General features: G+C 28.1%; 3 protein-coding genes across 4 annotated transcripts in view; 2 read left to right on the top strand and 1 right to left on the bottom strand.

Annotated features, from left to right (window-relative positions):
• The window catches only part of LOC100200150 (chromatin assembly factor 1 subunit B), a 38520-nt gene extending 35253 nt beyond the window's left edge, over positions 1-3267 (top strand). For both annotated transcript variants that reach the window (XM_065793615.1, XM_065793616.1), the window contains exons 12-16: positions 708-833; positions 1434-1645; positions 1813-2001; positions 2082-2621; positions 3074-3267. In XM_065793615.1, the coding sequence (XP_065649687.1) occupies positions 708-833; positions 1434-1645; positions 1813-2001; positions 2082-2621; positions 3074-3240 (1234 nt within the window). In that variant the 3' untranslated portion in view covers positions 3241-3267. The remainder of the gene's footprint in view (positions 1-707; positions 834-1433; positions 1646-1812; positions 2002-2081; positions 2622-3073) is intronic.
• A 6291-nt stretch (positions 3268-9558) lies between these two features.
• LOC136078762 (uncharacterized) lies at positions 9559-10008 on the bottom strand. The gene has a single exon (XM_065794562.1). The coding sequence runs from the start codon at positions 10006-10008 to the stop codon at positions 9559-9561; it is 450 nt and encodes a 149-aa protein (XP_065650634.1).
• Positions 10009-30849: 20841 nt separating this feature from the next.
• On the top strand, positions 30850-54220 carry LOC105846546 (galactose-3-O-sulfotransferase 4). The gene is made up of 4 exons (XM_065793617.1): positions 30850-30954; positions 31053-31135; positions 44615-44753; positions 52727-54220. The coding sequence occupies exons 2-4, from the start codon at positions 31102-31104 to the stop codon at positions 53973-53975; spliced, it is 1422 nt and encodes a 473-aa protein (XP_065649689.1). The 5' UTR covers positions 30850-30954; positions 31053-31101; the 3' UTR covers positions 53976-54220.
• The last annotated feature ends 17869 nt before the right edge of the window (positions 54221-72089 follow it).

The following is a 72089-nucleotide window of genomic DNA, read 5'->3' on the forward strand; positions in this document are numbered from 1 at the left end:
CTTAAAACTATTACCCATTTTATGAACTATTTTTTGAGATTTCTAACAGATTTTAAAATTAAATCATAATTATGTTCTGAATAAAAGGTTTTTTTTAAAGAAATGAAGAAATAAAAAAATAAAGTTGTTTTGAGCCATTCTAAATGTTTTTCATATTTAGATTATATTAGCCCAAGCCCTCAGACCCAGTCGCTCAGATGATGTATGCTATTTTTACTATATATTTTTATTATAAAGGAATGTAAATGTTATAATTTTATCTCTTTTGTTCAATCTGTTTTATTGTGCTAGATTGCATAGACCAGAATCTTGTTTGAATGTTAAAATTATTAAAATTTAACATAATGTTATTTCTAGTGCCCCAAATGAGTTGAATCATCTGCAAAATAATTAAGTTACCTCCTTTGTAATTTTTTGAAAGAATTTCTTTTTGTTAAACTTCGTTTTTTGGTTCTAATAATTCAATGCATGTAATAAGAGAAGAGATCATTAATGATAAATTTCCACATCAAACGTGTAATGCTCTTAGATAATGTTTTTTTTGCCTGGCTAGAATTTTCCTGGCTTTTTTTGACTAATTTTTTTCTTGAAAGAAATCCTTATTGAAGTCAATATCTTGTTAAAAGGGGTACCCTGCTACCAGTGGGTTATCTCAATAATAACAAAAAAAAATAAACATGATAATAAAAATTTTTGGTTTATTTTAGTCTACCTTATCGCATGGTTTTTGCAGTTGCAAGTTTAGATTCTGTTACATTCTATGACACTCAGCATCAATATCCTATTGGTTTTTGTGCTAACATGCATTATGCTTCTCTTACAGATCTTGCTTGGTATGCATTTTGCTTCTATAATTTTTGAAAATTTATTATTATTATTTTTGTTTATTATTTTTTATTATTTGTTAATTTTTTTTTTTTTATTATTTGTTAATAATGTTGTTACTAAAATATTTAACAATCAATCGGATATCTATTTGCATAACTCTTGATTTATGGAAGTTATACCAAATTTATCTCTCTTGAAAAATATCAAAATAATGAGTCAATAATGTCACTTTTTACTCTGTTGAGAGAAAATAAATTATTAATACATAAACATTTTGTTAAACCTTAATTATTGAGACACTAAAAAAGCATTTATTTATTTATAAATATTGCAACAGGGTACAACTTTAGTTAAATTTACAATGGCGACTAACAATAGGATTTCTGAAATAATTAAACTGCTTTAATATAAATAAATTTTTTGATAAAAGGTAGTAAAAGGTTATTTTTAAGCGAATTTATACAGATAACTAAGATAACTAAGATGCCTCTCAAAGAACACTAACTTTGCTGTAAACATTTATTAGAATTGAACATTCGCAAAGCTTGTAAATCACTGGCTAAAGGTACTCTAAGAAAAATATGTATGTGAGTTATTTGTTGTAGGTCTTCTGATGGCAAATTATTGGTAGTGTCTTCTACAGATGGTTATTGTTCTTTTATAAAATTTAATGAAGGAGAACTCGGAATACCTATTAAATACAATCCTATTGAGTATCAAATTAATAAAGCAGAAATAAAAAACTCAGCTAAAAAGAAAAAAGAAAAACAAGCTGATGGAATAAAACCTGAAAAGAAAAATCCGGAATTAACAGAAAGTAAGATTTGTAATAATATTTAATTTAAAAGTAACTTCAATTTAAACCAATATTTTAATAATGATGGTTTGACGGATATTAATTATATCACTTTTAGTGTGTTAAACTGATTCTTACTGCAGCTACAACATGAAATTTGTTAAATTTGTTACATTTATTTTTGTTAGAAAAAGATTTAAAAGAAAAAGTAAAAATTGACCGTAACCAAACAACAATTGACAAGCTGTTCGTTACTCCTATCAAAAAGCGCAAACGATTAAGCAATTCTGAAGAGAAATCCAAAATGAATTCTGCAACTGTAATTGGGCAAAGCCCAATTTCGGTGGACATCTCATCAACTGCGGTTTTTGAAAAATGTACACGTTTTTCTAATTAATTGCAATGTATTAATTCATTTCTCACGTATTTTGAAATAGAAGTTTTTTGATTATAATAGGTTTGTCTGAAAGTAATCATTTTGGGAGTGCACAATTTGAAACTTCTCTGCTAGTTAATAAAATAGCGAACTCAGAAGTCTCAAGTCCGTCAAGAACTTCAAAATTACCAGTGACGTTAAATCTTCCTTGTTGCGAAAAAATCTCTGGCGACTTAATAAAAAAAACAGTTAATTCCAATGAGTTAAATCAAAACGAGTCTAATTGTACTAAAATAATATCACTTCCCGCAAATCAAAATACAAATAAACCTCCTAAACGAGTAAATGTAACCACATTGCAAACCTTTACATCAACGGAATTACCAGAACCAGAGCAGTCCCCTAAACAAAGACAATCAAATTTGCCTATATCAAATGCTTTTTCACCAAAACACCCAAAACGTGTTAAAGTTACAACGATTTGCACATATAACGTACCAGAACATATTGCTGATAGTACTGTCAAAAATGATAAATCAGAGAGTTTAAAAATAAATGGGTGTTATCCAACTACTGGACCATCCGAACATTCAGTTTCTCGTAAATCTAGCAACGATATTGGTAAGTTATAAAAAAAGTCTATTTAAATTTCCTTTTTACTTGTTGAACCATACTCCCTAAATTATATTCAAATATTCAAAATTAACAATATAGCAATCGTTAACTAAGTGAACCATACCTTAGAGATATTTTCTTTAGCAAAGGATTAAATTTCCCAATATAATAAAGAATAGCTTTTTATTTTTGGGCACCCCAGTACCAGGAAGTAAGGTACAACATCATTATCGTTTTCCGGATATATCCGGAATTCCAGATATTTCTCTAAACTTTTACTTGTTTCAGATATTGTAAAAGTTTTCCGTAAATACAAATTTAAATATGTATATTTGCTATATATATGTTTTTGAACTTTTTCATTGATTACCCATAGAAAAAAGAAAAGTTTCAAAATAATTATCATTAGTTTAGAATTAGACAAATATGATAAAAATAAATTCGAATTTATTTTACAGACTTGAAAGTTGCTTCTGGATTAGTTACAGACTTGAATGTTAAACAAAGTTCGAACATTAAATCAAACAGTGCCTCCAATGAACTTGCAGAAAAACAAAACTTTGAAAAAACACTAGCAAATGATACCACAGCACTAAAAGAGAATAGTGTTATTGTATTAGATTAGATAAGGTGCTTTATAAACTTTTTTTAATTATTTTTTTTTGTGCCCGCGCATAATTGATACGGTTAGATTTTATAAATGTGATGTGTCTAAGTTGTATCTGATTAGGTATCTATTTTAAAATGCCGGTTATGTTTTTATTGTATCGATCGTTCAATCTATTTTTTGATTAAAAAATGAAGTACTTGTTTATAATATTAAATCAAGCTAAATAAAGCCAAATGTTGCGTTTATGTACTGGTTGTTATAAACAACATGCCTAATTAATTACCAATAATAAACCCATTAGTTGTAGAAACAAAAAGAAAACGCCATAATAGAATCTTTTTAGAAATCAAGGAAGTAAGTTGAAAGGGTGTGCAATGAAGTGTTTTAATTTTGTTTCAATAAGTTATTATAAACCTTAGTTTTAATATTTGGTTTAATTTTTTTTTGTTTTTTTTGTTTTATTATTAAACTCTGATTTATAAAAAAAAAATTCTGAAAAAAGTTAGATGCTGTCTCGTCTATTTTATATTAAAAAAATAATATCGAAAAAGTATAAATAAATATTGGCAATATAATAGCAATTGAAATATTAAGTGAGAAAAATGATTGATTTTGATATAAACCAAATCAATACAAAAAATAAGTTTTTTTTAATAATTTTTAATTTATAATTTTTACTGTTTGTTTCGTCTACGACAATTGTTTTTCTTTAAAGAGATTTAATTATATCAAATTCCTCAGGAACATGTTTTCAGTATTCCAGCTAGTTCTTTGGCAAGTGCTTTTAAAATTATTTTGAAATTTGTTAATAAGATTTGAATTATATATCTTTTTCAAATTATTACAAATCTTTTCAGATAAATTTTTTAAATATATTTTTTTCAATAAAGAAGATATGTGTTTTAGTAATTACGCGATTTCTGTTTTATTATAAAAGATTGCTTAAATCCTTTAGTAATCCATGGAACTGATAGTTCTATTTGTATTTGGTTCAAGGGAAAAATCCAACGAACGAAATAAAGCAAAAAATGTTTTTAATCTTCGCAACCGGTCTCGAAAACCTTATTATATAACCTTACTTTTTTGGAACACATGCAGCCGTGAAGGCCGTAAAAAACAAATTCATCAACCAAGGGATATAAATTTAGATATAAAAATTTTTAACATCAAAATAATCTTTATAAGAAATAGCAATTTATAAACATAAATTATAAAAATAAATATAAAAAAAATTAAACATAGCATAATAAAAGTTAAACATAACAAAATATTTTTATAAAAATAACAAATTATAAACAAAATTAGACTACAAATCAAACTAAACGTAACATAATTTGGTCTTGCAATATGGTCTTGTCGTCGAGTACCACTAAGAAATAATCTTGTTAATATTTACTAGTTAAAAAATAAGTTAACGAAGTAAGAAACTTAAATTATTCCGTTACAAATACAAGATACATTATTACATATTACTGTTGTTAATGATACATGTATAGTTTTTATAAATTAATGGTTAAATAGAGGGTAAAAAGAAAGATCACTCAAAAAAATATCAAAAGTATATTGTTACATCTTCGATTGTAAAAATGAGTTCTTTAAGCTTTTGTTTAAAAGAAAAGTAGTTACTTTGATGAATAAAATCCTTAGTAAAATTTTTTTTAACTATTCTATTTCATAAGAATGGTTCGCAAAAATTAATACAAAATTTAAAAAGATTTGTTTGAAAAATGGGCTGTTTAATAAAATTATCATCAAAATGTATTTATTATTATCTTTCGATGAATACAAATTATGGAAAGAAATAGGGGATGAATTGGTTTAACATTTAAACATAAAACAAAGAATATTAAAAATGTTAAGCTCATATATTAAAATTTCAAATAATAAAGGCTTGAGTATAACGGTCTATAAAGTATATGAGACGTGCTACATGATTCTGCTGACAATAAAGAGGTTTAAGTTGATTTTTCTTTGTACTACTCCAAGCAATGTTTACATAGTTTATGAGACAATGAATGATCGAGTGATATAATTCTACTAAAGTATGTTTATTCAAAACATTTGCTGCTTTGTACAATATTCCTATATTTTTTGAAATTTTACTTGATAAGTTTTTAATGTGACTTTTCCATGTAAGATTTTCATCTATACAAACACCTAGAAAGTTGGTTGCTGTTACTTGTTTAATTTGTATATTGTCAATAACAAGATGAGGCATGTTAATTAGCAGTTTATGTTTTTTGATAAGAGGATGGAAAAGAATCCATTTAGTTTTATCAATGTTAAGAGATAATTTGTTAGTCTTAAACCAGTCAGATATCAGATTAACTCTATGTTCACGTAATGAAATAGAGTAGGAGTGCTTTTGTGTGACATAAATGAGTGTCATCAGCAAACATAATTGTAATTAAATCCGAGGCTTTGTTTAGATCATTAATATAAATAAGGAAAAGAAGAGGTCCTAATATGGATCCTTGACGAACTCCATATATTATTATTATTTTTTTCTTTTTTTCTTTTCTTTAATATTTTGCCGTTTAAAAATATTACAATAACCAATTATATTTTACAATTTTTACATTAGTAACGACAGGACTTCTAGAAGATCATGTGGATCTTGTCATGAAGCCCTTTACAATATATGGTTAATTTTTGATCAAAATACTGTCTTAAGTGAAATAATAATAATAATACAACTTTATGCAAAAACATGTAAAAACCAAGATAAAATTTTAAAAAGCCAAGATTAAAAAATAAATAAAATATACAAAATAGAACAACAACGAACAAACAAACAAACAAAACAAAAAAAACAATTAAAAATAAATCAAAATATTTTCAATTAAAAATATAATTCTTTTAAGTTTTTGTTTGAATGAAGCAAAAGTCAGTTGGGTAGAAAAATCAAAATTTGGTAAGACTATTTTGTTCCAGAGATAAGGACCTCGATAAGAAACAAAAAACTGGTCTTTGCTTTTATGGCAAAAAGGGGCAGTAAGAGTGTTATTAATTCGAAGATTATATTTGTTTTTAGGTTTCATACAATAAAGATTTTGTAATACGTTTGGCAACAAATTTTCTCTACATTTAAACATGAAACATAAAATGTTAAAGACATTTTTTTGATATACATTTAAAATATTCATTTCTTTAAAAAGTTGTATATATACATATAATATTTAACAATAATATATCAGTTGTTATAATATTTATTTAGAAGGATCTTTTATAATAATACCATCAGCTAAGTTTTGTGCTACCCAAGTTTAATAGTTTATTAACAGATTTGCCCCGGTCATCACAAATTTTCTATAAAAAAAAAAAAAATGATATTCTCATAATTTTTTTAAATATAAAAATTAAATAAGTTTGTGCTTGAGTTTTTTCATAGTAAACCAATTGTGACTGGAACTTTTACAACTTTTTTCTTTGTAAAGTAAAAAGGAAGCGATGTTCTAAAAGTTACGTTTTTGTCCAAAAAACGCATAAATCTCAATATCTACCAAGCGCATGCGCGAATTTTGACAATACTACACTGAATAATGAAATGGTCAATAAGGAAGTGTCTGTGTAATTTTTGTCACTTTCTGATGAAAGGCTCTAAAGATAAACGCAGTTCGTCAACTTACCCCTGCGGCCAACTAGCCCCGGCCTCCCCTACTAATTCATTTGGAGGTAGCAACCCTAGCTGTACTGTACAAATTTGATTAAAAAACTATAATGAAAAAGTTTTAGTATTCAAAAAATATTGTTTTAAAACATCAAGCTACAAAAATTAAAGCTAATAAAAGTTATTCACACTCCTTGCATGCGAATTCAATTGTTTCGTGATAATTGATTATACATGGAATACACGACCAGTTAGAACACTTTTTACATGCAACCCATTTGCTGCTTGTAGCTTCGTTCCAAAGGTTTCTGCAGGAAATACAAAGACAATTGATATGGTAGGTATTACAGCTGGCGGCAGGACGACACTTAATATTTTGACTAGTAGACATCTTTGTTGTTTCGTTATGTTTCTAAGATCATTTTGGGGTTTCTTAAGTTTTAAAAGCTTTTTTCTTCTTCTTTTTAAAACTTTTGTTTGAGAATTGCTTAGTATAATTTTTTTATTTTCTTTTATAACTTTTCTGGCTTCTTTTATCTAGTTTTCTTTTTTTAGCAGCTTGTGTAGCTTCGTCCTAAGTCATTGTAGATAGTTCAGTCATATAGCTTGTTGTTCTTTTAATATTGTTCCCTTTTCTTTACTACCGGAAAGAGGCTTAAGTCTATCTCTAATCACACTGAGCACTGATTTGATAATATCAAAAGATACTTGTTTAACGGCATTTTTGATGCTATCTAGTTCTTTGAGCATTACTTCTTTTTTTGAAAGTCTATTCATAGAGTTTTTTGAATTTATTCTACTAGTTTTTAAATTAAGGATTTAAAATAGAATTTTAAATCATTGCAGTTTGTTTGCATCAACTAAAAAATTTGAATGAAAACATTCTATGAAATTTCGGTTTCCATCTAACCTGATTTGCTGGTAGAATAATAAATATCAGAAGCACTATCTTGATCCCAAGATGGTGCTTCTGATGTTTTCAACTTTCATAATTTTTCAACTTTTGTTAATGATTTCATGAGGCAAGATATTTCCAAAAGCATCGCAACAAGTTAAAATTGTAGTCATTTGTTTTTCATTTGGAGCAAGTTGTTTTTAATTTTTTATTCTTTTTCGACAAACGATGTTAACTTTAACTTGATCAAATTTTAATCCACTTTCATCACAGTTAAACACATGAAACAGCTTTTCATTTAAAATATGCTCTCGAACATAACGGTTAGTGAAAAATTTAGCGTTATGTTCACCGTTATGTTAGTAAAAAAAATTGTCTTAAGCGTTATGTTCCCAAAGTTATTTATTTTTTCTTTTGTCTAAGAAAAGCGTTATGTTTTACCGTTAAGGTTGGTTTTCAATTATCTAAATTGGTCGTGCGACTGTCGCACGATCATATGGAAACATAAGTCGCGCGACAAGTTATTTCTTGCAAGACTGTTTTATGGTCGCTAAGTGTCGCTGAAAAAACAGTTTACGACAATTATCGCGCGACCCTAAAACATGATTAGTTGACTTATTTCGAAAACGGAATATTAAAAAAAAAAAAAAATAGATTTTCACATATCAACATAAAATGAAACAAGAAAGATTTATCATAGAATTTAGTAAAGATTTAGCAGGAAGTGCAAAAGTATTCTGTGCTATACGACAAATTCGATACTGAATTTAAGAACAATATTATTTAAAAAAAATGCTTGAACAGCCATGGTGTTTTGTTTGGTTTAACTGACCAGGAATGCAAATCGAAGTACAACAATATAAGATCAGGTTATGGACGCTTTTAAAGGAGAAAAATAAGTACACCTTCTGGCTTAGGGTGAATCGTTATCAGTAAAGAGTACAATTTTTTGCAGTAATTAAATGTTTACATTGACCATAGAGATACCACAACTAATGTTGGAGATGAAGCAACAACAACAGAATCAACAACAGAATCACCTATGTCTTGTATAAGTTATGGTACTATGAACTATGAAAAAGAAGTTAGTAATCAGGTAGAAGTAGAAAATGAAAATTTAAGAGAAAATACAACATCTGTTGTGTACATCTGTTGTAAAACATTTCCTTCAAGTGTTATTTTTCTCCAGTTTTCAGGAATAAGTTCATCAGAATTTATTTTTAAATTGACAAATTCAGATGGTACACAGTTAATGCCGTCATTGATCCTTAAATAATTATGTGAACAAATTGCAGATTTTATAATGTTTTCAATATTTTATGGGATTGCTTTTATTGGTTGTCATTTAGCTACCATAATTCCAAATGTGTTTTCAATTGTTTCTCTAATCCTAGATAATCGATAGTTAAAAATACATTGGTTGATTGTAAAATTTTTTTACCAGAAAATGGCTTCATTAGCCATGATTTCAATGCAAAATATCATCTAAACTAGTACTGGTGGTGCTTGTGTGTCATTTGATACGATCGGTTTTTAGAAAGTTTGAATAAGTTGTTTTTAAAAGCTCTACCCATTTTACTTTCATTGAATATAGAAGCACCGTTATCTTTGCTGTAGCTACCTATATCTACCAAAGTAAAGCAATATTTTGCATCACATATGGCTACCAAAACCATACTGTGATAGTATGGTTTTGGTAGCCATATGTGATGTACTCATTTGATGTACTTAGTGCCTTTACTATGATAGTATGGTCATACTGTGATAGTATGGTTAACTATGATAGTATGGTCATGCTGTGATATTATGGTTTACTATGATGGTATGGTCATACTGTGATTGTATGGTTTACTATGATAGTATGGTCATACTGTGATAGTATGGTTTTGGTAGCCATATTATTGTAGTTTGTATATTTATTGTAGCTGTAATATGCTGATCCACTCAAACTAGGAGCTTCTATACATACATGTTTACCATCTATGGCTCCAATACAATTAGGAAAGTTCCATTCATTTTCAAATTCATTTGCCAATTCTTCCCACTCATATGATGTACTTAGTGCTTTTAGATAACATGGTTGTAACACATCCCAAATGACCTTTGTTGGTTCATTTATAATGTTGCATACTGTTGTTCTTCCCAGTCTTAAGTAAAAAGCTTGTATTTGTTGTGAATTTCTAGTAGCCAGGTATCTCAGTGTCACAGTCAATTGTTTTGAGGGTGATATAGTTTGACGGCTTCGACATGACTTTTTTATCATGCTAGGTGCAATCATTTACAGCAAGTGTTCATACCTTTCAAGCGACACTCTGTAGAAACGATGAAAAAATTCTCTGTTATGAAGTTGTAGCTCAGGAATAAGTGTGTTAAATGCTCCTTTTTCACAACGGTTTTTAAGCAATGAGCGAATTTAAAATTTGTGCTTTCTTTTTTTTTTTTTACTCTGCAATGTTCTGAGTGCTAGTAATGTATTGCAAAGTGGCAGTTTAAGAGATAATATTTTTTATTATTTGCCATTGTTCTAAAAATCAATTGGTTCATATTATTAATTTTTTTTTATATTACTTTATTTATTACTAGAATTAATTATTAGAAACTTATTATTATAGAAAAAAGTAAGAGAAAAATTCTCCAATAATATTAAAGCTGATGATCAAAATCTATTATCTTTTTGGCCAGAAATAAGTGTTGTTGGGAATCTGGATAACTATTTCCTAACAAAATCAGTTGAACTAAAGTTTTATGTAGATATTTTTAATGTGGTGTTTTGAAATAAATTTTTGTAAATGCTAAAATTCTTCGCAAAAATTATTTAATTTTTTTAAATTTGATTCTTGAGCGTTTAATTTTTTTTTTTAACTATGTTATATTCCCAGTATACTTGTCATACTTATCATATATTTTTAAAACATCTTTTTTCACAACATATGTAGTGAAGATAATTATAAAAATCTTCAGCTAAAACAATATATTTCGTAAATTCAGCAACAGGTTCATAATATTAAAAAATATTTGATATTGGTGAAATCATATCTTGTATGTAAAAGTTAAATAGAAGTGGTGACAAAATACTACCTTGACGAACCCCATTCCCAATCCCAAAACTGTTTGATTTTGTTTTCTGCCATCGAACAGACATTTGTTGATTACTATACCAAAATGCAAGCAAACAAACAAGTTTTTTGGGCAGACCAGTATCTAATAATTTTTTAAACAACAGCCGGTAATTGACACTGTCAAATGCATTATTAAAGTCTATGAAGCAAGCAAATACATGACTTCCTCTAGATGTGTAGTACTGCACAGTCTTTTTAAAATAGTTTGAGCATAACGTTGTTGAGTGATTTTGTTTAAAGCCAAATTGGTAATCGTCATATTTATTAATGTTGTACAAATTGATTTTCTGCAATAAAAGACTCTCAAAAATTTTTGGCATAGCAGAGGACACAACTATGGCTCTATAGTTGTTCACATCTGTTAAATCAGTTATTTTAGATTTTACTAGTGGAATAATCGTGACCTCACAAAACGTGGATGGTAAATAACCAAATTTAATGCATAAATTAAAAAAAAGTACTAATAAAAAACTGCAATATACTTCCACTATACATAAAAGATTCCATACAAAGGTTATCAGGTCCAGCTGCTTTTCCTAGTTTCTGAGTTTTTACTGCAGTGGATATGTCAACGCAACTCACAATAATATCAGAGTTTTCTGTGGAAAATTTCGTTTCCTTTATAAAACTGAGGTAATATTTTTCATTGTTAGTTGAATTATACAAATTTTGAAAGTGCTCTTTCCACATATTAGCAATATGACCATCACCTGTGGCACCTCCAACACTAACAACAAAGTTCGCTGGATTACTTTTACTGATCTTTCGCACATTATTCCAGAACTTTCTCGAGTCTGTGTTGTTCATATTATTTGCACATAAATTGGCTTGAATTTGTTCATTATGATGTCTACAATATCTAAGAGCTAATTTAAAACTAGCACGAGAGCGATTTATGTTTTCAAAAATGTCACCCTGTTTCTTCTTTCTTTGAAAAATCCATTGCTTGAAGGCATCTCTTGCAATGTCGTGTTTATCTTTAACATAGCCATTCCAACCTGGAGCAATATATTCATGGTTTTTATGTTTAAAATAACAATGAGGTATGGTATCAGATACAGAAGATTGCATAGTATTTATGATGTTTTTATAGAATAAATCAATATCGTGAGTTGTATCGTAGCCATTTGGAATATTTTCAGTAAGTAGATAGAGGGGTACATGTACGGATTTTAATAAAAAATCTACTTTTTCTGCATAACATGTTAAGGTAGCTTTGTCACAAATTTGCCAGTTAGGAGATCTAATTGTCATAATAAAATAATGCTTGTTATTATATATTTTGGATGAGTTTGCTAATGAGCAAGAGATCAAAAACACTTATGGTTTATGGTCTGATGCAATAACATTGTTTAAAACCGAAATAGATGTATTTAGATTATCAATAATTGGGCTGCATAGAATGTGGTCCAACCACGAAAAAATATTACCATTGTCACTGACATATGTACAGATATTGTCAAGGCGATTTATATCAGATTTAATCAGTTTATTTTCTAAAGCAAGATTAGAAAATTATTCATAGAATCTTGACCCATTATAACAATTAAAGTCGCCAGTTATAACTATGTTCACAGCATCAGTTTCCATTATAAGTGATTTTATTTTTGAGCATATATCCATATAATTATGAAGACAATGTTCGTCATTATAATTCATTGGCATGTACACACTTATTAGCAAAATTGGCCCTATATTGGCAAATACTTTTAAACAAGTGATTCTGGATTCTAATGATTTAATGATTGTAATATTATTTGCCAAAGTTTTTCGATAAAGGGTAGCAGTCCCTCCAAAGGGTCTACAAATTAATATATCATATGATATGTTTACTGCTGATATACCAGTACCATAAAAGTCAGGATGTACATTGTTTATTAATTCAAGCTCATTAGGTAACAAACAATGCTCTTGTAATAAAACAAAATCGTATGTAAGACACAATTCTTTAATTGCAAAAATACTGTTTTTAAAAGAACAACAGTTGAATGTACAAAAAGATATACTGTTGCTATTCGCCATTTTTAGGTGTAAAATATCTTCGTAACAGTAGACCCTTAGGCCAAGCTTCAGTAGACATTAAACAAACAACTTTATTTTTTAACTGGGAGGAATCTACAGATACAGATATATAATACGAGGAATAACCACTAAATTTGGATTTTAATTTTTTACACTTTACAGAGTCATCATTATCAATTTTTAAAATATCATAAGTACAATCGATTACCTCATTTTCTGTTGTAGAAGGATCTAAGTTGTTGCGCGACAGTTGTCGCACGACTGTCGTGTGACTATATGGAAACCAACCTTTATGTTACCCGTTATGTTAGTTTAAAATTTAAACTAGCATAACGGGTAACACAAAGGGTACAAAAGTTACTTGAGCGCTCTTATTGCTTATAAAAAAGGATCTTTTACAATTTGCAAAAAATCCCGCATTTTTAAAAATATTTCTATGATATCATATTAAACGTATTTAAAATTTAAATACGTTTAATATGATTAAATAATGTTGTCATATCGTTATTCATCTTTATTAATATTATGCTATACACATATAAAATTAATAAAGATAAGTAAAATGACAACACTTTGTTTTAATGTTTAAAAACTTTTTTTTTTTAGTTTGTTGTACTAAGTCTCTGCCTTGAATTTGTTTTTTACTATTTGCATTGTTTCTTCACAAAAATAGTGTTAAAAGAATTTTTTTAACTATATTGTAAACAGTACTTTTTTTGTGTGAAATATATTGATTGATTGAGTTTTCATTCCATTGATAAAAGTTCTAACAACACATGTGTTCTAAAAGTTTATATTTATAATATGATATTAAAAATATTAGATTATAATATGATATTATAGCTTAAACTAAACTTTAATACATATTTTATAGTAATATAATGCTATTGTTTTTAGGTTTTATTTAGTTATTTTAATATTCCTTGTTTGTTTGTTTTATGTTTAAAAGGACAGTTTTAGCATTTTGTTCAAAGCAATTTTAACATGTTGTATATATATATATATATATATATATATATATATATATATATATATATATATATATATATATATATATATATATATATATATATATATATATATATACAATATATATACAATATATATACATATAAAAACACTATTGATAGTTTCACCTATCAGTACCCAAAAAATAACTTTTTCTTTTAAAACATAAAATTAACGTTAGCAATTTTCACTCATTAAATACAACCCAAAAAATAAATCAAAAATAAGCTCAAAATTTTAAAAAGTGTATAAACAAACCAAATTGAATTTAAGCGTTTTTCTAAAGTAACATTTCTATTTGGAATACTATTTCTTGAAAAGTATATTATTTTTTTTAGCTAATGTTTGTATATATATATATATATATATATATATATATATATATATATATATATATATATATATATATATATATTATTATATATATATTATTATATATATATATATATATTTATATATATATATATACATATATATATATATATATAAATATATATATATGTATATATATATATATATATATATATATGTATATATACATATGTATATATAATATACATGAAAAAAAAAGGGCCTCAATTGCAAAGAAAGGATTAGTTTAAATCAGAGTTTTAAGCCATAAAAGTTTCAATTGTTACCTTAAATAAGGATATTGGAAAGTGAGAACGTAATGTTATTGTCTTTCAAATGTCCCAAAGAGAATGGAGATTGATACTAAAATCCATAAAGAGCTTGACTCCAAATTGGTTAATGATCTATTTAGAGAAATAATCACAAATAAAAATATAATCAAAAGAGTTTATCATTTGAAACCCAGCAGAAATGCACTAAGCAGCCCTGTTTTAGTATAATTAACCAACCATGCAAATGAAGTAGAAATTTTTAAAGCTGCTAAAAAGCTGGAAAAATAATTTTCAAAAAATTTCATTGTTCTGGATCAAACTGATGTTGAAAAGAAACAAAAGAAAAAACTAATTGACAAAAACAAATGCAACAGAAAGCTTGCTATAAAAGGAACTATCAGCAAGCCTTTTTGATATGATGTTTGAGGAATTAGAGTCTGCAAAATCTGCATCAAGTAAATTGACAAGAAAATACAAACAACAAGTTTGATGAATTATTAATTGGTACTGAAGTTTAGCAACCACATATGTAATGATATGTGAAACTTAGCGGAGTGAATCATCAACAACAAATATTCTGAGTTATTCCGTTTCCAGACAAAACAGACTGATTAATACTGAACATAGAGTATGCAATTATAGTAATGAAAGCATCAATTCTTTTAATTTCACTAATAGTTATTTACTTAATGACAATATTGAGTAAATATGGTGCTCGGTTTGTTCAGTTTCAGAAATGATTTTTCGTGGGTGTATCTATAGTTAGAAGGTTGTAGTGAGGGAAATAACAAGCAAGTTGTAGATTCACTCAATAACTCCTATAAATTTAACAAAAAATCAATATTCAGGTTTACATATGTGGTGACTATGAATCAACCAACATTTCAAATAAATAACAAGGAAACAACAAACGTATTAGACTTAGTGATATCAGGTTCTTTGGCTTAGTGATATCAGGTTCTTTTGGTTTTTCAAATAGAACGCATATTAACTTTTTTTGAACATTTCTTGAAAATTTTAATATTCCCTTTTTGTTTGTTTTGTCTTTTAAGGAATAGAATTTTAAATTTAATAAATATATCTATATATATATATAAAATAATTTTTTTATAACTTTAAAAGTTATTAAAGTTAGTAAACATAACGGGTAATTACCCGTTATATCAGGTTTCCAAACATAACTTTTACATAACGCAACATAACGCCAGATTTCGTGTTTTATAACGGGTATTTACCGTTATGCTCAATGTATGAAAAAAACATAACGGTATTTGCCGTTATGTTTTTTTATACGAATAAAACAAATACGAATATAACGGTAATTACCTGTTATAAAACACGAAATCGAACATTATGTTTTTTAAAAATATAACCGGTATTTTTTTTACTGTGTTAGAAAGGAGGTGTTTACTTCTTAGTTAAACGCTGTTCCGCGGTGCTTTGTGATAAGATCGTTAAGACTTCTTGGAGCACCTAAATAACTAATAAAAAATCAACATTGCGTTCATTTATAAAACTGTTTTTTTTTTGAGTTTGTTATTTAGGTGCCCCAAGAAATGCATTTAACCGCAGAAGTGCATTTAACCAGGAAGTTTACGCCTCCTTCCTTACCGTGACGCGAATACATATCTAAGGCTCGTTTCGAACCTCGATCTTTTGTTTATAAAGCAAGCGCTCTAACCACTGCGCTACGGCCGCAAATTGTTCACACCGCCAAAGCAAGATCTTTTATATGGACAATTGGGTTCCCATTAGGTGGGCAAAAAAATACTTCACATAAATACAAGATGAAAATGAGGTTGGTTAGGCAGTTTCAGGAAGTTTTGTTACTAAGTTTTATAGTTACAAAGATTAAATTAATATAGAGTAACAAATAACAAGTTTTCTGCAAAACCGCAAATATAAACGTACGGCATATACTTGTGAATTAAAAGAAAACAGGAATCTAGTTAAAAATATATGGAATAGTTGTTGTAAATAGGGAGTTATTGACAATACACCTAGAGCAGTAAAAATAAATTTTTTCAGCAAAATAAATTTTGTGCACAAAATGAGTGTAGAAATTTACCTCAAATTTATTATGTAAAACAAAGCGCCACTACTGTAATAGTAAGTCTCTAGTCTTTTTGCAATTTAGATGAGGAGGATACCAAAAGTTCTAGTAAAATAAAAGTGAAACTCACAGAAAACTAAGCGTATTTAAGTTGGTTCCTATATATTATAACAATATTGGGCTTATTTTACATTCAACCTCATTTGCTAATTTAAATTTTATATTATATTCATGTTAAATTTTGCACAGCGAATTAAATATTTTTCAAATACATATATAATGTAACTAAGCAATAAAAGAACTATAATTTTGAATAGAAATATTTTAATTTTTTATTGAGTCAAACTACAAAAAGGCAAGTTCATAAAAATTTGATTACACAGTCTACACACTTGCATCCAATACTTCTTAGCAGGAGTGCAGTTGTATTAATTTTATTTCAATTGTAGAGATTGCGTGTACATATTTTAATCAAGGAAACTTCATGGAGTCTTGTATTTGTGACAATTTACTTTGGCTGAAATGTGAATCCGGATTTGCTGATCCATGATTGCTGATAATAATTATTTGGATATTCAAAGCAAATCAACCATTACTGTAAAATCACTTCACCAACATCAAATGTGAAAAGTAATATGATAAGTGAGGATAGATTACGAAGAAGAAGAAAAAAAGTTGCGCAAACAAAAAAAGCTTCTTCTAACAATCACAATTTCTCAAAATTATATTTTCTAGTTATTTAACTTCAAAGTAATTAAATCAATATAATTCATAATCAAAATTATTTTTTAATCAAAATTATTTTTTAATCAAAATTATTTTTAATCTGTCGGTACCAGACTCCTAATAAAGAAAAGTAAAAAAAATACTTTTTAGTACAAAACAGAACTGATTGAAAAAAATAAGTGAAAAGTGTTCCTTGAAATAACAAAATTTTTTTCTATTTAAAATGGCCAAAAGTGACAAAAGGTCAAACTTTAAAAAAAAATGTGAAAGTGAATTATCATAACAGCCTTGTTTCAGAGATGAATGGGAAGAACAATTCTTGTTTATACAAACATCGTCATTAAACCCGATATTTTTGTTTGAGAAAATTTCAACGTTAAAAAAGTACAAATTGCACAGACATTTCACTAAAATGCACTCTGAGTTCAACATAAAGTGCCAAAATCAAATCAACAAAAATTGTTTATTGAGAAAAGTGATGAAATGATAAAAGCGTCTTTTCAAACTTCATTTCTCCTTGCAAAAAAGAGAAAGTGCTATTCTGATGGTGAAATCATAAAAAATCCCTCAAATGTAGAGGGGGATCCACAAATATATAATAGATCCTTCAAATATATTCTATATATTTGCTGAAAAAATGTTATATAGAAAATTCAAAAACCAGCACACACAATCTGAATTGGAATAAACTTTACAGTATTCGCACTGATGGGCAATAGCTGAAAAGATTAATGGTTGCGTTTCTCTCATAGAGAAATATTTAATAAAAAAACTTTCTCAATATCATTATATCATTCATCAGGAAGTTCTCTGTTCTAAAAACATAAAGTTTAGTCATGCAATTGACACTGTTGTACGGTGCATTAATATAATTTGAGCAAGAGCACATCATAGACGAGGGTTTCGTTCGATTTTTGAAAACGAAAATAATGAATATGGAGAACTTTTGCTGCATTGCTTAGTTTGTTGGTGATCAAAGGGCATAATGTTGTCTTGATTTTTTTTCTAAAAACCCTTCAGTTTTTGGAGGAAAAGGATCAGTTATCATCAAAGTGCGAACTGCTGAAAAGTTCATCTTACTTAAGTGATTTTGCTTTTTTAGTTGACATAACAAAGCTTGTCTTTAAAATTGAACACAGTTCTAAAAGGTGAAAATAGCCTATTACCAACACGTTTCAATCATAGAAATGCTTTTAAGTACAAATTAAAGCTGTTTTCCAACTGCCTAACTCAGAAAATCTTGGTTTTTTCCCAACCCTTCAAATATTTTAACTTGAAAACTCTTCAGAAGCAATGGCTTATTTTTTTAAAACTATATCAATATGATTTTTAGCTCTGACATCGGTGCTACAGTTCTCTGCAATCCTCAATTCTATCATTAGAACGCATTTGATTTTAGAAAAAGTAATAATGATTTTTCATATGGATACATTTAACGCATGCGTTTTTACAAAAAGAATCATTTCATTCAATGAAACATTTGTGTCTCTTGATTCTTTTACCAGGAAAAGTCAACCATTTGCTGTTGAATGACACAAATGAATATCAGGAAGAAAGTTCGAAGTTATATTTAATTGTTTTCATGCGTGTTTAAAAAACTACAGGATACTAAAAATATAGTGATATGTTTAGGTAGTTGTACTTCCCCAATATAAGAACTGTGAACTATTTTTTTTTAAGTATATTTTACAAATTTACTAAAAAAGAAATAGTCAAATAGTTGCTAGTTTCGAAAATAATTTGACTAGTGTACATATAGTTATATCTTTTAAACAATGAACTTACTTTCACGGTTTAAAAAATATAATGTTAAGTACACTAGTCAAATGTGGTATGAATAGGTTGAAAGTTTGATTACTTCAAAAAATTTCATTACATGTTGTTATGGACTAATAAATAAATTGATCAATGCAGAGAACGAATCGTTTGGTATACATCCTGACGAGAAAATTAACATTTATGGAATTGAGGCAAATTTGTCCCCCTCCCCTAAATTTTTTTTGTTTTCCTTTAATATTTTAGGGGAATATTGTAGTATTATAATACTTTTTCAAAAAATATTTTGGTATTTACATAATAACATAAAGCCCACAAAGTGCTTTACATATGAACATTCATAATTTATGAATAGATTTATTGAGCATTAAAATAAAAAATATGTATAATATAATACACAACACATAATATACATGACATAATGTAATATGACAAGAAATATGACAATATGATACGAATATTTTACAATAAAAGTTCATATAAACTTAAGGATCAAACTTTCACAAATTTTCAGATTTTTGTATTATTGATTTATATGACTGTCATTTAAATTCAACCCCTAAGTATTCTAACACCGCTCTTTTCAGTACCTCTTTATGATTCAATTTAGATTCAGAAGTTGAGAATCTGCTCATAGTTTTAAATATGTTGTGATGAACAGTTTCGGAACATTGATCTTCAAATGCTCCTAATGGCATCATAGTTTTGTATAAGAAAACAACGAGGTGATGTTTAATAATAATCCTTCCCATCGAAAGATTTTGGTTGAAATTAATCTTTATATAAATTTCAGTTTCATAAATCAAAATAAAAACTAAAAACTAAATTTAAAAAAAATCTATGTCTATTACATACGTCAAAAAAATAAATAAAACTAAATTAAATACTAACGTTTGCCTATTACCTAAAATAAAACTAAATTAAATACTAACGTTTGCCTATTACCTAAAATAAAACTAAACTAAATACTAACGTTTGCCTATTACCTAAAATAAAACTAAATTAAGTACTAACGTTTTCCTATTACCTAAAATAAAACTAAATTAAATACTAACGTTTGCCTATTACCTAAAATAAAACTAAATTAATTACTAACGTTTGATTATTACCTAAAATAAAACTAAATTAAATACTAACGTTTGATTATTACCTAAAATAAAACTAAATTAAATACTAACGTTTGATTATTACCTAAAATAAAACTAAATTAAATACTAACGTTTGATTATTACCTAAAATGTTATATAAACTTCATACTCAATAACTCTTTTCCTAAAATTCTTCTTATTGAAAATTACCCTCAATTTTCTAACAACGATCAGGGACACCCAGAGGTGAGGGAGGCATGTACAGGGTACATTTTACCTAGGCACTCGGGCAAAAGGGCCCGAGTGCCTAGGTAAAATTTTTCATAATCATAAAGAGCACTACTCCTTGGAGAAATTTTAAACAGAATCTAAATAACTCTTATTACAATTACAATTTCTTACAACAGACTTCAAATATTATTCTAAATTTAAACATTAATATAGAAAATGTGTATGCATTAATACATATATATATATATATATATATATATATATATATATATATATATATATATATATATATATATATATATATATATATATATATATATATATATGCATGTTTATATTACTTTTATTTTAAATCAGTAGAAATATTATAAGCTTCACGTTCTTTTAAAGACATTTTTAGCATTTTGCAAAATTTTTGTGTATTTTAAAACGGATTATGTATATATTTGCTTTTATATAAATACAATATGAAAACGGGGCTCGGTGATAAGACAATGTATGTCTTCTTCTTACTCCGGCCTAAATTTATATATGTAGTATATACTTATATTGTAAATTTATTAAACGGCAAACTTTCAAACAGGCAAATTACCAAACCGCAAAAAAAAATAAAAAAATAAATTTGGAAGATTATTCATAAGCATAATTTGAAGCAAACATTTAAGACAGAATGGAAGATTTTTTTTTTTCTGTCAGATATTTTGTAAGATTTATTTTAAGATTTTTAGAATTTTATAACATGAATTGAAATTGAAATTTAGATTAAGTTAAATGGCAATATCACAACTTCTATTTTTCTGCGTGGAAGAATTGCAATGACTCTAATTTAAATGTAGTTAAAATTCGAATTATATAACACTTGTCCGAACAAAAGGCTTATTTTAAAACATTATCAATGTTATGTTACATAAATCAGTTAAGTTTCTCTCAATCCAACACTTTTCAAATATTCTTTCTCAATACATTCATTTCAATTAATTTGATATGTATTATATATCGAAATATTTTATTTAAAAATAAGTAACACACATCTTAGAGTAAAAAACTTTATGTCCAGTTTTCGAAAGCATGATTCAGGGTCGCAAGGAAGGAAAAAAGGTGTAGAAAAAGTTGTAAAAAAAAAAGAACAAACGTACACTGGAAGAGTGTGGCTTCAATAAAGTTCAAAAAAAAAAGGCCTTTAATAATTCTACATCCAACCAAGTAGTGAACAGTTTTATTTTTTTTATTCATAATCTTATATTCATAATTTCATTCCAAAACTGTAAAAACAATTCTTTTTTTGACGGACCATGCCACTAACAACGTTGATGAACCCTTGAGTCCAATAAAGCCATCTCACCTTTCAAATTTTTCAATGGTCTCTGAAGAAGAAGAAGACATAATATATGTTTTTAATATGCAGATATTAAAAACATATCATTTAATATCTTCAGATTCTAAAAACATATCATTTAATATCTGTAGATTATAAAAACATATCATTTAATATCTGCAGATTCTAAAAACATACCACAATTCTCAAATGCTCTTTTCAATTTAAGATCAAGAGACAATTCAATTGGGTGATCAAGCAGTTAGAAACGACACCGCTTTGGGGAAGAGGGTTTTATCCAAAGTCAAACGCATTCTAGTCATACTAAATGGACCACCTCAAAATCCGGCACTTTTTCCTAGAATACAAACAAAAAAGTACCTGCCTTCGTTTTTTACAAAACTTTTCTCAACGGAGAGAAGAAAATCAGAGACTGGCTAATCTAAAGTGGAACTGCAAAAGCTTTCGCTTATTTTCCCGCTATATTTTTGGACAAAAGCATAATTTTGGCCCTGGATAAAAAAATAATTTAGTCTTTCCTCTTGATGTGGAATGGTGGAATAAAAGATAATTGGCGAACGCTAGGAAAAAAGATTAAAAGCCACCAGAGTAATCTTCAACACAGAAATGACTACATCGTTTGGAAATCAACCTTTGAAGCTTCGAAAATCATACCGGGATTGATTTAAAACTTGAAAAGCCTATAAGAAATGAGGCATCTAAGTGGTATGAAATTTTACGCTGCGTCATAGACGTCACTCTCCATTTAGCTTCACGAAATCTAAGTCTTCGAGGTGTGTTAGCAGTTTATGTTCAAAAAATAATTTTAATATTGCTTGGAATATTAATCTAGATGTAATCTTTATTTCAATATTATGTTTATAATTGTGTAGGTTCATCAAACATGCTAGACGAGTATGATAGTGGTAAATCTTTAACCACCCTTGAGCTGTTGGAGAAACACAATAAGACACTTCAGGTCCATCTAGAAGAAATTTCTTGACAAAAAAACAAGGAACAAGAATGCAAGCGCACTATATGAGCTGGAGAACTCAAAATGAGTTCATTATGGCATGTGGTGAAACTGTTTTTGCTACTATTATCAAAGAGGTCCACACAGCCATTTATTTTTCCATTATTGTTGATGAAACTCCGGACGTGTCTCATACTGAACAAATTACTTTTGTTCTTCGATTTGTCTGCCAAGGATCTGACAACCAATGGATAGTAAAAGAGCGTTTTCTGAAAGTAGAAAATCTTGAGAAAAAAAAGGGTTCTGACATTGCGAAGCTGATTATAGACGTTTTGGATCAAAGCCGAATTGATTTAAAAAACTGTAGGGGCCAGGGTTATAAAAACAGAGCTAATATGTCCTGTATATACAAAGAAGTGCAGGAGTCTAAATCCTCAAGCTTGGTTCATGCCTTGCAGTGCGCATAATCTCAATCTAGCTGGTGTTCATTCTGCAGAAGCCTCTACTGTAGTCAAGAACTATTTTGGCAACATCTATTCGTTGTATAACCTTTTTAGTAGCAGCTCTATGCGCTGGAAAATTTACACTGAGGCAACTGGGCAGTTTCTTCACCAAACGTCTCAAGCACATAGTACAAGGAGTACGCACATAGACGCTGTCCGACCATTGTCGAAACGACCAAAAGAAGTACTGAAGTCTTTGAAACTTATTGAATTACTCGATTTAGAAGATCATTAAGTGACTTTTATTTTAGTTAAGGCACTCAAAAAGTGGATTCAATTATTTGAATTCATTGTCTTGACTTCTTTCTGGTTAAAGGCTCTCCTATGTGTCAACGATGTCTGCCTCCTTCTTTAATCAGAAAGCATTGCTTTGGATGACGAGACAAAGCTTTTAAAGACTCTAATCGATAATTTTGACTGACTAAGTTCTTCTTGGTCCCAAATCCTCCAAGAAGCAAAACTAGTTGCATCTGGGTTAGCTTCGTTTGGGTTTTAAAATAATTTTGTTAAAAAGAGGGCAAGGAAAAAGAAAACACGGCGAGTCGATGAACACAACCCACTTCCATGAAGACAAATCAAAGGGTTTTGAAGTAAACTGCTGCAGTAGATAAGATACAGAATGGATACAGCTAATAAGAAAACGAATATATTTTCGTTCATATAGTGTTTTCCATCTCCTTCTAGTAATGAAGTAAAACTTAGTCCGAAGGAAAAATACAATTTCCTGGCAAATCTCTTGTAAATAAATTAAAAGAAAAGGAATTGATTTAGGAACTCCATCATCTAAATGCTCTGAAGCAATCAAATACTTTTAGCTTTTGGACAAATAGAATCTCTGTCTTCTATCAAGTTGCTTAACAGTATCTACTAGAAAGGTTTTCAGTAAATATTTTTTTCGATTTGCATTTTGCTTCGCATTTTAAATACAACCCCGGTTTCAGTGGCTGAAGGCCACTGAAACCAGGAAGCAAGCTTACTGAAAGCGCTCTTGCAGTAAGCTTGCTCTCATCAAACCAAATTGTGATCAACAATGACTGAAGAACGCCTTACTAATCTTATGGTGATTTCAATTGAAAACAATCTTGACAAGACTTTATCGTACGAAAATCTCTAGTTTTACAAAGCTCGCAAAAAAATAATTAGTGTGATCTGGTCTTCATAATTAATATTTTGTTGATGAAATATATAATTCCATTTATTTTAAACTGTATTAGTATTTTCATTTTAACATATATATCCAAGTTCAAATATAAATGTTTATGTGCGATGATAGTTGATCCAAAAATAATTATCGTTTTCATTAAATTGTAATGTGATAGTAGACATACGGACAATAAGCAGTAAAATTATGTTTAGTTCAATATACCAAGGAATCCAAAGTTTGGGGCACCTAACAAAAATTGACCCTGGGCACCACAAAATCTCTGCGTGGGCCTGACAAGGACAGTTGTTAAAAGAGGAGGAGGGGAGGGGGTGGAGCTAGGCCAAAAATTGACAGTTTGACGAAGGGGGCAGGGTCAAGTACCAAGAAAAATTACTGACATCATTTATTGACGGTCCCATAAACTGTTTTGATTGACACAAAAATAAAAATATTAACACTTTTTACAACAACTTGTTTGAAATGGGAACAATACTAAAAACACTTTCCTCCAAACTAACTTTTTTTTTTGCTGATTACAATTTGAGACATTATTTCATATAATTAATAATGCTTAAGTCAAAAATAACAACCTTTTTTCATTGGACGTCTGATTTTTACGATAAATGAGATTTAATTAGTTTATACATTTTAGAGGCAGATATATAGAGGGGGGGGGGGGGAGGCAATCAAAAACAAAGATAAAAAACTTTTTTTATACAAAGCAATATGTTAGATAAACATCAGTAAGTTCTAATTTCCAGAACAAAATACATTCAAGCTGGAATAAAGCTGCGTTTTTTTGATTTTCGTGCAGACTTGAAAACCTCAATATTTCTCTTCAAAGATCAGCATCAGCCTGCTACCATATTAGTTCGATTGTCATTGGTAGCGCTTTTCCATGGTGTAAATATCTTGATGAACGCGCTCACCTTGTTCCTCGCTTGGAGCTCCAAAATATTCTGGAAAATAGTGAAGGTGACTGTGAAAGAAGTAAACTTTTACACTCATGTTGCACCCTAGTATTCTATAGCTGATAAGCAGCTTTTCAATCATGTCTTTGTAGTTTTCAGATTTACAATTACCAAAAAAATTAGATACAACACCACCATAGTAATTTCATGCGTCAAATTTATCAGATTTCATTTTTGTTACAAAACTATGATTCTTAAGCAGTTAACGAATTTGGGGGCCATTGAATATTCCTGCTTTTATTTTTCCACTTGTATTTGGTGGAAATTTAATATTCAGGTATTTGAGTCTCTATTTTGATCTAATGCCTTCACAAGTTGTTTCATTAATCCAAGCTTGATATGCAGAGTTGAAAGAACAATTTTCTGGGGTTCTATTAAAGATGCATTGACAATATTGTTGGCCTACGACAAATTCATTTCTCTGGGCCCAATTCTTTTGGATCCAGTGACTGTCTCTAGCTCTACCATCCCACAAACAAAGAAAGCATTGAAACTCGGTGTGTCTGCCTCGTTATCCAAGCAGAGGGCACATTACTTCGATATCACAACAAATTATCCAATTATGCTCGTTGAGTTGATCTTCTTTAATACTTTCTTCATGTTGATATTTTATTTATTACTATTGAATATCCAATGGGAATACAAGCTAATTTGTTGCCATTAAGAATCAGGACATCTTTTAAAATTCTTTTGGAGCTGTCAATAAAAAGTCTCTAGTCTCCATTCTCCCATCAAGTGAGTTATAACAATGGCCTATTTTCTGAATCAGAGAACAAAATATCACTACAAAATGCAAAAATCGTTATCTTGTTGTTTTTTCGACTTCTGTAAAATAAAAACGTTGTTCATTGAGCCAGCAAGTTTATTAGATTATCTTGAATCTTACAACTCAACTGCATATTTTGAAATTTCTAAATTTCTGATCAAGTCGTTGAGCTCACATTGAGAAAACAATTGTGGTGACTGTAGTCCTGTAGCGATATCCATTTGCTCAGGATCATCACTATCAGAGGGTTTTAAGGATGTGAAAATTTCATAGGTTTTTTCACTATCAGTCAACCAAAAATTAACAAAATCAAGAATGGGAATCTAATCTGAATAAGAAACTGGTCTAATGGCACAAGATAAATTTGTATACTTAATAGATAATTTTTTTTTTGATCTGTGTCCAGCAACCTGTTTCAAACAAAAGTAACAATCTTTGTAATAATCTATTGCCTCTCCAAATCATTGGAATACCAAAAGGTAATCCTTTTCTTTTTCCTTTTGTCCTCTGTCTTAATCTCCAAATGAATGAGGAGCCCAATACTTGTCTTGATCTTCTAATTTTATTCCAAAATAAGCTTGATACGCCTTTTAAGTAAACTCTGAGATTATTGAACTTTGCTTTGAAGTTGTAATTGAACCACATAAATAACAAAAGTAATTAGTTTTATATTTTCGACGTTTAGATGACATCTTAATTTAAATTTCAATTATCTGAAAATTAATAAATTATTTTATTTCTTAAAAAGTCATGAAGAAATAAGCACGACATTATGAATTCATTCATTTTTAAAAATGAATGTAATCATGTGTAATCAACCGACCAACTAGAATTACAAACTATTCATCGTCATAAATAGAGAATATTTCAACTAATGACTTTTTCAATAAATCACTAAAAAAGAAATCATTAAAACTGACGTCTCTTACCAGTTTTTTTAAATTTTTTTTCTAACTGCGTGGATTCTAAACAGAAGAACCATAAAAAAAAAAAAACAGAAGAAAAAATAACAATAAAAAAGAATATGTACAGCAATAAAAACTTCAATAAATTTTCTATAAAGAACTTTTATCAATAGACTGGAACCACATAGATTGAATTCCAATATAAACGTTTTCTACAGCAATTTTTTCAAAACATTCTGCGAAGTCTATGGTCCAAATTTCCCTCTACGTGAAACAATTCTAAATGCCAAAGACATATTCTCTCCATGGATTTTTAAAAGATTTTGAGAAATTTTAAAAATCAAGCAAAAATGTTAAACACTTAAAATTTATTTTTGCCGTATATATTTACAAAAAGATCGTTTCAATATATAATATTAGTATTATCAAAAAGTTCATATAATTCGTGTTTTAATATTCTTGCCAATAAAATTTTTTGTAGATATTATTAACATTAACTTATGTACATATATGCTTAACAAATTGAATATTTTTAATTTTAGATCATTTGAATAATTAAAGCTATAATGCAAATTGACAAAGTTGGTATTAGATTGTTAATTGAGACTTGTCGTCGTAATCAGAAATCTCCATCTGATGCTCACAAATTCTTAACTACTGCCTGGGGTGAGGATGCAACTTCCATTCAAAAAGTATACAAGCACTACCAAAAGTATTCTACATCAAGCATAAGTTATTATAGTTAGTTTTCAGATAAATTGAGGTCAGGTAGACCCAGTACCTCAACAACTATAGACAACATTGAAATCATTCAACAACTGTTTGATCAAGACAAATTTTTAACAATAGAGCAAATTTGTGATGTCGTAAACATTTCTTTTGGTTCAGTTTATTCAATAACCACCAAAAATTGATGAAAAGATCAATTTGTTCACAATGGATCCCTATGGCCTCACCCCAGCAAATCAACAAAACCGGGTTGAACTTGCGCATAAATTTCTGACCATTACACGAGATGAATTGAATGTTGAACGACGTCAAATTATTGTGAATGAGAAGTGGATCTACCACAGATCGATCGGGTGCAAACGCAGTAATCGTGCTTGGATTTCAAAGGGCGAAGAAACGTATAAGGAGATCACAATTTGATGCAAAAAGTATGGCAATTTGCGCTATCTCATTTAATAGCAAGGCCTATGTTGAGGTACTTCCAAATGGACAATTGTTCAATTCAGAAGTGTACATGCTTTTCCAATCAAATATGCATTCTAATTTTGTCAACAAAGGCTTGAAAAGAGTAACATGGAACACGATGCTCCTTCAGCACGATAATAAAGTAACCCGTGTCATTCAACCTCCATATAGCCCCGACTTTAACTTGTTGGACAGACATGTTTTCTCTTCATTTGAAGTTTATCGCAAGGATTTTGATTTTCAGACAAAGGAAGAGGTTCAAGAAGCCATGGAGACAAATTTGAGGTCACATTAACATGATCATATGCGATGGCAACTGGAAAAACAGATTTAAATGAGATTATTTTGAAGCAACTTATGACCCACTGAAAAATCTGAAAACAGATTTAAATGAGATTATTTTGAAGCAGCTTATGACCCACTCCTTATTTAATTGTTCTATGCTTATTCTTTGTTATAAAAAGAATTGATTATATGAACTTTTTGATTGACCCTAGTAATTGGCCGCAACAAGAAGACATGTTCTTATTACCGAGTTTCGTTAACATTGTCGCCGTCAGTTTATATTTCAAAAAAAGATAAGACATAATATGACTAAATACAAATACTACATATGTTAAATACAATAAAATAATAAATAAACAATAGTATCAAAATCTAAACTGCTTTTTTAATATAAAAACCGTTTAGATTTTGAATTGTTTAAACTTTTCTCAAATTATTAGCTGTTTTTCTAAAAGTAAAACTAATTATAATTTTTTTAGTCGCTTTATAAATTATTTCAATGCGTAACGGCTCGCAATCTGCATAATAATATAATGGCCATTACGTATAATAAAGTTAATAGATTTGTACACAAAAATACTTATACCACCACCTAAATTGGTTTGACATAGTTGGTAAACTGATAAGTAATTACTTAGTTCATCATTAGAATTTAGTTCATCACGTTTCGGTGAGACTAATTATTTTAAAATCATGTTTTCATAAATCAAAGTATTAACACAATATTTAGTGCATCCATCATTCAAGGATCTTTTCCAGAAAATCTAAAAATAGTAAAGATAACTCCTACTTTCAAGATCGGTGATTAATCTTGTAAATAATATATATCTATTAATAAATAACTATAAACCTGTTTCAATTCATCCATTTTTCTCAAGAATTATCGAGAGAATCATGTACAACCAAGTCTATACATATCTTATTGACAATAAACTGCAATATAAAAATCAATTTGGGTTCAAAAGAAATAGTTCAACTGATAATGCCATTCTCTTACTCACACGCAACATCTCTGAACCTTTTAACAACTCTCTATTTACATTTGGAGTGTTTATAAATCTGTCAAAGGTTTTTGAAACTTTCAATCATGAGATCTTATTTAAAAAGCTAGTCTTTTACGGTATAAAAGATAAAACATTAAGTTCAAAAACTATTTAACAAAATGCAATCAGTGTTTACAATAAAAACTCAAACTCTCAAACAATAATGAACAAAAAATACGGTGTTCCGTAAGTGCTTGAACCACTTTGTAATATACATTAATGATCTTAAAAAAATTTCAAATTTAACAACCATGATTTGCAGATGACGCAAACTTCTTTTTTATCTCGCGAAATTATAAATATGATTTTCAACAACATGACAAACAATTTTAACAAGAAAAAAGTTTCTTATTGGAAAAATAAATAAATTAAAAAAAATATTTGATAAAACTTAACGGATATTTTTTCATCCACGCATAAAAAGCGAAGATTACAAACTCATCTTTTTACCAACAGTATAATTTTTTTTTTCTTTATATTTCATCTTCAGTTTAAATTCGTATTAAAATTAAATCTAAATCTAAATCTATATTATATAAATAGTAATTATTTAAATTTTAAATTTTTTTTTAATTTAAGATTTAAATTTTTTTTTCTAGTATAAAGAATACGGAGACTCATAGGTTCTCGATGACCACTAGGTTTTGTCATCGAGCACCACTAGAACGTTAAGTAAAAAAAAAATTATTTTAGAGGTGTTGTATTTGTTTTTTATACTCTTATTTTATTTTATTAAAAGTATTTTATACTCTTAGAAACAAAAAATTATATACTCTTATATATTATGTATATGATTTGCTCTATATGCTCCAATTATATTTTATACTATTTAAAAAATGCTTTGGATTGGTAACTAAAATGGATTGGTAACTAAAATGGATTGGTAACTAAAAGATATTGCGCACCAAACACAGCTGAATTCAATTTATATCTGATTTAAAAAATTGAAAATTTTTAAATTAGATATAAATTTTTATTGAAAATATAACTTTTTATGTTTTTGAAAGCATTTTTTTTTTGTGTGCACATTTCTTAACATTTTATTATAATGTTCAAATAAGAGTATAAAAAACAAGTTCAAAAGATTTGTTTTCTACTTATTTATATTTTAACTATTAAGTTTTACTAAAGTTATACTATTGCATTATTAAAAAAAAAATAGTAGACTAAAATATTAAAAAAAAATTATTGAAAAATGAAAGTGGTGTTGGAGTTAATAAAATTTTGAAAGTTATCAAAATTTTAAAACCAACCATAGTCAAGGTTTTGAAACCTATCAAAATTATTTATTATTAAATAATTGTTTTTTCCTAAATACATTGCAATTTATTATTAATACCTATTTTGTATTGATCTACTTGAATTTTTTAACAGTTACGTTCAAATAAATTTAAACCTGCACATAATTAATTAATTGAAATTCAAAATTAATTTTTTCTTACAAAGTTTAAAGAACTTAACTTCCATTTCTATCTTAAGGTGATATTTTTACTTCATATAGTTTGTTGATAGTTTTTCTTTTTCATTGGGATGGTTTAAATTCATATCATTGGTTGATAATTTTTCTTCTTCATTAGGATGGTTTGGGTTCATATCATTGGTTAATAGTTTTACTTATACATTGGGATGGTCTGCTCGTTTCGTAGGTGTGTTAAAATAGGTAAGAAGTTATTTATTTTATTAAACTCTTTTTGTAAGTAAATATTTTTATCGTTAAAAATAGTACATAGCAATATAAATATTAAAAGCAAACTTTAATCAATTAGCAACTTATTTCCTCCAGTTGCCAATTAAAATTGTTCTTTGTACTTTTTAATTTCCAAACTTTATTGCTGAGGTGAGCGATTTATATATAGTATAACATTAGGTATGAAAGTATAATAATAGTATAATAATATTATTATTAATAAATTTGGTAATAATAAAAGCAATAACAACAACAATATATATATATATATATATATATATATATATATATATATATATATATATATATATATATATATATATATATATATATATATATATATATATATCTTGAGGCATACCCAGCAAACATTCTATACGGAACTTCAGTGAACATATAAGTGGAAAGGCATTTTGATCGATCCATTATAGTTCTGCTCCTCGGTTACAAAGCTGATGACTAGCTACTATATCACATAATGGAAAGTTATCAGTTGGCCACTTGTAGCGGATGCCACTAATGGTCCGCTAAGTAATCGTTGAATAAAACTCCAATACACTGCTCAAAATGCTTATATATAAGTCTACTGCAAGTTCACTACGAAAATGTTTGTTAGGTAGTTAAGCAAGAAAAGATAGTTAAGCATCAAGAAATGTTAAAACTAAGCTTTCCAAAAACAATTAACTCTAGCTAAAGTGACCAAGTAAATCAACACTAAAGAAGTAGAATTTACCTAATCAAATAAAAGTGACAATTGAAAAACAAAGAAAACAAATAGTTCATTATCAAATATTATGATAAATAAAAAATATTTTATTTTTATTATTCCAATCATATTTCACAGATCTTTCAAATTGAAATCTTACACACACGCGAGCACCCACACACACACACACACACACACACACACACACACACACACACACACACACACACACACACACACACACACACACACACACACACACACACACACACACACACACACACACACACACACACACACACACACACACACATATATATGAAACTATATTTACATCTTGTATTTTAAAACGGCAATTGGTTTTTTTAAATACTATTAACGCAACTTTACACGCATAAATTTACTTTTTGCGCTTTAAAAAATATGCCTCGGTTTCGGTATTTCACAATAAAATGTGTCCTTCAGGTGTAACTTTTTTATTATTATTTTTTTTGCCACACGTGTTCATTTTGTGTTACTTCAGTTAGGGTAGTTAATAGTTTTTAAAATTTTATAAAATTGGAGGCAGAAATTGCATAAAAAGTCATCTTGCCACGGTCACGAGACCAGAAGACAAATTTATAAACTTTTTACTTTAATTTTAATTTCAAATTTTTTACTTGCAAACGAAAATTTTTGCAGGCAGTGAGTCATTTTGATAACATAAACATAGGGACAAAGTATTAATGCTTAATGACTGATAGTTTTGCAATAACTTAAGGTTTTCAAAACGTTCGCCATCTTGCCCCGTCTTCCTCTTCCTCTCTCTCTCTCTCTCTCTCTCTCTATCTCTCTCTCTCTCTCTCTCTCTCTCTCTCTCTCTCTCTCTCTCTCTCTCTCTCTCTCTATATATATATATATATATATATATATATAGAGAGAAATATATATATATATATATATATATATATATATATATATATATATATAAAATAAATTTTTTAAACTTAATGAAAAATCATCAAATTTATTAAATTTACAGATCGTACTTCATTGTATATTAACTACATGTGCCTTAGTTTATAAAGCCAACTAATTTTGGCATCCGAAACTCCGAAAATTTTATTTTTTATTTTTTATGTATTGAAATATTTAAAGCATTAAAAATCAATTTAAGAGATTGTTACAGATAAGTTGATTGAAAGATGGATTGTTGCTCAGTTTTTGGAGAGAAGATTCCAACTCATGACATTTTAATTCTGGTAAAATAATGCTGTAACAGTTTAAAAATAAATTATAAACTGTCAGTTTCAAAATACAAGTTACAAGTTCTAAGCATTATTTGGAATTCAAATTTTCGGATAGCTACTGAAAGACTTGATCTATGATTACTTTATTAAAGAACAATAGAAAAAATTCTCAAACGAAAACTTCTTCATGATGTAAATAAATTAAATATTTTCAAAGGTTATTTTATTTTATTAAAACTTATATTTACTTTTACTTGCATTAGCATCTAATTATTAATTATCTAACTTTTATGTCTTATTTATCTATTTGCTCAATTTTAAATATAAAACAATAATCTTAGACGTCCAGAGCCAAATCAAAAAGATTATAAAAAAGAAGGCATCCTTGGTATGATCAATTTGTGTGTGTGAACCGCACAAAATCTTTGGGTAATTCAAGCCCGAAAGAGTTTTTTATTTTATTTTGCTTTTGTTTTGTTTTTTTGATATGGCCGTTAAGGTATCTATGTCGCGCCATTAGGAATTTGTTGTTTCTTTTGTTTATTTTATTTTAGTCAGGGCGTGTCTAATGGAGCTTCTATTTATTCTAATTGTGTGTGTATTCGTATAATTTGTTTTGCTGTTTACAAAATTTAAAATAATTGTAATTGTTTTACAATTTACAAGTATGACAAAAACAACGCTGCTATTAATCAAATAGAAAGTAAATATTCTGTCCAATTACAACCGCTATGAGTAAAAAGTAAGGATATTGTTAAAAATGGAAAACTATGCTGCTGATTGGACACGTTGTTTATCTCGCATTTCAATAAAATTGCAAGTGCAAAAGCTACATATATTTTGGATAACTGAATATAGTTGCGCAGAAAAAAGCCTTTTTTTGTGTTTTTTATTTATTTAAAATAAGCTTGACAATAAAAGAATAATTAAAACATATATAAATAAGTAATAAAAATTTCGTTAAGTTTTTAATAAGAACGTGGATACTCGCAAAAGATTATATGACCTTTCGTCGAGATCCGCTTATATATAAATTTATCTCTTATTTGCGTATGAATACACGTGAATACAAGAGGTATATACATAATGCTTGTCGTACTTATAAAGTAATATATAAGCCAATCAAAATTCAAGTTTACAGTACAAAAATTGAATATACTTTAAAGGTTTATATAAATAATCTAGGCATAATATTTTTTGTATGTATAAAATATACATGAAATAATTTTTTAGGTTTAATACTTGTATGCATAAATGATTTTGTATAAATTATGTATAAATGATTTTTTATGTATAAAATATACATGAAATATACATATAAAAATATAAATAATACATTTAAACTAGCCAAATAAAATAATACATACACCTACTAAATAAAACTTTACAAAAATAAAATTGAAAATAAAAATTAAATATTTATACAAAAAATCAAGATACTATAAGATGATAGATTTAGAAGAGTATTAATGATAAAACAAAACAAACATAAAAATGTATAAGAATATTCTTAATTGAAAACTTAAAAATGTATAAGAATATTCTTAATTGAAAGAACATTTTTCAATTTTCTTTTAAATGAGAAATAAATTTCCATTCTTCAGAAAAATCATAATGTTTCAAAACTAATTTTTTTTTCATAAAAAAACTCCTCGAAATGAAATACACAGAGCTTCAAAAATATTAAATTAAATTTGAATATTCATTTCAATAAAAAAAGACTTAGCATAATAAAACGGTCTTTAAGATAAATAAGACGTGTAGCATTTTCTTTAGGCGATAAAATTGTTTTAATATGTTTGCAGTACCCCAAGTTTATTTATTTATTTTGCAGTACCCCAATTTATTTATTTAAGTTTATATATTTGCCATATCAACTAAGCACTATGCAATGAATAAACGAGATTAAATGGCAATGAAAAAACGAGTGGTACAGCCAAACTACAGTAAGTTTATTTAACATGCTTTATGTAAATACACTTACTTTAATTTGGCTCTTCCACTATACAAAAATATTAGAAGGTTCCTTTAAGTTATAATAAAAATTATCACAAATATTTTTTCAGCTTCTTTTTTTAAAATGAATAACATTAGGAAAATTCAGCTTAAGAAAAATCTTTCAATTCATTTTTATAAAAGTAAGAGTAGTTTCGTAAAGCATCTGCTTTGCTAAGATGTTTTATGTCAGATTGGATTCATTATCAAGTAAAAAAATATTACTTTAAAAAGTTAAATGAACTAGATTTAAAATTAATTAGCTGATTTAAATTCATTCTAGAAGTAAATATCTTTACAACTTTGAAATATATAGAAAACTTACTTAAAAATTATGCGTGATTGATTTATTATACATAGCTTTAGCTTACTATCCTTTTCGTCGTAGCTCCTTTCCTTGTATAATTAACTTTCTTCTTATTTCTATGGTACGTTTGCTAAAGTTTTCTCTATGAGCTTAAACCGTAAACCGGAAACTCTTCACAAAAAGCTAAATAACTTTTTTAATATTGAGAATTCTGCAATGTAAAAAAAAAAAAAAAAAAAATTAATTTCAAGTTTCTATGGAAAGTAAGATTTTATTTTTTTAAAAAGTGTCCGCTTTTTGGAAAATTGTCCTTAAAAGCGGATAGTTCCAAATTATATGAAAAAAACATAGATAAATTGATAAATTCAATATTTTTATTTATAATGTTAAAATATACACATAATAATAATAAAAATAGAAAAAACTAAAAAAAAAATAAAACTAGCAACTAATTAACTAAGAAAACTAACTGACAAAAAACTAGCAAAAAATAAAATATTAAAAAAACACGAGTAAGCTTAAGCTTGAAATAAAAATAAAAAATTTATAAACTAGGTTCTGCAACTTTTCGTGCAAAAGAATTCTTTGCCTTTTATATATCTTTTTGGGAGACAGGGTTCACAAAGCCACGAACTGCAACTTGATTTTTCAAAAAACTTTGGGCACTTTTTGTACTTGGTTTTTGCTTACTTGGCAGGAATTTCTACCTCTGCTGCTGCAATTGCAGCATATGTTCGTTTTAATAGCTTTGCGTCTTCTTTTTCTCTTAACTGGTTAAATTATGCTTCTTCTGTAAAAGCTTAACCAGCCGCTATTCTGATATTTCTGGCTTTTTTTTGAAGGATGCTTGTAAGTATTTTAGAATTGATATTGCTTCAAGAGAGCTGTTTTAAGGCTGATTTTTACACGGGTCGCCAATTCTTCTTGAGGAGTTAAATTTAAAGTTGGAAGTGAAGTTGGAAGTGAAGTTGGAGTTGCAGGCGGAATTACGGTTTGTGTTTGTTGAACAGTTTGAGGCAAAGAACTTAGGCTGCGTAGTGATTTTGTAACTGCTGATGATGTTATTAAAGTATTATTAAAAGTTTGACAAATTTGTAATATTGATTTGTCAATGTTGTCTTGATTTAATGGAAAAAGCCCAGTATTTTTAAAACTAGCAATAATTTGAGTACGAGTGTAAGATTTGTTGCGTCTCTACAACTGTGCAAGAAGACTTAGAAAAACTTTTTCGGAAAAATTGCTAAAACCACTTTCAACAAAAAATTTTCTTAAAATATCACGTTAATCATCTTTGCCATTGCAAAATACACAAACATCAAAAGGCTGCAGAATGTGAGATAACGCAATCAAAATGTCTGTAACAAATGATTTTAAATCGTTTAGTTGTAATTTTTCAGAAATGAGACACTTCGCATCTGATGAAAAATTTGATCCAGATATTAATTATTTCAATGACATTATTACGGATTGTTCTTATTACTATCCTAACAAATTAGAAGAATTTTTTTATAAATATACAAAAAGCAATAATTTTGATCAACGAAGAATTCTTCATATAAATATTAGAATCCTAAACCGCAATTTTGAAAATCTTCTCAAGAAACCAACAATTTTTTAAATATAATTTGTTTAACCGAAAGCTGGATAACTGAAAAAGATTTAAATACTACTTCAAATTTTAATCTTCCTTACTTTGATTTAATTTCTCAAGAGAGACTTATCAATAAACGCGGTGGAGGAGTTCTTATTTATGTCAAGAAAAATATTGCGCATTATATTAGGAATGATTTAAGTGTTTCTGACGGCGACAAAGAAATTTTAACTATTGAAATTCTAAACAATCAATCACAAAACACTTTACTGAGCTGTTGCTATAGGCCCCCAAATGGTCTGGCCGAGAACATGAGCATGTATTTTGAAGGAAACCTTTTCAAAATAGGCATTCTTGAAAAAAAAAAAGAATTTTATTTTAGGGGATTTCAATATGAATTGCTTGTATCGCATGTGTGTTTTATTTACCATTACTTTACGGACATTAAAGTTAAAAATTTTAATGATTCTATTTTTGAAATGGGAGCCATTCCTTTAATAAATCGCGCTACCAGAGTAACTCCTAAATCGGCTACTCTAATTGATAACATTCTAACAATTGATATTTTTAACAGTGACTTAAATAAAGGTATCTTAAAAACAGACATATCTGACCATTTCCCTGTCTTTTTTATCATAAACTTCAACTCTAAAATTATGACCAAAACTAACATAAAAGTTAAATTACGCAACTATAACCAAAAAAATGTTGAGCGATTTAAAACACAATTATCATTACTTCATTGGAAGAACATCAACTTAAGTGATAACGCAAACAAAATTTACGATGATTTTTCAATACATTTTACTCAGTTTATGATGCCAATTTTTCTTTACATGAAAAAACATTAAATCAAAAAACATTAATTCTCCCTGGATTACCAAAGGTTTAAAAAAATCATCAAAAGTTAAGCAGAAATTATACATAAAATATCTAAAAAACAAATCATTCGCCAATGAGAAAATATACAAAGACTACAAAAATCTTTTTGAAAAAGTTCGAAAAAAATTAAAAAAACATTACTATTCTAAAATTCTCAATAAAGCCAAAAATACTTGTAAACGCTCCTGGGAAATAATAAAAGAAATTATCGGTAAATCAAAGCCATGCTCAGGTTCCCTTCCACACATGATCAAAGTAGATAACAATAATATAACTAATTCTCAAACAATAGCTCACGAATTTAACAAATTTTTTGTTGAAATTGGCCCTAAATTATCTAAATTAATTTCTAACACTGAAGCATCATTTAAAGATTTTTTAGTACCGATGGATAACTGCATTCACTCGGATGAGTAATCTAAAGAGTTACTATTTGATGAGTTCGAAAAAGCCTTTAAAACACTAAAAAAAAATAAAGCAGTTGGACCTGACGAAATCAATGGTAACATAATTTTAGATTGCTTTGAACAATTAAAATATATTCTTTTTAAAGTTTTTAAATCATCAATCGAACAAGGAGTCTTTCCTGATCAATTGAAAATTGCTAAAGTTATTCCACTATTTATAGGTGGTGACAAATCTGACATTAGTAATTACCGGCCTATCTCTATCTTATCTATATTTTCAAAAATACTAGAAAGAATCATGTTCAATAGAGTATTTAATTATTTTAGTTTAAATAATTTATTATACAACAATCAGTTTGGCTTTAAGAAGAATAACTCAACCGAGCATTCAATTATTCAGTTGGTAAGTGAGATTTTTATCGATCTTTCAAAAGCATTTGATACTGTGGATCATGATATTTTGCTTTATAAACTTAATTATTACGGAATAAATGAAAGAGTTAGTAAATGGTTTCAAAGTTATTTATCCAACAGAAAACAATTTGTTTCTTGTAATGAACTTAATCATACACAGTTTTTAAATGTTTCCTGTGGTGTTCTGCAAAGTTCCATCTTAGGCCCTCTTTTGTTCTTAATATATATCAACGACTTGCATAAAGCATCAAATCTTCTAAGTATTATGTTTGCTGATGACACAAACTTATTTCTCTCTAACAGTGACATCTACCTACTATTCTCCGTTATGAACAAAGAACTTCAAAACATATCTAAATGGTTTAAAAGTAACAAATTAACATTAAATATAAGCAAAACAAAATGGATTTTTTTCCACCCGCTCTCGAAAAAACGTTCTCTACCCCAAAATTTACCAAAAATTTTTATTGACCATAATGAAATAAAAAGAGATTCTGTAACTAAATACCTGAGGGTTTTCATTGACGAGAACATCACATGGAAACATCATATTAACTATGTCTGCTCGAAAGTTTCAAAAAGTATTGGAAAAGTATATATAAGGCGCGTACTCATTTAGATAAAAATAATTTAAATATATATATATATAAATATATATATATATATATAAATATATATATATATATATTTATATATATATATATATATATATATAAATAATATAAATATATATATATATACTGTATATAACATATGTCATGAAACCGACTTGTGCAATTATTTATATAGCAGAGAAATGTATAGAATTTTCCAGAACATCGTATACCGCTGTGCGCCGTCAGCCAGGACGGTGATGTCACGGTGACGTAATTGTTCGGGAAGCTTCTGTAGAGTTCTGAAATTTTCTTCAGCTGTTTTGCAGTCTGCTATAAACTGGTATATAAGCGAGGTGTTCAAAGCTGGTAGTTGAGTTTTAATTATCTTAATTTGGTGTCAACATTATTATTGCCTTATTTTAATTATTGCGCTTTCTCTATAGTTTAAGTATAAAGAGATCCTTGTATTATTTGGTAAGTTATATTTAACTCTTTCGCAAATTATAATTGAGCATATAATATTTTATTAATGTCTGCCTTTTTCATTTTCTAAAATCCTTATTTGCTTTTTTTTGAAATAAAATATTTTAACAATAAAAGTTCAATCGATAACGTAATAACAGTTTCTTTAATTTGTTGCGTATTTAATATTGACGTTAAGGCCTTTCCTATTTCAGTTGATGAGTAGAAGACAACATGTCGTTCAAGAAGAACTCTTCTAACACGGAGAGAAACAAGGAAACCTGGACAAAGAACTTAGTCCAGTTTCAAGCCCCATTAAAAAGAGGCAACGTGGCAGTTTATGAAGCACCCTTGAGCGAAAGGAGTTACATGCCCCTAAAAAACCACGTCATTTGACGCTTCAAATTTCTTGAATCCACAGCCAAAGAACGGAGAGAGAGGATTGGTTTAATTGCTGTAGAGCTTAAATACCTATGGAACAAAAATTTGAACTTCCCGCATGTATCTGATCAAGCCATTTATGCAAAACTAACAAAACTTCTGAAAGACTGCGAAAGCTGCAGAAAAAAACAAAACTTTGATTCATTGAATGAACTGCAATTGAGAGCAAAGGTCACGTTGGTTATTTGACTGGCAAACCTGCTAGAGCCAATACCATCCACCCATCTAAGCGAAAGAGGGCAATGGAAGTGACTGTGTCCACACTTACTAGCTTAGCGCTATCTGATTGTTCTGAAAGTAGCACAAACTCATCCGAGAACAGTACAGACAGTCCTTGGGAGGATGACAATGCAGCATAAATGAGCAAAAGGAAGCATAACCTAACAGGCACTGCAAGACGTCTTGTTACATGCTCAAAGCTGTCTTCCCACGGAGCAGCAATGGTGTGCCGCTAGCTTTCTGGTGAAGGCATTGAAATCCCAACTTCATAAAAATTTGCTAATATTTTAAAATTACACATTACTCCAGGTTTATGTTACCTCAAAAAAAGTACACATAAATAGATTTATGTGTAGTTCTTATGATGCCAAAGATGGCATCATAAGAACTACACATAAATTTAGGTCTCAATACCTAACTTTTAAAGCAAATCATATACTTTAAACTACCGAAAGAAACAAACAATAAAAAAAAGTATTTCGTTATAAAATCTAATATTAAACATAAGAAAAACTGATTTCTTGTTTCATTTAATTACAATTTTAATACTTTGTTCTACTTAAATTGCCTCTAGCTACTTGTTAAAGAATTTATTCAACTTCATTGCATTTGTTAGAAAAATGATTCGTATTATTTATTTTACATAACCTTTATGTACTGTAGAGGCACGTTTTTATGGATGCAAATCCAACGTTGAACCAATATCATGTGTTTAATAATGATTTCTATGAAATAATTAATACCAACGTGAACAATAACACCTTGTACAGTTACATAGGTCCAACACATGTAAAACATTGCAAAAATTTAAAACTCAACTTTGATTCAATGTATATGGATCAACTTGAATCCAATGTATGCAACCCAACGTTGCAAGTACAAAACTTGCAGATCTTGGTATATTATGTAAAATATTTGAAAGAAAAAAATTTATATTCTGAAATATTAGGTTTTGCTGATAAGATAACTGTTGCACAAAAAAAAATTAAAAATTCTTTTAATTTATTGTGATTAAAAACTGTTATTTAGAAGCATGAGCTTTTTTTCGTGTTGGCATATTAAGACTATAATTTGCGTATTATATGCATCTGCTTGTATGTCAGTCCTAAATAACAGAGATAGAGTTATTGTTTAACTATTCTAAATTTGAATCGTAGATTATTTAATCGTAGATTTGTCGGAAAAGATTGTTAAAAGCTAAAGTCAAAGTTTAAGGTAATTAAAGATTCGTTTTAATATTACTCTAAAGTTCCGAAATCTGACTCAGATCGTATATACTGAAGAAGTTTTTTTTATGCCAGAAAAGAAGTCTATTAAAGACTTTATTAATTTTAGTTTTGTTTAATATATGCTAAAATATAGTGTTAATATATTGAAAAACTTAAAGAAGATTTCTTTTTTTTCAGTCTTAGTCTTCGTTAAAAAATAAAAACTTTCAATAACATTTGCTAACTTTAAAAAATATAAAAATTATAATTTATAAAAATATATTCTTTAATTTCATAGGTACCATTTTTTTGCTAAAGAAGTTTTTAAACCAACTTTTGTAGTTTCTGTTATTTTTTTAATTTAATAAAAGTTTTATATTTCTCTTCTTTTTTCTAAGTTGAATTTTAATGCTTGATTTATAAAGTACCATAGTTACAAAGTACCATAGTTACAAAGTACCGTAGTTACAAAGTATCATAGTTACAAAGTACCATAGTTATAAAGTACCATAGTTACAAAGTACCATAGTTATAAAGTACCGTAGTAACAAAGTACCATAGTTATAAAGTACCATAGTTATAAAGTACCGTAGTAACAAAGTACCATAGTTACAAAGTACCATAGTTATAAAGTACCATAGTTATAAAGTACCATAGTTATAAAGTACCATAGTTATTTAGCTGCAAATTGAAATCTGCAAGTGCTCTAAAAATTAATAAAGTATATTAGTTTTTGGCTAAAATTTATTTTTAAAATTAATGTGAAAGTTTATTTATTAAAATTGTTGAAATGAGAATCACCGTAATGGCTACTGTTAAAATGTTTACAAATATTAGAAGTTATTAACATAGTAATAATAATGAATACTAGTTATTTAAATTTATATTTTTATGAATTAATGATTTTTACACGATACTTTTATATCCGAAGATATTATCGGATTTTAGAAGGTTACAAGCACTCGATGTACTTTAGGAAAGATCTTTATTGCACGCAATTTTTAAGAGTGATGTAAAATCGAAAAATAAGCTTTAATTTTATCAGGTTTTTAATAAAATATAACAAATTTTTCAGCTCGTTTTAAAATATATTACGTTGTTAAAAATTTACGTAAAATTGAAATCTTTGATTGTTTGAGGTTGTGCAAGATGTTTTTAAAAACGTTCATATTTTGCTTGAATAGCTCAAAAAGGAAAAAGTTTTAATTTGCCACACTTTCCGATATTTGTGTTTGAAACTTGTTATGAACATTAGAAACGAGTGATATATATAGTGGTTTTTATGATTTTTTTTTTACTATTTTCAGTGAATAATTTGGTTATAAATTAGCTCTAAATAGTTTATTCAAAAGATCTTACTTGTTGCAAATCGAAACTATTCTAATTCAAATATTTGATGAAAGAAAGGCATTAGTTTTTATTAAAAATCAAGGTAGAGAAATGAAATCTTATCTAGAACTTTTTCATAATGTTGAAATGTTAATAACTAGCTTGGGGATATTAATTATTTGAAACAGCAAACAAACAATTAATGTTAATGAGTTAATTAGTTAATGTTAATGAGTGGGTTATAAGTAATAAAATTTCACTAAACGTGGATAAAACCAATTTTATTTTGTTCCACAAAGTGAATAAATCAAAAAATATTCCCATCAAATTGTCTAATCTAATAATCAATAACACTAACATTAAAAGAGAAAACTCAGTAAACTTTCTTGGCGTAATCTTAGATGAACATTTACGTTGGAGTTTACATATAAAAAGTATTGAAAATAAAATATCAAAAAATTTAGCAATAATCTTTCTCTTTTATTCATTGTTACTTAATTTATTGCAATATTGCATAGGTAAGTACAAACCATACAAAACTAAAAATTTTTTACTGTAAACAAAAACACGCGTGCAGAATAATTTTGGAGCAGATAGAACTGTACCTAGTAAGCCTCTTCTGAGCATACTTGGAGCATTAAATATATATAAAATCAACTTACACCAAGTTTTAATGTTCATGTATAAAAAAAATATAGGATTATCTCCTAAAATATTTCAATCCTATTTTAACAAAATAGTTCATAAACATCCAACAAAATTTTCAAATAAGAACTTTGTTGTCCCAAAATATAATTCAAAACTAACTTCATATTCAGTTCTTTATTGTGGATCTTACTTGTGGAAAATGTTTCCCAAGATTATAAATTCACATAAAACTAGTATAGAGCAGTTTAAAAATGAATCAAAACAGGCATTCTTACTTATGGATTTTAACACATCCAATTTTAAATGTTTTTTTTAATTAAACTCAAATACAAAAAAAAAAATTAATACAAAAATTATGTCACTGAGTGTATAGACACTTTTTTTTCATTATCTTAATTTTGGTATTACCTATATGACGTTTGCTAATTTATTCACGTTATTTCTATGAAGTACACTAATTTATTTATGTTATTTCTATGGTGTATATTAATTTATTTACTTTTTATTTTTAAATCTTAGCTTAAATTTTTAAGTTTTAAGCAAATGATAATACCTTATTTATTTTTTCTTATTCACTTGATTTTACTCTTTACTTAAACTTTGATTCTTTAAATTTTTCTTTAAATGACAACAAGTTGTTATCTATTTTACTTTTATATATTTTTTAATAAACAGTTTGTTTACTATAGATATTTAAATATTACGGTTTTTGTAAATACGTGAGAATGGGTCTCGGTGATAAGGCTAAATAAGTCTTCTTCTTGCCTCGCCAAAATTAATTTTATTTATATGCTTCGAAACTGTATATATAAAAGAAAGTAAAACTGTAAGATAAAAGAAGTTTTTTAATTATTATTAAATCGTATTTTAGACCCAATTCCCGTTTAGCTAGTGATTTTGCGTAAGCCTGAATAAGACTAATATGAATTAGCCTAAGTTATAAATATAAAACTGTTTATATGTAAAAATGTTTATTAATAAATTTGCTTTTTTTTGTGCATATTTTGGTTTATTGAAGTTACTGCGCTTATCGTCACTCAAGTTATTTTATCAATAAAAAACTGGATTGAAATAAAAGATGTTCGTTTACGAGATGAAATCATTATTAAGGGGCGTGTTGAAAAACAAGACGAATACCCGTTTCAAGATCCACCAAGGTAAACTCAATTCTATTTATAACCAAAATATGAAAGTAAATAACAAAAGTTGTTAATTTTTTTTTAAAAGTGTTTTTACAGATTTGAAAATTGTTATTTAAATATTGCGTATTGTTAGAATTAAGAATTCTCGAATAGATCATAAATTAATGTTAATTTGAGTTTTTAAAAAACATCAGTCTTTATATAAAAAGCATATTTATAAAATAACTCATTAATATTTATGTTATACAAAGGTGATTCTTAGGCTGAGGTAATTTTTTCTCTTTTTTTGTAATGAATTAAAACGGTATTGAAATAAAAATTTCATTATCAGTGTATGGATTAATTTCTTAACTCTTTTTGCCTTCATGATTTAGTTTTGTAAAATTATGTTAGTTTTATTTTTTTATGTTAGTTATATTTTACTATTAAAAACATTTCTTAAACATTCACACGCTTTAAGGTGGTACGTGGGTGAAAAAATAGTAACAATTAAAAATTTGAAAGTGAATGTTTTTAATTCAATTGAGCTATGTAGAAAATGCCAATGTAATTTGTTTCATTTAAAAAAATTCAGATGATATCTAACTTTCCATTTTAAAAAAGGCACTCTTAAACTCCAAACTCAAACTTCCGTACCAACGCCCATAGCAACCAATTTTGATTTATCATAAACCGGAGTTACTTTGAACGTTTTTGAGATATTTTTACTTGCTCTTCCTTCACTTTTGACAATATTTGAAATTTAACAAAACAAAAATAGGGGCTAAGATTAACTCTTACATAGATCAAATTCAAAATAATATTTAAATATAAGGGTTTTGTATAAAATCAATTCAAATACTCAAAGTTACCCCACAAATGGGGTAACTTTGAATGCGTTTTTTGTAAAAGCAAAACCTATGCAAAAACACATTGTTTTGTTTTAAAATTTAATAATAGCAACAGTCTAGTTTCACAGGAATTTATTATTGCAAAAATAATATACTATTATTTCATTACAAACACCCATTTAGTATTTTATTTTAATGGGTATCTTTTAAGTGGACTAGCATAAAAAAAGCCTCTTTTATATCAGTTTCACTTACAGACTAAGCAAGTGGAACATCTTTACATTTTGCTAAAAAATCCTTAAAAGAAATACTTTTAACAAGGTCAAAAGTAATTTCTTATCCCTTTAAGCCAGCTTTTTCCTTGACATCAACATGAAACAATTGTTAAAGTACATTAATTACTGCTTAATGTACTAAAATTACAACTACCATCTGGCAAATGATTGAAGATAATACTTGCATCTAATGGGTAAATCCTATATTTCTTTCAAAACAACTGAGCTACTAAGTTGATGATTACCTTTTGATTTCTTTACTTCTTGATCTGACAAATATAATGTCTATAAGTAAATAAAGTACAAAGGAGATTTTTTGTAATTGTCTCTGCTTTTTTTAAACAAGAACTTTTTGATTGAATAAGTATTTTTCTCCAATACTTTTTAAAAGGTCCATAAAATGCAACATTAAGAAATTCCAATGAATGGGTAGAGTTACCAGTTATAGAACAAAATACTATTTTTTTCGCAATAATATGCTTTTTTTTTTTAGTAGATTCAAGCACCTTTTCACTGTAAAGATTGCTTAGGTTATAACTAATTGGAACATTCCTAAATTTTGAAAAAAAGCAATAACAAACCAATCAATAAAGTGAGTAGAATCAAACCGTCTTTTGATTGTATTGTACTTTGATTGTATTGTACAATAGGTAGTCGACTTTTGGTTTTTGTTGTCCGTCTTGTTGTCCATCCGCTTTCGGTTCTTGTTGTCCATAAATAGTCAGCTTTATAAACATAACCAGAGACAATTTGACCAGAGGCACTAAACATGATTGATGTAACATAACATACTGTACAATTGCTAATTTTTGCATATTTGTAAAAATGATGGATTTTCCATGTGCTTTTGGATTAATTTTTAAAACTTTATTATACCATCCGGCAACTTTCACCCAATGAACATTTATTAATATTTTCATCTAATAATGTTTATTTTTAGCATAAAACTTGAAAACTGGCATTCAATATAATTTATATACTGCCTTGTATCAATTTTTTTATCCGTATAAACCTGGCATAGTAATGCTATGAAATTCTAAACAAAAACAACTTTAAAGATGAATAAAAGTGCTTTTAACAAATCTAACTCAACACAATACTGAATATACTCACACATCTTATATGACATACTTTTTATAAAAGATTTAACATTTATTAGTGTTTTGAAAAAAAAGTTTACACACACACACACACACACATACACACACACACATAGAAACAATGTGTGTATGTGTGACTTACTGCTTATATTTTATTTATGTTACACATGATATTTTAATTTCTAATCATAATAATATTATTTTTTAATATATGCATGACAAAGGAAATTTTAAGTTGTTTCATGTTTCTGACTATTTATGTAGTGGGGTTACTTTGAACGTTATTCAAAGTATGCGAAAAAATATATACAATAAAGTATGTTATACTATAGTAATAGAGCATAACTTTAGTAGGCTAACAAACTTCTTTAGATTTTATATGCTTAATAAATGTATAAACAAAAACTATGCAACTTAAACAACAAGCTGCCACACAAGCTGAGGCAGTGTAGAAAGTATTCTGACCAAGGCGTACTTTATAACGTACGGCAAGGCGTACTTTATAACGTACGTACGTTATAAAGTACGCCATGATTCTGAATAATTTTTTTGAGAAAAGCATCCGAAATACTTAATTCCTTTTTTAAGAAACAATAACCAATAAACAAAGTAAAACTTTAAATAATCAAAACATAAACTATTTTTAATACTTTGATGTTTGAGGTTTGAACAGTCTCATACAAAATTTTGCCATTATTAGAACTTGAAAAAAAAAAAAAGATTTGTATTTAAAGTTACCCCGCAATTCAAAGTAACCCTTTATGGTTTATGGTAAGCCTCCAAAAATATGAGTAGAAACCCGTGGTTAGTTTGCTTTAAATTCATTAAATTTACAGAAAAGTAAACTTTATGCAAAAAGTCATCAATTTCATTGATGTGTTCATAGCTTTCTCTACTACAGACCTATTATTTATTGCGCAACCAGATTTTTTTGTGGGGGTCCACTTTTTCACGGCAAAAAAGATAATAAAATCGTTAAAACATAATTTTAGCGTCAGGGTAACAGCACCAGTTTTTTCCATGTCTAATAACATCTGCCCAACAACATCTGTATATATAATGAAGTATAATAACATCTGTCCAACAACATCTGAAACTTTATTGGTGTCTAATAAAATCTGTGCAAAAATTAAATGAATATTACAGATGTTGTTACATCTTTAAAATTATCAAAGTTTAACAATATCTGTGCAACAACATTTGTGTGTTTTTAGATGAAGTTACTTTTAAGATGAATTAACTAATAATGCATTATTTTAACCAGGTGTTATTACATATAGGATTTTTTCAGATGTAATTACATCTGGAAAACAAAAATTGACTAATAATGCATTATTTAACCATATATAGTTACACAGAGGAGTTTTTTCAGATGTAACTAGATCTGGAAAAAATTCTTCCAGATGTTATTTGACTTGAAGAAAAATTACCAGATGTAGTTACACCTTTCTAAAGATGTTGGTATGGGTCGTTGAATTTTCAGATGATATTGGACAGATGTTATTAGAATAAAAGAGAAACACAGATGATTTTGGACAAAAGAGTACAGATAATTTTGGACTATTCCACAGATGTTGTTAGACAGATGTAGTTATCTTTTACCTAATCGTAAAACTAAAAAGTATTTTTAATTCTCCGTATAGCCTGATAATTTTTTTTGATGAAAAAAGAAAAAAAAAGAAAAAATAATCTTAAGTAATAAACGATGTAAATAAAACGCACAGAAATTTTTTCTAATTTAAAATTTCACACATTTACATAATTATATAACTACATTTTTAGTTTTGGTTTAACATCTAAAATACAATATTGATATCTTTTGATATTGAGCAGAAAATATTATTAAACCAAATAAAGAATACTAGATAAATTTTGTTTAAAATTGTTAACAAAATCTGAAAAAAAAAAACAACTACTCTATGAAACTTTTATAAATCTTATATAAAATAGTATACTATATATATTATAAATAGTAGACAGTTATGCAGACTTTAAGAGATTTTTAATGCTTTTAATTCAGGTTCTTTGTCAGATTTTGAAGTGACAGTGGTACATAAATTAAAAAAAAAATGTTGCTCAATATTACACAATAATGTTCTTCCATATCCAATAAATAATAGTCTAATATAGTCATAAAAATACTACTTAAAGATTTACTCCAAACATGATCTTTATTTATTTGAAAAATTAAAAAACAAAAAAATGTCCATTGGCACGAATTATCAGTTGGAATTTTTAATCAACCATAATCCAAAAGTTTCGAAAAGTGACCATATTTCTGATAGTAGAACGTCGTTTGATCTAAAAGTTCATAACCAGTTCGTTCTTTATCATTTTGTGTAACATAACCAGCAATGTGAATAAGTGACATTTTGACATTATCAGCAATAGAAGATTCCAGATCTTGCAAGTTATCAAGAATATCACAGCAGCCTTCATACAATTTATATTAGCATAATGCACATTGATGATCAGACTTCACATTAAAGTTGTCAATATCTACATTTAATTTCAAAAGTAAAGATGCATATTTGATTCGTAATTTTTCAATAACTTATTGAACACTAACAAAATATGTACCTTCAGAACCTTGAGGAAGTATACTATATTCTTTTTCCAGGTGATCTGATGTAAATTTACCAAGAAGTACATAGTTTTGCGTAGTGTTAAGTAAATATCTACATAAATCTAATCCATAACAAGTTTGATATATACAAGTTGCAGTATCTTTAGGAAACTGTTTAACACGTTTAATTTGGGTGCCATATCACCAAATTGTAGTATTAAATTCAAACGGTTGTCATCAGAATTATTGATAACAGCCGGCAAAAGATCATTATGCCTTATATCAGCACCAATGGTTTTGACATTTAAAATTTTCCACCAAATAATAACTCTATTGATAAATATAGCAGTGTCGTTAACATCTTTATGAAACATGCCAAGATGTTGCAAAAGAGCAACGTAAGTTTTTTAAGACACACTGTCGTTCAACAGGTTTAGGAAGTAGAAATAGAAGTTTCATTCAGGTCAGATAATTAAGAAAGCTTTTGGATTCTGCATTGTAAAGATGCTTTAAATAAGTTCATTTTGAGATCCTGTTTACTCCCTTTTTGTCAAATATTAAATCCTGAGTTTTTTCAGTTAAACAAAGATTATGAATATTTTTATGAGGTGTAAAAAATCGTAAAGTAAATACTTTCTATCTACTCTTAACCATGGTTTTCTCAGAACAAACGTGTACATTTAAAATAAAGCCTGATTGACACGATTCCCATCATTTATAATAGCTTTTACATTTGCACTTACTCAATTATTTGATTGGTTAAATTAATCTGTTCAAACAAAAAATCAGATCGTAATTTTGATACCGGTATCATTTTAATTAACACCTTTCGACCCCCGTTTAAACAAACAACCATAATCCCTAACAATGTTTTAGACAATTCCACTGTGTAATCCTCCGATCTACCAGAAATAGTTCCACCATGGTAAAGTAAACTTTAAAAAAATATATATTTCATCAAGTAGCATAATACATAATTTTTGCTTATTTGGAAGAGAATTAGAAATTGAATAAATTAATTTGTTTTTATTATTATTAGAATTTTTTAAAGTAATTCGTTAAATTCATTACCATTTCTTAAGCGATTATATAATGCCCTCGATCTTGAAAAATATACAAAAGAGCGTATAACTATTTCATGTGTATAAAGTAAAATCTAATTATTTTTAGCCCCATAACTGAAATATCTTGCATAATTACTTCTTTTTTATTGTCCATTTTCAAGGAGCTTTAATAACAAAGTATCTCATCAAATATAGACCAGGTGTCAACGTTTATGATTCGATTCACTGTTAAGCTAGAAAAATAACCCCTTAATCCCACAATGAAATGTTTTTTTGCGCTTAAAATTTATGAAAAGGTAAGATTTTCATAAATTTTAAATGCAAAAAAAGGTATTTCATTAAAAAATTGGGAAGATTGTATAACAAAATAGCCATCAACCATAAACGATATAACTGGATATTGGTGATCAGTGCTATTGATAAATTTATTATTGTCACAAAATGTCACAAAAAGTGTCTTTATCTCTGTGTCTAGCTCAACATCTAATGTACTTCTATGTAATGCCACTTAAAGATCTTTTAGTGGCTCTTTCAGTTGGATTAGCAGTGGGAATCTGAAATAAAGGGTATTCCTAGCTAAACAGAAGGAGCATTTTTTGGTCGACGTTTTCCTCTACGCGCTATAACTATATCAAAATTTAGAGACAAGTATAACTCACATTTAACAGTATAGTTGGTAACAACCAAATTAGAGTTTGGAATAGCTTTTATCCATTTTTCACGCTCAACGTTATCACTTGGAAACCGATACACTGATATTTTATCAACTTCACTAGATATTTTGTTTTTTTCACTTTGACGGTTGGTGAGACAAGGCTTGTCACACATGCTTGTCACAACAATAGAAACAACATTTATTTGGCATAATGATTTAATCTAAATTTTAATCTTTAACGTACTTTATTGTACGTTCTGTTATTGCAATGAGGGAAATTGGTAAATGTCATACCAGTTTAGAAAATTCTGAATATTTAAACATGCCACCTCCAATGATTGTTAAAGTGTTTAATAAATGTCACAGATGAAAATGGCATTTCAAATGTAACAGTTCAAATGGATCATGGCAAAAAAAAGGTTGTTAAATAGTATTGTAATAGAAATAGCAAGTGATACAGGAAAGATTATTGACTATCGTATATGATCTAAAGTCTGTAAGTCATGTCAATCTTGGGAAGCAAAGAAGGGTTTAGATGAATATGAAGATAATATTGCAACTCATGAATGCAACATAAATCATACTGGTTCAGCTAGTTTCATGGAAGCTACTGCTTTAGTAGATTATTTTGTTGGAATTCTAAAGGTTTTAGAGGGTTTAGGTATTGTTCCAGGATTTTATTCAAATGAGTTCTGTGTTTCAAATAACAAACGAAGAGTAATGTCGATGGAAATGAAATCGCTTGATATTGTTAAGCAACAAAGAAAGCGTATTCGAAGAGTTGGTAGAGGTTTCATAAATAATAATGAATCAGAAAACGGAATGAAGTATGATTATGGTTTATATTAGGGAGATTATTATTATTTTTTATTTATGATGATCAATCATAGAAATCATTTTATTTTTGAATTTATAGAAGAAATTTAGTGATATTTTATTATATTATTACTTTCAATTTTGAAATAAATTAGTTAAATCTCAAAATTAAAATTTTTGGACGGTGCATTATATAACTTTTGATTGATTTAAGCTTTGAAATTTTTTATCGTCGTTACTTTTTATTAGATACAGGTTTAGACTAACATTTCTTGCAAAATATATTTCGATCCAGAGTTACTCAAAAAGTTTTATTTTGAAGCTTTTTTATAAGCAAGGTATTTGAACTTTATTTATCTTAGATCTAGTTTCGCAATTAGGCTAATTCTGCTCCCATTCCTGTAAAATTATACTATAAACAAACTGTAAAAATTTTGTCATCATTCTACGGGTGGTTTTTTCTGAATTTGACGCACCGCTAAGTGACATTTTGAAAAAAGAGTTTTTCTGTAAAAAAAATTTTTTTTGGTTTTGTTACTTGTATATAATTGTTGTACCAAAATATCAAATTTAAATAATAAGAAATAAAGATTTTTGTTTTTTCACCCAAGTACCACCTTAATCTCACATATTGTTTTATTCACGCGTAATAATATACATGTTTTATTTTTTATTTTCATAGCTTCCATGACGAGAGCTGTAACGACAAAAAAATAAATATTTTGTTTCTAAAAACTCATAAAACCGCAAGTAGTACCGTTACAAGTATATTTAATAGATTTGCAGACATAAATAACTTATCAATAGCAATACCATTATATAACAACATGTTTCGTTGGCCCTATTCTTTTAGTAAAAATTCTGTTGACTTCTTAAGGCTGAGATTAAAGTCTGCAAATATATTATGCAATCATGCTGTTTACAACAGAAACGAGTTCTTTAAAGTAATGAAAACTCCTTTTAAAACGGTTACAATATTACGTGAACCGGTTTTACAGTTTTATTCAGCATTTTATTACGGCAATTTTACAAAATCATTCCAATTGCAACGGTATCGTGATCCAGTTGAACAATATATTAAAAATCCGAGAAAATATTATCGTTACTTTCGAAAAATTGGGTCTTTACATTTTCTATTACAAAATAGCCAATCATTTGATTTAAACTTTCCAAGATTTTCCAAGAGGTTATACAACAATACGTTTACGGATTTTTTAAATTATCTGAACAAGTCCCTTGATTTTGTAATGATATCTGAGTACTTTGATGAAGCAGCAGTTATGTTAAAAGATATGCTATGCTGGAACTATATGGACATTATTTATACAAAGAAAATGACAAGTGTTGACTTAAATTATAAAACTATCACTCCTTCTATTAACGCCACGACAATGATAAGATCATGGAACTCTTTAGATGTCAAGCTTTATGATTTTTTTTTGAAAAAATTTTTATCAATAAAAAAAACATATCACAATAAAATATTTTCTAAAAAACTTCTAGATTACAAAAAACTTAATAAATTAGTGAGTGAATTTTGTCAAATGATCAAATCTGAAGAACAGTTAATTAAAAAACATATACATGACCAATTAAATAAGACAAAATCAGACGAAAATTTAATTAAGAAACAATCAGATGACCAATTAATTGAAAGTCAAACAGATGACCAATCAATTGAAGAGCAATCAGATGATCAATCTATTGAAAATCAATCAAATAAGAGATTAGTTAAAAAGCAAAACGAAATTACCGCGTTTCTTTACGAAATAGGAGAGGAACCTCCTTCAATTTTTCTGCATCAACCAAAATGTTTTTGTAATAAAATCACAAGAAGCGAAATTGAATACCTCCGATATTTTGAAAATAAGTTTCCGCAGTACTATTACGCAAAAAAAAAGCCATATGAAAACGGGTTTTATGATTGTTAACCTTTAGGCTTAGACACTGGACGCCAGTTAAAAAATATTTAGTAAGGCATAAAAGTTAACTTTTATACCCTTTATATAAAATTTATTTAATCTTTTTCTTTTAACAAATAAATTAGTGTATATACTATTTATTTAGTAATTAGTTGAATAGATATTATAGTCAATGGAACAAACATTTTATTAAAAACACATAGCCATTATTTAAATTTTCATTACTGCTTTATTTGGTAATTTTTTATCCAAAATCATGTGTAATTTTTTTAGCTAAACATCCCAGATAACTTTCACCCAACATTCTGTGTAATTTTTACCCAACATTCTGTGTGATTTTTACGCGAAACACTGTGTCACTTTTAGTTAGTTGCGTTATTTTCAGTTCTATAGTATCTGTGTTTTTGCAATCATGTTTATTTGTGATATCCAAATAGAAAATATACATAGGCAGATGGAAATACATTAAGATAATAAATAGGGGAAAAGAGGGGGCGGGCATATTAGGACACTTCTCAAAAAGACACCACAGCTTTCGAACTGTTTGATAAGAAGTTAAATTTTGATGAAAAAGGTAATTTAGCTATTAGTTATGTAAAAAAAAAGATGAGCTAGTTAAAATAAATTGTAGCTGGTTTTTTTCTGCTTAAAAACAAAGTTACTCATTGTCTAAAACTACCACATATTGTGGGGTTGCTTTTGACAATGTGTAGCTTTATTTTTAACTGTTATTTGGGCAGTTCAGAAAATAGAATAAAACGGCAAGAAATTTTTCTTAAAATTTCATTTTCTCATTTCAATAAAAATTTATTCGTAATCCAATTGAAAAAATATAGTTTTAAAAAATATAGTTACATTCAACCGGATTTGAACATAAAAAAATCAAATTTGAATATTATCCCAAAACCTCTCGACATGTTTCCTGCATTGTTTGCGCGAAGAAGTTGAATAAAGTCATCTGCAATTGGCGTCTAAAAATTAGTTTTTATTTCAGGAAATCAAAAGTATTAAATTCTACTTTTTTCTTTAACAAGTTGACGACTGAAATACTTGCATTTTTTTGTTCAATTCTGAAAACAAATGCAAACGTTGAGATGTTAACTGTTCATGCGCATTGGACTAATCAAAATTCTCCTGGGTTTAAAGACTCTATCTAATTTTTCTGCGTATATAACAGGCTTATATTTAAAAATTCAATATATATTTTTTTGCAAACAAGAATCATTTTATCGTACATCTAATAGAGCTAGACACTTTTGCAGTAAATAGGTTTTTTTGCTGTTGGATTGATACGCTTGTTAAATATATTTTGTTTTCTGTAAGTCAAAGATTATATTTTTGGTGGTCATCTTGGTGTGTCTGCTATAACTATTAATTTTCTCTTTTTTCTCCTCTTGATGTTTTTTTTTTTGGAGATGCTTTTGGATATTGTCTAATCATTTCAGGAGATAAAACTTGTACAGATGAGAGTAAATTTTCTAATAAAGTTTGTGATAGCTAATTAGTTTGGTTTTTATATAAATTAATTGACACATTGTTTGGCGTAGTAGCTTCAGTAGTTAACCATGAGCGAGACTAGGTTTTTTCAAACCGAGACGAGACCGAGACGAGAAGTTAGTACTTCTCGTGAGACCGAGACGAGACGAGAAATTTAACAATTTTTGAAAACAAATTTATTAAAATCCAAGTAAAAAAAAAAAAAATGGAAACATGGTTTTGAAAAATAGACAAAAATGACATTTGTCAAATGTAAACAACTTTTTCAAATTAATTCAGAATTTATTTGCCAAACTTTTCCAACAAGACAATGTTTTCTCTGATTAAGATGATTTGTTCTACTTTTTCTGGGTGTAAGTTGTGTCTGGATGATCGGACGACATTTCCACCTGAGTTAAAAACTCTCTCTGATTTAGTTGAACTTGTTGGAATAGCTAAAATTTGTCTAGCTAATGAAGAGAGTTCTGGCAATGTATTTGAATGCAATTTCTACCAATCAAGAATCGGAAAGTTTTTTTGGCATCAGGGAGATATTCATACTGGCACATTTTGCTCAAAACAGGATTCAGTTCAGATGTTGGCTCTTGTGTTTCAAGTCTGACGTTTAACTTCCGCTTCAGTTTTGAATTAGAGGACAAATCTGCTGAAAGGACTCTGGCAACAGGTTGGCACTCAACATTATCCTTAACCTGTGAGGCTAACCATTCTTTGTTGTTTGAAATTTTTTGAAAAGTTTCAAGTGAAGCCCCTTTAAAGCAGGATTTAAGTAGTTTGCTGCAGCACTCAATAAGTTTCCAGTGTGACAAAGAGGAAACCTTTTCTCAATGCAGCTTTTCAAGTTTTTTGCATACAAGACACCGTAGCCATTTTTTTCATCCGTCTCAATAAATTGATTAATTTTGTCATGGATTAAATAAAGAGAATCGGCGACAGTGTTAATTATTTGAATAGACTCAGCCAACCACGTTTATGTAGCTTCTTTAAGTGGTGCCAAAATTTCTACTGCTCCCTCGATTGATTTCCACTGTGATGCACTAATAGTCTTTGAAGAAAAAATATCTTCATTGTAGGACAGAAGTCATGCAATCCAGTTCACTATTCCATCTTGTGTCAACAGATTGGCGTAACTGTCTAAAATTAATTCCTTGAGTGTCTGATTCTGATTCAAGCATCTCAGCTGCAACTGTTGACTGGTGAGTTAAAGAAGCCAAATCTTTGCATGTTTGCAACGCATCATCCATTCCAGCAGTCATTCCAAATGAGTCTCAAACTGCACATTGCAAAATATGATTGTTGCACAAGTTTTGGTTAAGGCGCTTTGACAATTTGACTGTAAGTTTCATGTTTCTTGCCTGGTTGTTCACGCAGCACATTGGCAAATCAGCAGGCAAATTTAGTTCTTTTAAGAAAGAATCTAGCTTTCCTTCAATTAAGATACCCGTGTGTCTGCCTGGGAACTGTCGGACATGGGGTGTCCAGTGATGTAGTCTCCAATTTTCGTCAATAGCATAAAAAGTTCAAGAGATGTAGCTGTCCTGAGCTCTAGAAGTCCAAAGGTCAGAAGTAAATGCAGCACTTTTTAGATTTGGCGTAATCTCCGTTATTATGCTCTTCATTCCAGCTTGAACTTCTCTTGATCGAATTGAAAGCTTTCTTGAATATGTTGTTCTGTGATGAAGGCTCAGTTTAGGGTTTGCAATGTCAAACAATTTCTTGAAACCTCTTCCTTCGATTGCTGAAAATGATGCCAGATCAGTGCAAAAGTAATCCAGCATTGCAGAGTCAAACTATTTTTGAATAGAATTGTCTTTGTCATATTTGGACTTTGTTTTAGCATTTTGATTATGGTTCGTTGTTGATTCTTAGGAGGGGGAAGAAGAGAGTCGTCAGTTTTTTCAGAATACTCAACGTAATCTTGGTTGTGTTTTTTTTGAGGTGACAATGAAGTCCGCTTGTGTTTCCATCTTTTGTTTTCCAAGACTTTTTACACGCCTTGCATTCAGCACTGTCACTTGTTTTTTGAAAATATCTCTAGATTTTGTTTTTTCTTGGTTACATTTTTGATTGCTGAAATGAGGCAAGAATATTTCTTGTCAATATGAACAATATGTGTCAAGTTGAATTCCACTGGTAAACTAATGAAATTAAGTCGAAAGTGCACCATTTTATACAAAAAGTTTTTGTATTTAAAATCTAATTAAAAATATTTAAAATCTAATTAAAATTTTTTCATTAGATTTAAAAAAAAAATCTAATTAAAAAATCTAATTAAAAATCTAATTAAAAATTTAATTTGTTTTGTCAAAAACAAATTAAATTTCTAAATAGATTTATTAAAATCACGGAGTCAAAATATTAATTAATTAAAAAAACAAATTATTAAGCATTTTGTAAATTATAATAATTTTTAATTTGGAAAATAATAAATATTTAATTCTCGTTCTACTTCTCGCGAGAATTTTCTATTTCTCGTTTCTCACAAGAAGTCCTATTTCTCACGAGAAACGAAAACGAGACGAGATCTCGCTCATGGTTATCAGTAGTTTTAACTATAGAACAATCGTTAATATTTAAAATTTTAAAATCCATGTAGCTTTATTCATTATTGTCATTACTACTATATTGGAAAGAGATGTCACTAAGGCTACAGTTGTTTACCTCTGAACAATCAAAGTTTTTATTCGTAAATAGATTTCTTGAAAAAGGAAAGATACCACAAATACTGAATTCTGCAGAAATATTACAGGAGTAAATGAGCTTTTATATGCATGGTTGCAATACTTTTTTGTGTGCTGTTGTTATGTTGATTCAAGAATTCTTTAAGAAGTCTTATCACAGAGCACCTCAAATTTAAGAAAAATACCGAATAAATCATTAATTGCTTTTCTGAGTAATTCAACAACTAGTTATTTTGAAAAAGTTTCTGTTTAAAAGAAAGTTTGAAAGTAATATGTCTAATAAGGTACAAATGTAAATAAAACAATTTCATTTGTCCTGCAAAAGTTAATTGCATTAATAGCACAATATTTTCTGTAATTATCTAGTAACAGCAAAATCTTGTTTTCTCTATTGCATTTTGAAAGTAACTTTAAATGTTTGAGCACTTGTATAAAAAGTGCTCCTGTTATCCATCCACAATTGGGATTAACTAGCAAATTTAACACAACCGTTTGGTCCTCCCGTTAGCTTACGTTCGTGAAATCTTGCTCTGGGAAAAATAATAACTGTTGGTATAGAGTTTCCAGCTGCATTAATAATAACACGCATAGTTACAAGTTGCACTTGTTAAGTTGAGACGTTTTGACCATCTTGCTTTTAACCACACTGAGCTAGTCAAAAATAACTCGGTCATTTTGTGACATTTGGTACCTGCACAACGGTCATGGCACTTTTTGCGTCTATGCTTAAATATGTGTTAAAATAAATAGCTGAAAGTCTTACAAAGTACTCTCTAAAATGATTTGAAATTCACTTACATTTTTACGGTTAAAACTTGTTGCCCTTGGTAGACTTGTATCTTTTGGTTTGTACAAAGAAATCTTATTGTATTTTAACATATAACTGTTCATCTAGTCAATGTCCGCAATTTTATTTTGGCTTCACAGCTCAGAATATTTTTTCGAAGCATTACTATATTTATATGCTGAAATTTTGGTAATATCTTAACTAGTGTTTCCATTACTTGACAGAAAAAAATTACCCGAGTAAAAGGTAATTTGTAATTTACCCGGGTATTACCTGGATAATTTTCTCAATTACTTTTCCTCAATACTAGCAACCAAGATGAGGTACGCAATTTTTAGTGAAATTGAATTTTAAAGAAAATTTTTTTTTTAACAGCATGAAACAAATTTTTTTATAACTTTTATTTTCAATCCATGTTTTTTAAGTTTTTCATAGAAATGACGCATTAAAATCAAGAGGCTTGCTACCCAATCTATTGCTTATGGTAAGTAATGCCGTGGCTGAAAAAGCTCGTTCTTGATTGCAGTTATTGTCGTTCTTGATTTATTTTAGGTCTTAAACGGGTAGCTTTAAATAAACGCATCTCTTTCTTTAAAATCCTAAATTTAATCTCATCTACAGGGGTTAGCTTTATGCTCTGTTTCTTGAATAAATAAACAAATTCTTTTGAAAGAGATTTTATTTTTTCGTTATTTAATTTATGATATGCTGCAAGTGCAACCTCAGCGTCAAAATCAGTTTGTAGTTCTTCATTTACTTTCTGAGGACAAAGTTATCAAACGTAAAATAGTCAGAGATATAGTTTTAATTTTTTTATTTTTATTCAAAACTGATCCTTTTCCTCTGCCAAAAAAAAAGTTCAGATTATTTAAATAATGTATGAAGTGCACAAGATTGAGGTTTCTTCACTCTTGAATTTGAACTTAGTACATCTTCTTTACATACATATTCCACAGTCATCTTAATTTAAGTAAGAAAATCACATAGTTTTTTATTTTTCTTAATCTTTTATCAGAAACATCAAATTCTTGCTCAAGATAAGTCATTGCTTCTTTAACTTTTTTGCACACTTCATATGATTTTGGCAGCCGTTGAGTAAGACTGTTGTATCGCGTTTTGCATTCAAAAATTTTTTTTTATCCTTTTCCAAAAAACTAAGTAATTTGAGGCTGAAGGTTATTATCGTTCTTGACTGGGGACACTCTGAAGAATTTTACAATTTTACGAATCTTAGCAACAATTGCACCAATATCAAGCCAGGCTCGAATCGCTGTTACATTCATTATATTCGTCCTCCGTTTCATTATAATCATCTTCCTCTTCAGTTACATCATCAATTACATTATTGTTCATTTAATGAGGTTTACAAAGTATATTACAATCGCAAAGATGAATTGCATGTGCAAGTTAAGCAATGTGAATGAAACTATTAAACTCGCACCATCAGTGATTGTTTCTACTCTGTAGGTGTCCAAATTCAACTTGAATTTAAACAAGCTTGACTTAATAAGTTGAATAGTTTTTTTAGTTTTTATGCCATGCTTCCATGGACACGAATCATTCTATGTGATTCTATGTGAAAGTATTTTAGTTTATATAATATATAAGCCAAAAAATTTTGAACTTTGAATGCATTGCAATTTATTAACACGCTGAAAATCACATTATTGGTTTGTTTACATTGTATAAGTACTTACATAACTGCTACGGACATGGCAGGAAATCTCAACAGATCTTGTAAAGGTGGATATTATAAAACTATACTTTAAATATATTTTTATACCATTTGATCACAACAAAAATGCTTGATCTCAAAAAATAATTTTGAAAAAATTACAAAACCTAAAATTTCCGGAAATTACCCGAATTTTTTTAAAAAATCAACCGGGTAACCGGTAAAGAAAAACTTGCTAATTACCTGGGTAAGGTAATACCCGGGTAAGAAACAATTATGTAAAACCATAGTTTGTTTTGATGATTTTTACATATAATTTTCTAACATTGCTTCCTCTGCATTAATAAATACACGGTTTACAGAGTTTTTGGTGGAAAAGTTATCACTTTTTAAATGTCTATTATTTCTAGGCAATTTTATTCTGTAGGTCAACGTGCTATCAAAGAACCCAAACGCACCTGCAATTTTTTTCACAACTTAATTTAATTTTATTTGTCATTAAGTTTTTTTAAGGTGCGCAATACATCCTTATGTGCCATATGAAGATTGCCCCTTAAATCCTGATCACAGGAAGTATTCCACAACTTTTTTTGGATAATTATGTTTTGTCATTAAATTTTTATTCATATCACTGAAAATTTTCCTTTGATTTAAAAATGAAAAAAAAAAAAAATTCTTTCGAAGAGTAACTTTCTTTGTAGATCTTTTTAAAACAAAAAATAATAAAAATTAGAAAAACTATAAAATTTTAAAAACAATTGTAGAAAAGCTGCTTAAGTATCTTCGTGAAAAACCTTGACGTTTACGTGAATAAGTATTTCCAATAAACTAATATATTTAACTCCGTTGATGAGTTAGTATTTTTTACGTTGTCTTAAACTACTCCTGTTCTTAACTGAATTCAAAACTTTTGTTATAAAAGCATATTTTTTTGTTTAACATTTGGTGTATAAAAAAGTAGTACTCCAACAAAATAAGAGGTCGTCCATAAAGAACGTACACTTATACTTTGACCCTCCCCTTCTGCATTTTGCTATATGCTTTTTTGAGTACCCACCATCTCCCTAAAAGTATCTACGCTTTTAAACAGGGCTGGAAAAAGTGGGTTTTTTGGGTTTGGGTTTTTACGATTTTTTTAAAAAACCCAATGAAATAGAGTTTCTGGGTTTTTTGCGTTTTTTTTGTTTTTACAATTTAAGTTTTGAAAAATATTATTATGACATTGTCATTTTTTGCTAAAATTTTAATATCTTAAACAATTTCGTTATAATATTCATTTAATTTTCTGGAAATCTCCATATTATGATTGTCATGCAGCCATTAATATTTGATTTTTCATTTTGATAATGATATCAAGCATTTAAAAATAAAACCCAAAAAGCCCTTAAAACACCCAAAAAACTAAAAAAACTTTCTGTAATAATAAAAAGTTTTTTCCAGCTCTGCTTTTAAACTACCTATCCAACCTTTTATGATTTATTTTTTAGTTTAGTATCTCCTTACTTTTATAATTGACCCACTACCCCTTATCTCATATACGCCATTTGCGGACTCCATCTCCCCATCCGAGCGTACGTACTTTATGGACAATCTTTAAAGATGAAACTAAAGTTTAATCAAAAATAATTTTTTATGAAACTTTTGTCTAAATATGCTATAAAACTATAGTTACTTAATTTTAGCAAGGGTTTTAGCAAAGAAGATTATTAAAATATTAATAAAGCAATTTAGCAAGAATTGTTTCATAATATAAATTTAAAAAGCACTCACTTCAAACATCTCTGGTTTTCTTTCTTTCAATTTTCCTCAACTAAAGTTTTTAAACTTTCAGCTTAAACTGTTAATAGTAATAAGTAGAACACATTTAGGGGTCACCCGTAAATACGTCACGCTATATATAACTTTTATTATAAGTTGGAAATCATTTTGCTCTCTTGTGCAAAGGCATCATTAAACATTTGGCACAATGTTACTTTAATAATTTCTGCGCAAGAGGGCCAAGAGATCTCCTACCTAGCGTGACGTAACTTTACACGAACATAAAAAAACGAAGGTTCCTTTTTGACATTGTAACTTTCAATGATTTACTAATTATTGATGATCATTGATCCATTGATCATCAATCAATGATTATTTAAGAAAAATAAATATATATAAAAACACGAGAATATTACTAAAATTGAATACATTTACATATTTATATTCTTTTAACTAATTATTTTATTATTTATACTCTTTTTATCTTTTCAAGAACATAAAAACTGGGCGTTTAATAGAAATGAAAATTGAGTGTTTAATGGACATAAAAACTTGGAGTTTAAAAGAATATTTCATACTTCACCTATACAAAAGGAATTCCAAATTTACATTTTGTAACAGGCTCGGATTTAGACATGGGCAGGCTGTGCCATGGCACAGGGGTCTCTATATAGTATAAAAAGCGCAAGCTTGGTGTTTAAGGTTTTTAATAGAAATAAAATAAATATCAAAATATCTCTAAATTTTTATCAACTTAAAAAATAATTCATGAATGCGCACTGGTTCACTCTTACCTTTACACAACACAGTGATCGGAAATAATCAAAAAATGGCATAAATATAAATGTCATAGAAAGTAAATTTCCTTGATAGAATATGAAATTAATTTTAAATTTAAAGAATTTATTAGAAATCTCTCAAACGTATCAAAAATGACAGAGTTAAAGATAAGGCAGCATTCATTACCTTTTAAATACAAAGGAAAACGAGCTTAATGATTTGCAATTTCAAATCTGTCTGAAAAAGCTAAATATGATTGATACACACCCAAACATATAGGAATAAAAACTTACAAAAAATTATTAAGTGCATTGCACAAGATCAATAATTGGTATGTGATATTATTAAAACATTGCAAAGAAATTTAAAAATGTCTCCAAACGAGGGACTTGCTTTTTTTTAAATTATAAGTCTGTAAATATTTTTAATTAATTAATGTTTTTACGAAAAAATTTTTGGAAAATGAATTTACTTGTAGACAAACTCTATTAAGATGGCAGCTTTGTTTGATTTTTTTAAATTTATTTTGCCGTTTTTATATATTGTTAAGAAGAAAAAATCGTAACATTCCATTGCCCCCCCCTCCCTCAATATTACGCAACAAATTTTTAACCCCTCTCCCCTAAAAAATTAAAACAAATAATTTTTAATATAATAATATCTATAGTTTTCTTAGCTTCTTCCAGTTAATTATTTTGTACAGTCTGTTTAATGTTTTTTTAGTTCGGTGAATAGTTCTATAAATTAACATCGCTAACAAAGATCCTAAACATGATCCCAATTTTAAATAGCTATTCTTCCAATATATTCATGCAAAAATAATATTTTATGAATATAATTTTCTTACAACTTAAAATATTAGCGTGGACGAGTGGGTTCGAGGTTGGTCTCTTGATGTCGAAATTTTTTTATTTAGTGCACAAAGTTTTTTTTTTTTGCTGCACGCTTTTGTGCATTAACTAAATATAGTTCTGCACTTGGACCATAAAAAGTCAAAGCGCAAAACGTGCACTGCACATAGGCTGTTACAGCCGTAGGCGCAACGCGCTGCGCTTACGGCTGTAACAATTCTTTAACAAGCTGTAACTAACAAGCTGTAACAACCGTTAACAAACTGTAACTACTCTATTAATGGAGTGTACACATTGATTAAGTTAGATTTAACATCAACTGAGGGTTGGATTTGGTCAGATGCTCTTTTAATTAAAAAAAAGTCTTTTCTAGATTTAAAATTAAAAAAAATGTTGCGTCATAAATCGGAGACCCCCCTCCTTCTCGTAACAGATCGTCACAAAATCGTCTACCACCCTCCCCCCCCCATCCCTAAAGCATGACGTAATTCATGGACATTCCCATAGGTTGTATTTATTATTAAATATTAGAAAAAAATAATAATAATAATAATAATTATGGTAATACTGCACGGCGAACTATGAGTCACTAAGTGGAAATAGGATTTTACTTAGGAAATTTCTTAAAGATTTTTCCTTAGGAAATTTTTCAAAGATTTTTCCAATTTTATTATACTATGATTTTTTTGATTTTTATCTTATGATAAAAATACATCATACTTTTGCATTATACTTATGTATTATAACTATATGGTATATAAAATTACTTAAAACTCAAAAAAAGTTTTTTCGTGTTTATTTCAGTCCGTAAAAATTAATGGATTGAATCATGTTACTATGGAAGTAGCCGGTTTTTGATTTGATGCAAATTTTATTCAACAAATCAACATTTTTATAAGTAAAAATGTATTCTAGCTGTCTCTGTGGTATGAAACTACAATTCATTTTTACGGGTGTGAATTGTATAGAGAACCGATTCAGACTATATTAAAATTATTACAAAATGATATAATAAATAAACGTGCTTTAGTGTTGAATAAAGAAAACTATCCGTTTACAACTCTTGATTACCAGTAAACCAAAATAATTCGGTAGAGAAGAAAAAATCCGGTTTTTTAAACATTTGAATTTTTTTAACTATGCACAAAATTAAATGTCAAGAAATGTTACAAAATGATGTCCAGTGTAAAAATTACTCCAAAATATTTAATGGTTCTCGAAAGGGTAGCCAGGGTTTTTTTCAGCAACAAGCCAAAATTTAAAAAGACTAAACCAGATATAAACCAGAACGAAATAAAAAAAATAAAAAAAAAATAAAGTAGAATATTTTTATCAAAAAATTTATTTGCTAAAGTATTAATCAGTGACGGATCCAGCATTTTTTGGTGTTTGAGCTAACTTCCAGGCATTGAGAAAAACTCCAAACATATTTATATTTATAATAATGTCAAATAATAATGCTTTGCAAAAAATTGCGATGATTGGAGGCTAAGAACAAAAAATCCCTGAAATTTTTTGCTATTTTCAACTAAATTTATATTCATCGATAAATTTAAAGCATTATTCTACAATCTCTAAGCGTTCTAAAATTATGACCATATGAAATTTAAACCCCTCAAATTGAGGGGGTTAAACTTTATTTGGTCATAATTTTTAAACGCTGAGAGATAATATTATGAAACTTAAAATTTATCGATGAATATAAACTTAGTTGAGAAAAGTAAAAAAGTTATTTTATTAACTTGTTGCTCTAACGTTTGGGGCAGGGAGGGGGGCAAATGAATTTTAGGTTTTTTTTGTTTCCAGCCTCCAATAATCGCAATTTTTCGCAAAGCATCATTATTTGACATAAGTATATAAACATACCAATGTTTGGAGTTAGCTTCATGTCTGTAAGTTTGCTATCTTAAACACACAAAAAAGCTGGATCTGTCACTGGTATTAATTTCTCTTAGATAACAAGAAAAAAGCAACAATACCTACTTTTTAGACTCATTTAACAAAGTTGTCCATATACTTGATGGTCATCTTCATTCTTGCATATTTTTTTTGCCTAAATGTCATTTCCAACCTTTGCGATCAATGAATCAGAGATGTTAAAGCCATTGCAAAAAAACCTTTAAGTTCATTAAGTAAGATTTCATGTGAATGGCTGCATCCAATCTGTTTCTTTGCTTGCTTTTCACATAGATGACCTGTGAAAAGACTCTCTCCGCAAATAAATAAATAATTTATTGAAAAAATACTTTTAAAAAAAAAAGCAATCAAATATTGCAAATGAATGGAACGAATCCAAATAAATTGTTTGAACTTTTTGAAACTTTTACGTGAGAATGTATTCCATTCTTTGAATTTCTTTAATAAACAGTAATAAACAAAACTAAAATTATTTTTATCATTTTCGTTCTATTTTTCTTTTTATTCGCGCTTTCATTCATTTTTGTTTATTTTGCTCTATTTTGCTTTAAGAAATAAAAAAGAGTTTGATTAAATTGATTTAAGAATAAATTAACCAGACTTAAACCAGATTTTATAAAATAATCCAGAAAGAAAAAATAAAAGACCAAATGCTCTAAAATAAAAACAAATTTAAACCAGATTTTATTAAAAAAAGCAGAAAATTTTTTTAAAGCAAAGCCTAAAAAAAAACAAACCAGATTTGAGAAATATGGCTTGAAAACAACCAGATGGCAACCCTGGTTCTTGTTCTATTAACCTATTTTCTTTTTTAGTAGGAGTGCAAAATTATTATCAGAAATTTGGATATGGATCATGAAAAACCTTCTGATAACTGACAACTCATATATATACACATATATGACAACTCATATATATATATATATATATATATACATACATACACTGGCGTAGAAATAGGGGGCGGAGGGGCGAAAGCCCACCCAACTATCACACTGGGGGTGGGGAGGCGGACACTGCATTTACCCCCCATTCTCCCCCTCATTTTCTAAACAGTTTTATGCCAGAAAAAAAATCTATTAAAGATTTTATTAATTTTAGTTTTGTTTAATATATGGTAAAAAAAATTTTAAGATAGAAACAGCGGAATTATTACTTTCCAGTCTGCAATGTCTCAATCACAATTAAACATTATCATGGAAAAGTATATCTATAAAACTGTTTAAGATACTATTGCATACAAACTATTTTTTAATTGAATGTTTGCTGACAAAAGATGACTAATCGCGTTAAAAAAATGATTAACCACGTTGCGTGTGATAAACAATTGAATAAACAAATCATTTTTATCTATTTTGCTGTATCATACGAAATTGAGAAACTTTTTCCTTTTTAACATGTTTTCAGCCCCCCCCCCCCAACTTTCACGACCTTCTTACAACACTGTATATATATATATATATATATATATATATATATATATATATATATATATATATATATATATATATATATATATATATATATATATATATATATATATATATATATATATATATATATATATATATTAGAGATGGGAATCGAACCCTTTTTTTAAAGTTCGGGTCCGGTTCAGTTTTGTTATATCTAATGCTCGAATCCGGTTAAGTTAGGTCTTAAGTTCGGGTTTGGTTCCTTTCGGTATCAACACAATTGTTTATTATTAGTTACAAAGCTTTACATCCGCAATGATAAAAAACAAATAAAGTAAAGTAATACTAAGTAGTTAAAGCATTGTAAATAATTTGAAATAATTTGCAATGCTTTTATACTGCAACTTCAAAAGTTCAAAAAACGATCATACCCATTCCAAAATAATTTTCTTTACAGTAAATCGTGAGCTGGAAAACCTAAATTACTGGTTTAAATCAAACAAACTCTCTTTGAATATCAGTAAAACTAAGTACATTTTATTTCATTATCAATCTGAATCCGATGACTTGCCTTTGCAACTTCCTCAGCTAATAATAAATAATATTTGATGAGCATCTTAATTGGAAAAATCATATTACGCTAATTGAAAACAAAATTTCTAAAACTATAGGCATTATGCATAAAACAAAACACCTACTAAGTAAAAAACGTTTAATAGATATATACTACTCTTTTATCCATAACTATATAAGCTATTGTAATATTACTTGGGCAAGTACTTGCCGTTCAGCATTAAAATATGTATATATATATACGTATTAAGCAAAAACAAGCTAGTAGAATTATATGTAATGTGCATAAATACACCCACTCCAAGCAGTTACTCCGGGAAATAAAAGCTCTTAATGTCTTTGAGTTAAACGTGTTCCAAAACTTGTTATTCATGTTTAAATATCAAAATGATATGCTTCCAAAATCTTTTAATAACCGATTTGTAAAAATTAATCATAAATATTTAACGAGGTGCTCTATCCATAATTTTAATTTATCTTTCAAAGTCAACTTTTAAAACATCTGATTACTCAATTTCATATAGAGAGCCTCGTCTGTGGAACATAGTTCTTAATGAAAATATGAAAAGTATAACTTCAATAAATTATTTTAAAAATATTGTTAAACAGTATTTGCTTGAATTAACAGACACAAACATATTTTTGTATTTTTAAATGAAAAAAAAAATCTTGTAATTTTTCTTGCTGTGTGTATTTATTTAATTTTTGCAATTTGTCGTATTTTTGTTGTAATTATGTTTTAACTTATTTTATATAACATATATTTGTAAATTTATATAATGAGAACTTTGTAAAAAATATTTTACGCTTACTATAGGGGCTTGGTGACAAGACTTTTGTCTTCTACTTGCTCCTGTTGTTATTAACTTTTTTTTTATTAAAATTTTATTGATAAAATTTGTACAACAAGATCGTTGTAAAATGTTTATAAATGACAAAATAAATGTTTATAATGCAGTTGCTAATAGCTGCAGTTAGAGAGCACAAAACAATAAAGCAGTAACTTTTTGAACACAGATAGCGGTAGCTTAAGTAGCCTACTGTCAGTCTAGTAATCAGGGCTGCATGTTGTATTTGAGAAATATCAGCATTTCCAATGTTTCTGGGTTTAGGCGAGCCCTGCGCTCACACATCGTCACACTCAAAACGCTCTTTCACTGGCACTACTTGTAGCACGAATAGCCAAAAACCTTCTACCAATCAATGCCATTGTCGGAAGCTTATGTTCACGGTCATTGTCTTTCCAGAATTGCAATGCATCACACGCTGTCACGGACAAGTATTTGTCAAGTTCAAGTCTTGTGTCATTACTGTCGGGGTTAGACAATGGAGTGGCAGCCGTTTCAAAGTCTGCCAGCAAATCATATAGGGTCAGCTTTATTATTCTTTGAAGGAGGCAGCTGATCTGAATGACTCAATTCACTAAAGCTGTCTATATCTGTATTGCCTGAGTCCTTTCGTATCACCTAATTTGGTAAAGAATAAATAATTTTGTCCACCATACTACGCATCTCTAAATAAACAAAATTGCGATCTTCTGTGTTGACAAAAGACAAGTATTTGTAAGAAGGAACAAAAAGTGTTGACAGCTTGTGCAAAGAATAAATAATATACTTTTCATTAAAGCTGGAAAAGAAAAGCTGCCTTCAAATCACACATACTGTCGCTGTCTGAACCATTGATCTTACAGACTGACCGAAGACAAAATAGCATTGGCCATACATCAGGGGACGTTGGTACATTGTCATGTGACAATTGTACAGTAGCCTTGTGAAAGGGATGAAAAACTCTACGACGTCATGCAACAACTTTTCATTAACGTTGTTCACTTGCTCAAATTTGTCAAACTGCTTTGAATCAGCAAGAATCGACTTGACATGATCTAACTGGCATGACAATGGTTGCAAAAGAAAAAATTGACTGTTCTAACGAGTTGCAACATCCTGTTTGAGAGTGTGATTTAGTTCCTAGTTTTTCCCACTATGTTTAAAGTAGCCCACCATTTCCTTTGAAGTCTTGATCATTTCATGAACTAAATTAGCACCAGGGGATTTTAAAGCCTTTTCAACCACTAAATTCAGATTATGAGCTGCACAGCTAAGTCTAACATCGTTGCGATAAGCCAACTTCATATTACTCCCATTATCAGTCACAAATAACAAATTGTCACTTTTTATAGTCTGATGCAGGTACTAAGCGAGTCGCTCCGTCTGTTATCAATTTCTCCAACACTTGTTTAGTCCGTTTACGAGTTAATTTACTGTTACTCATTATTACTAAAGTATTATGTAATTATTGCAATCATTAATTACTAAGATATGAATAAAAACTAAGAACATTAACAACACCTAAATATTTCAAATGTTTAGAAACAACATTTCCGTTTTGGTTATTAATGTTATGAATTGTAGACTTATGGCGAGGTTATAATTATTTTGTTCTATTTCGCATTTTAAACGTTGGGAGAAAATGTTTGATTTTTTTCTAAAAGTAAAAATTACTTAAAATTTTAGCTTAGTTTTTAAAGAAATAATAACTTATGCTTTAAATAATTTTGATTTAAACAAATCGTTTATATATATATATATATATATATATATATATATATATATATATATATATATATATATATATATATATATATATATATATATATATATGTATATATATATATATATATTTATATATATATATATATATATATATATATATATATATATATATATATATGTATATATATATATATATATATATATATATATATATATATATATATATATATATATATATATATATATACATAACACCAACAAAAAATCAATAATAGACAAGTCTGACGTCATACTGAAATAGCCTGCTATTGGGGCTTCAGTACAAACACCGACTATGTTATAGGTTGTATCTTCTAAATTACTTTTTTATGACTTACTTACGAAAACTAATTTATTTTTTCATGACTTTCTTATAAAAAAACGAATTTATATTAACAAGTAACTTTATTTAATCAATATAAACTTGTTTAACTTATATTTACTTATTACCCGTAAAAACAAGGGTCTTTGTAAATTTATTCCACACCGACCTTTTCTATACTTGTTACTTATATATATCCTAGCTTTCTGGTGTAGTTTGAGATTTTTACTCCCGCGTTTTTGTTACACTCCAGTAAAAATCTCATATTAAATTTTTACTCACGTTATGAGATTTTTACTCCCATAAAATATTTTGCCGCAAAATGTATTTTTGCAATCAAAGCACGTTGTATTATCGTCAAATATAAGACGTCAAATTAAGCAACACATACCATAATACTCAACATGAAAGCAGTGTAAATGTTTCAAATGAAAGAATAGCAATATGTGCAACTATTAACATGAGAAATTTAATACCAGAAAAGTTTGGAATTGTTAAGACACACAATGTCGCCGTAGGAAACATCAACCTAACTCTTTGTCCTAGAGTAATCCATAGAATTAAAGGAGACAGAAACTGCTTTTTTAGAGCAGTTTCATTTATCATAACTGGAAATGAAGATTAGAAACAAAGTTTTTTTATATTAATATTAGTAATTGTTAAATTCATAATATTTAAAAAATTAAGTATTTATAAATTTAAAATATGTAAAAAATTATTTTTTTAAACATGCAAAATTTAGTTTAATAAAAGTTGTCATAAAATCACAACCTCGCAAAAATAGAATAATATTACCAGAAATGTTATGACAATAATAAATTTAATAAATCCATAATGGTTACTGACTCATCTTTTTGATTGATAAAATAACTAACTTACAAACTCTTAGATAGCGTTAATCTATGCTAAATCATATGATCTGAAAATTCCCGCATAGTGTTCCAAATATATTCATCTACAATTCCAGTTTACAATATATATATATCTTCTTTTTAGTGATGTCGGGAATATATTTGTATTCTTTTAATAACAGACAATTTGATGTTTTTTTTTCTTAAAATTACGATATAACTCTAATTTAGACATATAGTTGTAAACTGGGATTTGAGATCCACTTAAAAGCTGTCTTTTAAAGTAACTATGTTGATACTTAAGTTAGTCAATCGTGTTGACTAACTTAATCGTGTTGACAATCGAGCTGTTTACTTCAAGAAAAAGAACTGTTTTTTAAATAAAGTGAATTTCAATTTTAAAAGAGCTTTTGGGAGTTTTAAAAGCC

This window comes from Hydra vulgaris, chromosome 03, assembly GCF_038396675.1.
Source record: "Hydra vulgaris chromosome 03, alternate assembly HydraT2T_AEP".
Taxonomy (NCBI): Eukaryota; Metazoa; Cnidaria; class Hydrozoa; order Anthoathecata; family Hydridae; genus Hydra; species Hydra vulgaris.

What these genes read in the sequence shown, in the direction of transcription:
- LOC136078762 (XM_065794562.1), bottom strand. Translation starts at nt 10,008, where the DNA reads ATGATTGCACCTAGCATGATAAAAAAGTCATGTCGAAGCCGTCAAACT.
- LOC105846546 (XM_065793617.1), top strand. Translation starts at nt 31,102, where the DNA reads ATGGTCTGCTCGTTTCGTAGGTGTGTTAAAATAG. An exon ending in TCGTAGGTGTGTTAAAATAG is followed by an intron (nt 31,136 to 44,614) that starts GTAAGAAGTTAT and finishes GGTTTATTGAAG; the next exon opens with TTACTGCGCTTATCGTCACT. An exon ending in CCGTTTCAAGATCCACCAAG is followed by an intron (nt 44,754 to 52,726) that starts GTAAACTCAATT and finishes TTATTTTCATAG; the next exon opens with CTTCCATGACGAGAGCTGTA.